The sequence below is a fragment of the Glycine max genome, chromosome 18, assembly GCF_000004515.6.
Source record: "Glycine max cultivar Williams 82 chromosome 18, Glycine_max_v4.0, whole genome shotgun sequence".
In the NCBI taxonomy this organism is placed as follows: Eukaryota; Viridiplantae; Streptophyta; class Magnoliopsida; order Fabales; family Fabaceae; genus Glycine; species Glycine max.
In genome coordinates this window covers 8,785,306-8,856,097 of record NC_038254.2, presented here as the reverse complement: position 1 = coordinate 8,856,097, position 70,792 = coordinate 8,785,306, and the positions used below count along the sequence as shown (strand labels likewise).

The 70,792-nt window shown below is 33.1% G+C and overlaps 8 protein-coding genes across 13 annotated transcripts; 5 read left to right on the top strand and 3 right to left on the bottom strand.

The window, feature by feature from the left end:
- Window positions 1-6,881: 6,881 nt before the first annotated feature.
- Window positions 6,882-12,502, bottom strand: LOC100815362 (putative BPI/LBP family protein At1g04970). The gene is made up of 6 exons (XM_003553001.5): window positions 11,788-12,502; window positions 10,680-10,819; window positions 9,133-9,487; window positions 8,342-8,590; window positions 7,912-8,037; window positions 6,882-7,215 (listed from the first exon to the last, which is right to left on the bottom strand). Exons 1-6 carry the CDS (start codon window positions 12,193-12,195, stop codon window positions 7,012-7,014), a joined length of 1,482 nt encoding a protein of 493 aa, XP_003553049.1. The 5' UTR covers window positions 12,196-12,502; the 3' UTR covers window positions 6,882-7,011.
- An 8,571-nt stretch (window positions 12,503-21,073) lies between these two features.
- On the top strand, window positions 21,074-25,629 carry LOC100794038 (syntaxin-52). 3 transcript variants are annotated; one of them, XM_041012306.1, is made up of 7 exons: window positions 21,074-21,321; window positions 23,084-23,235; window positions 23,689-23,901; window positions 24,106-24,308; window positions 24,401-24,501; window positions 24,597-24,641; window positions 25,292-25,629. In XM_041012306.1, exons 2-7 carry the CDS (start codon window positions 23,174-23,176, stop codon window positions 25,421-25,423), a joined length of 756 nt encoding a protein of 251 aa, XP_040868240.1. In that variant the 5' UTR covers window positions 21,074-21,321; window positions 23,084-23,173; the 3' UTR covers window positions 25,424-25,629. The 3 variants fall into 3 exon arrangements, with proteins under 3 accessions (XP_040868240.1, XP_040868239.1, XP_003551745.1); XM_041012305.1 differs by having other exon boundaries at window positions 23,026-23,235; XM_003551697.4 differs by lacking the exon at window positions 23,084-23,235.
- A 5,900-nt stretch (window positions 25,630-31,529) lies between these two features.
- LOC100788777 (transcription initiation factor TFIID subunit 6) lies at window positions 31,530-37,649 on the top strand. The gene is made up of 12 exons (XM_006602118.4): window positions 31,530-31,937; window positions 32,271-32,357; window positions 32,801-32,902; window positions 32,998-33,106; window positions 33,390-33,484; window positions 33,574-33,711; window positions 33,817-33,912; window positions 34,169-34,293; window positions 35,006-35,138; window positions 35,541-35,633; window positions 35,907-36,018; window positions 37,100-37,649. Exons 1-12 carry the CDS (start codon window positions 31,812-31,814, stop codon window positions 37,462-37,464), a joined length of 1,581 nt encoding a protein of 526 aa, XP_006602181.2. The 5' UTR covers window positions 31,530-31,811; the 3' UTR covers window positions 37,465-37,649.
- Window positions 37,650-39,348: 1,699 nt separating this feature from the next.
- Window positions 39,349-42,200, top strand: LOC100786112 (cell division protein FtsZ homolog 1, chloroplastic). Its single transcript, XM_003551684.5, has 6 exons — window positions 39,349-39,800; window positions 40,205-40,304; window positions 40,451-40,680; window positions 40,946-41,113; window positions 41,343-41,576; window positions 41,684-42,200. Exons 1-6 carry the CDS (start codon window positions 39,549-39,551, stop codon window positions 41,951-41,953), a joined length of 1,254 nt encoding a protein of 417 aa, XP_003551732.1. The 5' UTR covers window positions 39,349-39,548; the 3' UTR covers window positions 41,954-42,200.
- A 1,044-nt stretch (window positions 42,201-43,244) lies between these two features.
- LOC100781475 (V-type proton ATPase subunit e1) lies at window positions 43,245-46,016 on the top strand. 3 transcript variants are annotated; one of them, XM_041012304.1, is made up of 5 exons: window positions 43,245-43,390; window positions 43,516-43,658; window positions 44,653-44,700; window positions 45,656-45,746; window positions 45,830-46,016. In XM_041012304.1, exons 2-4 carry the CDS (start codon window positions 43,561-43,563, stop codon window positions 45,720-45,722), a joined length of 213 nt encoding a protein of 70 aa, XP_040868238.1. In that variant the 5' UTR covers window positions 43,245-43,390; window positions 43,516-43,560; the 3' UTR covers window positions 45,723-45,746; window positions 45,830-46,016. The 3 variants fall into 3 exon arrangements, with proteins under 3 accessions (XP_040868238.1, XP_003551726.1, XP_014626673.1); XM_003551678.4 differs by having other exon boundaries at window positions 43,246-43,390; window positions 45,656-46,016; XM_014771187.2 differs by lacking the exon at window positions 43,245-43,390 and having other exon boundaries at window positions 43,397-43,658.
- A 149-nt stretch (window positions 46,017-46,165) lies between these two features.
- LOC100814834 (mitochondrial import inner membrane translocase subunit TIM22-3) lies at window positions 46,166-49,342 on the top strand. 2 transcript variants are annotated; one of them, XM_041012303.1, is made up of 5 exons: window positions 46,166-46,576; window positions 47,959-48,023; window positions 48,142-48,214; window positions 48,515-48,568; window positions 49,017-49,342. In XM_041012303.1, exons 1-5 carry the CDS (start codon window positions 46,474-46,476, stop codon window positions 49,166-49,168), a joined length of 447 nt encoding a protein of 148 aa, XP_040868237.1. In that variant the 5' UTR covers window positions 46,166-46,473; the 3' UTR covers window positions 49,169-49,342. The 2 variants fall into 2 exon arrangements, with proteins under 2 accessions (XP_040868237.1, XP_003553048.1); XM_003553000.4 differs by having other exon boundaries at window positions 46,166-47,195.
- An 8,713-nt stretch (window positions 49,343-58,055) lies between these two features.
- Window positions 58,056-61,435, bottom strand: LOC106796861 (probable long-chain-alcohol O-fatty-acyltransferase 1). The gene is made up of 2 exons (XM_014770494.3): window positions 59,096-61,435; window positions 58,056-58,465 (listed from the first exon to the last, which is right to left on the bottom strand). Exons 1-2 carry the CDS (start codon window positions 59,712-59,714, stop codon window positions 58,056-58,058), a joined length of 1,029 nt encoding a protein of 342 aa, XP_014625980.1. The 5' UTR covers window positions 59,715-61,435.
- Window positions 61,436-65,815: 4,380 nt separating this feature from the next.
- On the bottom strand, window positions 65,816-69,632 carry LOC121174068 (disease resistance protein RPM1). The gene is made up of 2 exons (XM_041012301.1): window positions 66,737-69,632; window positions 65,816-66,194 (listed from the first exon to the last, which is right to left on the bottom strand). The coding sequence occupies exon 1, from the start codon at window positions 69,523-69,525 to the stop codon at window positions 66,763-66,765; it is 2,763 nt and encodes a 920-aa protein (XP_040868235.1). The 5' UTR covers window positions 69,526-69,632; the 3' UTR covers window positions 65,816-66,194; window positions 66,737-66,762.
- Between the last annotated feature and the right edge of the window lie 1,160 nt (window positions 69,633-70,792).

Below are 70,792 nucleotides of genomic sequence, written 5' to 3'. Positions count from 1 at the left end.
GTATGATGATGAATGCTAGGTTCGACTTCAATCTTAGTCACCTCATAACTCTTACTCTCACTAACATGAATGTAAGAATTGCAAGTAATTAACCCTCTGCTGTCACATACAATTTGAAGACTTGCCTGGAGAACATTAAGTCTCTGTAATCCAACCTGCAGGTTCATGAGAACTGAGAAGCATGTGATTCTTAATTAATCTTAGGCTGAAAAAGAATAATATTCGAAGGGGTGGATTCGTTTTTCCCTAAAGTTGGCCAAATACATTTCAACTTAATGAGCTACTTTTACAATTTTTCTCCATAAAAAAAGTTACATTTGTTTATTTATTTTCTAGGGGGTGGATTTATTATATTTGTCGGCCTTGTAATATATTCTATAAAACAATATATATGACAGTCAAAGTGATTCGTTTAAAGGCCAAAATGATGATTAAAATGAGCTAGGTTACATCAAAATTAAATGATTGATATGTCTATATTTAGTGTTTGACGACCATGTCTCAAATATAATTATTTTTGGAAAAATATACTGGGAAATAAAAAAAAAACTTACACAATTTTTGGACAGCAAACCAACTATTTGCATTATATTCAGTCATATTTCTTTAAAAATGATTTTTTGTTTATCATACAGAATAAAGGTTTTACTAATGGTTTAATTTAGCAAATAAACTATTATTAATTATTATTATTATTATTAACAAAAATTAAATATAATTTTTTAGATGTTTTAGTGTTATTTATACTGTATAAATCATGTCACATACCAATATAAAATTTGTCTATTTTTAACCTAAATACTAATTATTTATTGATTAATTATCTTTCAATTAATTCAAATTTTAACAATTTATAAATGTCATTTCTATAATAAATAATATTTTGACTTAAATCAATTTAAATTTTAATTAAAATAAGTATACACAAAATATATACCATAATTGAACTATAAAATTTATTAAAACAAATTTAATAAGTTAGGAAAAATAGAAAGACTATTTTTAGAACCAAGCCTTTACTTTAAAATCTAATCATTATAAGATATATCATGACTTCTTTTTTCTATCACTATAATAATTATTATCATCATTATTGTTGTTGTTACATGTATCACTATCATTAGTGTGGTATTAGTATCCTTGTCTCTATCATAATTAACATTATTATAATTACTCTTATTATTAATTACTGTTATGATTATCTCTATCATTGTTGTTGTTGTCATATTACCAATGTTATTATGACTACAACTACTTCCACTACAATCATTCTCAACTACTACCAACTACTATCATTAATTACTATTTATTGCTACTCCTATAGAGAATAATATTGATGCCAACAAAAATGATAAGTCACACATGACACAAAATATATCTTTTATATATATATATATATATTCAAGTGGAATTTTTTTCTTTTGGGAACTACTAATATATAAATAGGCCGGATCATAGGAATGAATGCAAACCAAATTTAGACGAGAAATCTTTTATTGTAATGTCTAGTGATTTTGTACAAACGTGACTGTGAGATAAAACTTGTTAACCTATTGTGTATGTGTCTATGCATTATTTATTGGCGGATCCAAGATCTTAAGTATGTTAGTGACTGTAAATTATAAAAAAAAATTAATGAATTTAATTATATAAATATAAATAAAATAAAATATAAAAATATAAGATTTTATTTATAAATTTTAATAAAAAAAGAAAATGCAAGTACACACCCCTTATACCTATGTACGTGGGCGGCCACTGGCATTATGTACTATGGTTGCCTAGGCCTGTACGTTGATCGCTAGCAAAACAATTGTGAATTCTGTACGGATTCATTAACGTAGAAGTTGGACCGGAAGAGAGACACAGACAAATGAAATTGAAGGAACTGTTCGATATATACTCCTAGCTATTCATGCATTCTTTATTTTTACTCCTTAAAGCGTGTTTTCTTCTTCTTGGTTAAGAATCTTTATTAGCAGAAAAGTTCACCCTCTAAATTTCATGCGCATCTCCTCTTCCCAATATCATTGAATTTAAGACACACCGTGCTAGCCTATCATGTGCATCATATTTAACTCATTGTTCCTATGTGAATTAACAATTTTATCTTGTACATCTAACCATGTGGATGCTTAGCTAAAATTATGACCAGCTCTTATTCTTTAGATTCAATTGCTCTGAAAATCCGGGAAGTGGGACTTGGAGATTATTATATATAATTTTTATGTTAGCAAATCAGCATGGCAAAAAGTCTTGATTGCCACATAGAGAAATCAATGGCACAATTAAATCTATATTTGTAGATATAATAATAGGCAAAGGATATAACCTAATAAATGTCCTTTTGTGAAAATTATAAAAAACAAAACAAAACATATTTGACAGTTTTATTTGTCGTGACAAATACCCATCCTATAGTTTATTTTGCCTGGAAAGTTTGGAACCAATAAGTGCTATGCTTGAATTATTTTGGAAGCACTGTTCCTTTAAAGAGTTACATACCAATATATTTTAAATTAGTTGTTCCTTTAATATTTTGCATGAGCATATGGGGTTTGCTTAAATTTCAAGGGGCCATATAAAAAGATAATGCCTAGCTAGATAGAGAACAAGAAAAGCCACAGCCTACGACTATGGAAATCGCCTTATTACTACGTTTTGTTTCCCACTGTTTTATAATGTCTTAACTTTGCATCACTATAGCTGCCTAATTAGCCTATATATATGTCCCCAAAAGAAAAGGTAAAAGAGAGACAACAAAATCATAAAATCCTATTGTTACTAGTACAAATGATCGAGTAATGCAAGCATTGGAAGATGGCTTTTTAGCCTCTAAAGTTCCCTAGGTCTTCATTTCTGTGTAACATATGCTCTCTAATTTATCATTCATGGAAAAGCCACAAGATTAATTTTGTTCATAATTTGATATATACCAAAACTTAATATTTTATATATTGAATAAATGATTCATGCATTGATAGTATAATTTTTTTTTACACTACCATCTAATTACACCATCATTTAATGTAAGTTTCTTAATTTTTTTAATAACTAACTTATAAGTTGTATCAAAAATAATTTCTAATCGATTATTTGACATTGTAATTTTTTTTTACATCAACAAACATGTCTATTAAACTCTCTTATATATAAACTGAACATATTTTGGTTTTAATAAACACGTAATTATCTGTCAAATAAGAAACAAAAAGAGAAGAAAGGAGAGTGTATCAAGCAGATATAATAATAAACTTTGAAGTTATTATAATTTCAATAGTTAATATATGTGTATTTTATATTCTAAAGTATAATTTTTCACTTTAGAGGAAGCAAAAATTCGTTAATGAACAAAATTTCAAGATTATGATGACAAAAAAATATCTCACAATATTCCAATCCTAAATAATAGTACTTAAAATTACTTTTTTGGCTTGATTCACACATTAATACAAGTGAAGAAACATGTGGAATTTAATCCAGTACCATAGATCCTTCAATTTTACCACCTTCACCAATATGGGCAAACCTAAAGTTATTAACTTTCAGAACGGTTTGTACCTTGAACATAAAATAGGAACTAATTACATCAACGGAATTGTCCTCTATATAAAATTATACAAACATATAACCTGGGAAGTTGATAAGGGGGAAATATATCCATCCTAGTAATGAAGCACACCAGACATGAAGCCAACATAGCAAGCATTTCCATTACAAACTTTTGATCTAAGTTGTAAGGCCCCTCATCCCCGTGTCTCCAATAGCGCAAATCTGAACCAACTACTACCATTTATGAACCCTCTTTATAGCTAAAATTAAACTCATAAGTATCCCCTCTTTGGCAGGTTGCCCTTATATTTAGTAACTTACCTGTAGCACACACAAAGCACAATTATTCTAATTCCACCAAAGAATTAATATGAGTTGTGATGACCCACAAATCGAACGATTTAAAATGTCTATTCCAACATGGAAATCCACTCTACCATGATCCATATCATAACAAAATAAAGTTGATACCTATGAGGCAATTGCCTTAAAGTTTACATGGCTAGAAGAGGAAATATAGAATATTATAATGTAGTAGCTATAGATTAAAGGGAAAATTAATTATAAGGGTAGTTAGGTAGTTGCTTATAAAGATGAGAAAGGAGAAGAAGAAAATGGTCCGGCACAGATTCACGTGAGCCGCCGATTATCACGGTGGTTTGGACTTGAAAGGAGCTCAAAAGGTGGAGGGGGCCAATGGATAGACTTAAAATTAGAGGTCAAGATTCCAAAGATTTTTTTGTATATATATTTTAGTGCGGAATTTCAGAGGGAGAACCATAGTGGGTTTGGGTTAGAACACTTGCACCATACTTTTATGAATTATATATGTTGCCTTTTCATTCGTGGCTTGGAAGAAGACCATGCAAAAGGACATGGAGATAAAAATGATATCATGGTTTCGGTGTTTTCAAACTAGCTAGGACCATATATGGAATTGACTTATGCTCTAAAACCAAATAGTTTAGATGAATTATATCATATCAAACATGAAGTTTGTCGCAACCGTACGTTCTAACTAAGAGAGTTACGGTAAAGAAATAAAAAAAAATTAAAGAAGCTTTGTCTATGTTATTGACACGATTTAGGTAATTTGATTCAGGAGTACATATATGTAAGTTGTTGTAAATTTTTTGATAATGGTATATATATATATATATATATATGAATAAAAGAATAAATTAAATTATATTGGTGTAATTTTGATAATTATTATATCATTTTATAACTTTTAATTGAATAATATTTTCTTAAAATTCATTATTGAATTGAAAGTTTGTTTACATAAATCACATGCAAAATTTTATATTAATCTCAAATCATTTGTTACCTCGTTCATATAAATTAAAATCGATGTAATATAAATATTTTAAAATATACTAAAATATAGATTATTTAATTACATTCTTATTATTATTTACTTTGACAAAATTTAACACAAACGATTTTAATAACATGTAGATATAATTCAACGGTTAGATCAATAAAAATCACATTCTATAATTGGGACAAATTCTTCCTATTAACTCCTAATATGTCTTCCAATAAGATTATTTAAATAAGTTTTTCCATAAATATTTATAAAAAAATTAAAAGAAAAAAGAAAATGAAATAAATTTATCTCTTAAACTAAAATTAGTTTATATATAAGTTAAAATCATTTAGCTTTTCCAAAAAGTTGATTATAACTTATGCATACGCCAATTTTAATTTATAGGAGAAATTTATCTCATTTTAACAGAAATTAAATTGATGAGATCATCTTATGTATATCCTAAGCATAACTTCTCATGATTTAAATTCTCTAATATAAAGGGTGAAGTGATGCAAAACCCAAGGTTCCTTCACCTTTTTGCCTCACCTTAGAGATTATAGGTAGATAGATGTAGTGTTTACTGATATTTGTTCCTTTCTTTAAGAACTTTGTCCCTAAAATGAAGTATTAGGGTTACTACAATAGCAAATAATATGCCACATTTTCTATTTACTAATGGAGTTAGTAGATGACTAATGGCTGACATTAATTTGACCGATGGAATTCAATTTTAGGGATCTATTTATCATTTTTCTAATTTATCCCAGAATTTGAAAGACCAAAATGAGAGTAATCAAAAAGCTTTTAGGATTATATAGGCCTAGCGTATCTTAATGTGTAGTACTAAACTAAAGGAAATTACTTTATGCACTCTTTTTTTCTTCCTGCACCCCAAAGACCCAAACAGACAAAAAAACCTCACCAAGCACCCCTACCTCTCCTATGAAAATCCAAGCCGTAAAACCTCCATAACCACCATGGCCCACCTCCACCCAACCATCCAACATCACCACCACAAAATGATTTGAGAACTATGCTTCATTTGTGATTTTCATGGCTACAGTTAGAGTGTTGCGAGCTTTGGAGAGATGCCATGTGGGAGCGGACCTCATGTCTAGAATAACAGAAAAGGATTGTGTGGATCATAGGATTGAAGGTTTAGTTAGAGATTTGGTTTTGAGGCTTGTCACCCAATTCTGGAATATCTATTCCAAAATATGATTTTCATATTCTGGAATAGGTATTCCATAAGTGTATCAGTAATCCAAAAACCTATTAAAGATTTTTGATTTACCTATACACTTTCAGAATACCTGTTCCAGAATATAAGAAGGATAACATGGGAATTTTAAAACATTATGGGTGCAAGAAGATAAAAATGGGGTGCAGGAAGCAATTGTTTTTGTTTTTATGGGCCAGGTCTAGTGGGGTGAACCATAAAAATGGCCTCCAAAGTTAATAGGAATTAAATTCGTTTGTGTTTTACATAATTAATCTTGAAATTTATGAGAAGGTACGTATTATATATAAGCTTTTCATCAATGACATTACATCAATATGGCTTCCATTAAGCCTCTCTCTCTCTCTCTCTCTCTCTCTCTCTCTCTCTCTCTCTCTATATATATATATATATATATATATATATATATATATATAAAGAATTGGACATGGGAAACAAAAGTTATCACAACCAACATGCATTCATCAAAATTCAAGATTAATGTTGCTGCAGCACATCAATGCTGGTTTTTGCGTTGTCAACAAATCAGTTTGCCTTTGTTGGCTTATGACCTGAAGTAATATATCTTGTACCAGTTGGAAACTTTCGTGGTCAATTTCATTTTATTTTTAAAAGATAAAGAACACTATTGCTTTAAAATAAGTTTTAAAAATCTTGTAATGTAAAAGATGAAGTCAAACAAGCTATGAGTGTTTATACATACAATGACACAAAAATAATGGTATAGATTTTTAACAAGTAATCTTCATGGCAGGATGTATGTGTATACTAGGCTAAATCCAAAAGGTATACTAATTGTGAAATGTACACGAGTAACTTACAAATGGGTTTCTATATATATTCTTCATTTACAACCTTCTTACCACAATAATACAGCAGGCAAATTTTTTAATGTAGCTTTATTTTATGAAACATAAGCTAACTGTTGACCTAGATAGTAATCTTCTAAGAAGGAAACATCACTACACACCATAATCCATGGATGATTGTACAAGATAATTGCATTCTGAAAGCCATAACCATCAATAATTGGTAATGGGAATCCTCTCTTTAATTTGAAGTTCAGGTATGGAAGGACAACAGTTTTGAGGACACTTGACATTAGTGACTGCAAATATTAACAAAAGTTGAAGAGTAAGATTAATTTGTAGTCAGCAGGATAGACAATGATAAGAAAGTAGAAATTAGAATTCTTTATGTGAATTTAGGAGATGATGTTACAGATGTGCTATACTACTTGCAGAATTGTAAATGAATCCAAAAAGTGAAACATGAAGGATAAGAGCAAAATATGTGAAATGGTCCCCTAAGAGCCAATGTCTCGGCGGCTAACACTCTATGATATTTTATTCAGCCTTTCTAGTCAGCACCTCTATAGTTAACTTTGATACCAATTTACGTCCCTTAAAAGTTAGTTGTTAAGGGGAGAAAACTAAGCCACTTAAGTACTCCACCGAGCATCTCATACTACACGATGGGAGATTTATGCACCCCAAGGGCCCTGTCAATGTCACTTCCAACACAAGAGGATAAAATGAATGTCTATCTCCCCCTTCTCTTCCGCTCAATCTAATTACTGATCTGTTATAACTTGTAACAGAAATGCTGGTGATTTGAAATGATATAATGGAAATACAAATGTAAAACAGAAATACTAATGGATTGAATTGCTATCCTATCCTAGAATGTTCCTCAAACTAGGTGGAAATCATTTGATCATGCGGTTTGGTTTCATCCAAGTTTTAATTAAAAAAAAATGCATACATTGTTGCAAGGTGAAAATATGAATACTAGTCTGATTTACCTGGATCAGACGCACGTGCAGTTTCCCTATTTTGCTCCACTTCAAGTATGCAGAAAATGTTTGTAATCTGAGCCAACCAGCAATATTGTTTCCTTCAATTTCCACAGCACATGAAGCACTAATTTCCTGTAGCATAAGCAGAATAATGCAACCGGTTAGTTAGATATGATAAATGGATATTGATCATGATGAGACAGAAAAAATAATTAGCAACTTTGAAACTTTAGTAAAATGATCAAATTATCGATTTGTTTTGTATATGGGAATATGAAAACAAAAGAGTGAAAAGTTTGAATGCTGCGTAGCTTAATCTGAATGTTGAAAAGAAGTACATTATGATGTTTAGCTCCTTGAATGATTGTTAGCTTTAGGAATTTTTAACTATTCACTTAAGCACATTAACTTCCTTTCTGAACTTAATTTAGCATACCACTGAGATGCATGCAACAGGTATGACTTCACCGTCTTCCAGAACATCAATCGTTATATCTACAAAAATAGTTGCACCAATGTCTTGGTAGGTCACTTGTATAACTGGTGGAGAAGATATAGAGATATTAAGTTGCATGTCATCATTTGGATATCGCTTGTATAATTGGGGAACTATGAATCTCCATTCAGCAGTGTTCAAAATGTCCTGATCAGGCAGTTCATCAATAATCAATTGCATTTTACCTGCCTGAGAACGAGAACAATATAAACTGTTAAACTATATTTTAATCTACAATAATGTAAAATCAGAGATTTAGCTAATCCTGTTGACATAAAATGCCTGAAGTATGAACAGTTAATAGAAGGCATTCAATCAGTCTATAAAATAGAATTAGCACTATTATAGCATTTAAAAACAAATGAATAAAAGACTCAATTCGAAGTTACTGTGACATATTCTAGCAATCTAAGGTCTATTTGAGCTCAAAAAATGATCCTTCTGTCCCAAATTCACTGAGAGTACAACAACGTCAGAGCTCCCAACCTTCATTTTATTGTAGAAAGACAATGCTTTGGTCCAGCCAAGACTGTCCATCTCTTGGTTTCATATAATTATTAAATTGTTTCTTCTGCAATGTTTTTGATGATGTCAGAACGTAAAGAGAAACAAATTTACCAACAGCAATCCTAGCTTAGATCCTATGCAACAGGTTATAACAAGCTACTATACATCACAGATAGATTGGACTAAGGCATGCAAAGTAAGAAATAAAAATTTCAGAAACTTACATTGTAGTAAACTAGGGAAGCAGATTTGAACACATTTTCATGTATTGAAACCTTTATCATCTTTTGTAAACCACCACAGGCAGCAGAAATCTTCATTCCTTTCTGGTAGTAACGTTGAGGTACTAAAACTTCATTTTTCCCTGTGAATAAACCATTAATTGCAATAGCAATAGAGGAGTTACTCAACACAGGATTGCCAACAAAAGAAACATTTAGTGCAGCAGTTTTGTCTAGTGAGATCTGCTCTGGAAGAGATTTCAAAAAATGATCAAGATTCATTATCCCTTCTTTTATTTTCTCTGAAATACCCTCTTCAACTGCAGATGTTATATCCCCTTCAAAAACATCTACCAGCCTGAAACAAACATAAAGAAGCCAATGGCAAAATATCTTCATTAAAGTTATATAGGACAATAATGTTAGCCAAGTTCGTAATATCATAAAATGAAAATGATTGTGCTATCAATTAACAGATGTTTGAAAAGAAAAACCACTTTAATATTATTACCCATCAAGAGTCCTTACACTAAAAATAAAAACAAAATAAAAAATTAACGTATGAATTTCTTAACTTTCAGTTAAGAACCATTATATTAGTGTCTTCGTGAAATCAAGGACAGACCTATCTCCATAAGAAGTCTAGCTACTTCACCAAGAAAAGAAGCAATAAAGTGGAAGCGATGCACTTATTCTTTAATCCAAGTTCACCACATTCAAGAGGTGACAAGACAACCTTTGCTCTTGGCAAACTGATCCTAAAAGATTGGAAACAAGAATTCTGGAATCTCCTGGTAAACACTGATTCGTGCTTTTTCCTTTTCCCTTCTAATGGAATGGAGTATGATGAAAGTTTATATATTCTAACCTCATGTTAAGAGTCACACTTTATCAGGAAAACTATGAAAGTAAATCAGGAACCACATAGGGATTACTATATTACAATCATAAATATAACCAAAACATTTAGCCATAAACAGTAAGCTAGGGATCATCTTCGTTAGTTGTCTTATATAATCTCCCTGCTGAATCTTGACACCAAAATAAAACAGTTCTATGTTCCCCCAAAATTATGTTCCTAGTCATGTTAATTTGGAACTTAAAGGCATAGCACGGATAAAGAGTTCAGGAATGTGAGAAGAAGAAAGGCCAAAGAAGAAATGCAATCCAACTAACTTTGCCAATATATACATCTTCAGTAGTAAGCAAACTGCAAAAGGCTACTATTTCTCTTTTTAGAATAAGTTGACATATTCTACAAACTGTAGCTCTGCATTCTCATGAAAAAAAAATGTAGCAGAGTTAATGGAAGAAGCTATTCTTTTTTTTATAAGCATAGCAGCTATTTTCTGCTGTGTGTTTCAAGTCACACTTGACTAAAGAATAAAGCAGTAGAAAATAGAATTGAAATATAGCTTTGTTATAGTAGTTGTTTACCAAATGCTCGCCATGGGAACGTAAAAACTCCAATAAGCAAAGAATAATTATCAAAAAAGGAAAATATGAATAGTACCCATTTTTCAGAAACATCGATTAAGAAGATTGCTTACAATTGGTAAAGCCAAGATGCACCACCGTCCAACTTTATAGATAAGTCTCCCACATAACATCCATAATCTAAGAGAGCCAATTTAAGAGTTCCTTCTTGGTTCCTTATATTTACTGTGAGTCCCACTTGCATACCTGTAACCTTCCAAACCATAGTACAACACAACTAAGTGAGAGATATTATTTATTGAACAGCAAGTGTTTGTGTGAGTCTAGACACTAAAAGTCTGTTATTTTCACAGGTTTTTGCCTATCAGATACTGAAATCGAAATACACTTGTTTAGTTGTTCATCTATATAGAACATCTTTTTTCTGTGTTTACAGTGGGGGGGAAAAAACTAAAGTTATTATTCAATTAGATAATGTTAAATAAGTTTATTTTGATAAGCTTCAACGTGAAGCTTCTTTAAGGTGAGTTAACAAGGTCATAAGCTACTTTATAAACTTGCCAAAAACTTAGAGACTGTTTGGTTTGAGAAAATGTTATCTATTAGCCTATACAAACTTCTTAAAAACGGAAACAAAATGAAAATAAGGTCATTTTTGCATTTTAAAATGAAACCAAACCACCCGTGAAGCTTTTCCGAATGACTTATGACCTGGAGTATCATATTAGAAAAAGGATCTATTACAATTACTTGTTTATGATTTCCATTTTAGTTACAACCTTTATCGAAATATCAAGAAATAATTATAGATATTCTTTGTTCTTCCTTTTGCGATCTTATAATCAACTCAACTTACAAGAACAAGATATTGAAAGTTTGAAATAGAAATTCTGCAGTGCACAGCAATCAAAAAACTTTTTAACCAGTCCCATGATCTTTACTGCTATGATTTAATTCCAATTGCAAGACGATGCAAATGCAAAATTCCATTCCAACATTCTTCTATATAGATTCTCTAGGACAAACAGGCTAACCAATTATGACAGCATAATCAACTTAAGGAAAATATTTGTTATTTGTTTTACGAAGTCAAATCTTCCGAAATTTGAATTCAATCGTGTAAACTACAATTCAACAAAACTCTACAACTGCAGCTACAGAAAAAAGACCAAAGGGGATAGTATAAAGTGTAATCATGAGAGTGAAATTCTAATTTCGTACCTTCACTGAAGCATTCCCACTATCTGAAATTCCAAATGGGATTAACCAAGAGCTGACAGTGTACCTCCACCTCATACTCATATTAGCAATGGCACCTGAAATCACTAGAACAATGCCACTCTCCCCAGTCTTAACAGATGAAGAATTGACTTCAACATCCTTGATTGTGATGTCAGAAAGAACCACTTTAGCATTTCCAACCAAAGGGACTTGGGCAGAATTCTCAATCTCTGGCAGCTGAAGCATAACAATGGAGGCAATACCTTTCTCTATCAACAACTCCTTGGCATATTCAAGACCCTTGTCAGATATGACCCCAGAGATAAAACCCTCTTCAAGGGGTTGCGCATAACAACAAGTTGAAACCAGAAGAAGGGGTAGTAGAGACAAAACAATTGAGGGTGCCATGAATTTTTAGATAGGATCTTATGAGAGGGACAGAGTTAGCAATAGCAGCAACTTAGCATAAAGATACAAAGAAAATTTGCTAAGGTAAGAGCATGATGGTTATGTGATGTTCATGATGTGAAAGATGAAAAATTTGAGACACCCATGTGACGAAACAAGAGGGTTAAGAAAGGGTTTCTTAATATGGTTGTTTTGTTGAGACTGTTATTGGAGTTTGGTGTCTGAAATCAAGGACTAGTCACTGTGAAAGGAAACGTGTGTAGCAGGAACTGGTAGGTATGTCATATGTGTGTTGTTGAGTTAGAGTTACCATGTTATAGACCAATTATTAGTTATTACTATGTGAGCTCGAGAACCACGCAAGTTGTAGTGTTATGTTTCAGAATATTCTGACACTTGAAAATGCATCATTCACATTCTAAACCAGATTCTCTTATAAGGCTAATTTTATCTTTTTCTTTCACGTTTCATTTTTCAAGAGTCAATAGTTTCTTCGGAAGGTATAAATTCAATAATTTAATTAGAATATATGTTTTGTTTAGTTGTTCATGTTATTTGCTTATTCAGTATACGACTAGTGCCTCAAATTGTGATTTATTGTGCCTTTATTCTCTAGAATTAACGAAATTAAAAAAATGTCTCATAAACTATAATTTTATCACTCATTTTAGTTTAAATTTACATTTAACACGTAATATTTAAGAGATAATGTTAACATATATATTCAAATATTAAAATTATAGCAAGTGATTAAGTTTAAGAATTTAGACAAAACAAGTGTTAGCTTTTAATTTCATTATGTAAATTACAACAAATCCCAATTTCAAGAATTAAATTATTGCTTATTCTTTTCTTAAAGAATTATATATATATCATTTTTAATATTTTGGATAACCCCTAACCTATCGAATTCTGCGTTTTTTCACAAAGCAAATGCTAATTAGTGACTTAAGGGCATTGATTAAGAAATTAAAAAAATTTATTAGGATGCGTAAAATTAAACTCCTTGTAACTTTTTTTATGTTATTCCTATGATTTTTACATTAAGCACTTTCTCATTTTAGTTCCTTAACTAATATCTTAAAGACATTAGTTAGCAAGATTCTTTCTAGAATTATACTAGTTGATTTTATAGGACTATATTGTTAACCTACTCAATCAAGACAGGTCCATCTCATAAGTCTTTTATGGCTAACTTATACCAAGATTGACTTATCAATGTTGACCTTACCATCTTGTCTCAATGACTTCAATCTTGTCATGTGTCTTGCATGACAATAATTGACAGTCACATAGGCCATGCACACTGTACCAACTTAACAACTTTTTCTAACAAAGTCATTACTATTTAAGAATGTCTTGTCTACCATATATGAATCTAATCTCATTTTTACACTTTCTTTCATACTCTCACTAACTTAAGCTCAAAGTCCTTACAAGGGGCCACCATCAGATTTTTCTACATGAATGTTAGTATGGAATTATTTATGCGAATTGTGCTCGGCCCAAAGGAAGACACAATTTGGCCAAATAATAGCATACCTATGATGATAAATATGTGACAATTATTAAGGTTTTTTTTTCATGAGAATAATAGTCGGTCCAAAGAAAGACTATTATTTGTCAGAATTAATTGTCAATATTTGATCATTGCGTTGAGAGTACCAATTACAAATTAATTTCTCTGTCCAAAGACTAGAATTAATGTTGTGCTAGGTATCTTGTGATGGATTTGTTATGGGAAATATTTGCATGTCTTGTTATATATACTTTATATGACTTGCTTGATTATTTGTGAACATGTTATTATTTTTGTTCTCTCTTTAGTTAATATTACCAGTGCTGCAATGTTACTGCCCAAGTGAATTCTATCTCAATGTTGAATGAGACAAATTTTAAAGTCTGGAAGGAAGCTGTAGAAATTGTTCGTGGCTGTATGGATTTGGACTTGGCATTGAGGACGAAACAACCCATTTCCACTCCGGAAACCTCTAATGAGGTAAAAAAAAATTGAGAAGTGGGATCGGTGCAACCAAACGTGCCTTATGATCATGAAGCGCTCTATTCCAAGGGCGTTTCGGAGCTCTATTTCTGAGGGTCAAAGTGCAAAGAAATTCCTTGAGGAAATTAAGCAATACTTTGCCAAAAATGAAAAGGCGGAGACGAGAACCTTTTGGCTAAACTCATCTCCATGAAGTATAAAGGCAAAGGGAACATAAGGGAGTACATTATAGAGATGTCCAATCTCACATCAAAACTCAAGTCACTTAAGTTAGAGCTTGGTGAAGACCTGCTCGTGTACTTGGTTTTGATCTCGCTTCCTGTACACTTTGGGCAATTCAAAGTGAGCTATAACACTCACAAGGACAAATGGTCCCTCAATGAGCTTATATCTCACTGTGTGCAAGAGGAGGAAAGGCTGCAAAGAGATCGGACTGAAAGTGCTCACTTGATTTCGACCTCTCAGAATAAGAAAAGGAAGAAGGCTAAGGGTGCTGCAGAAGGGACTTCTCAGCAAAAAAAACAAAATAAAGATGATGAATTTACCTGTTACTTCTGCAAGAAGTCGGGACACATGAAGAAAGAGTGTCCCAAGTATGCCGCATGGCGTGTGAAGAAAGGTAAATTTCTTACTCTAGTTTGTTCAGAAGTTAATTTGACTTTTGTACCTAAAGATACTTGGTGGGTAGATTCTAGTATTACTACTCACATAAGTATGACTATGCAAGGTTGCCTATTGGAACTTTTAGATTACATTTAAAAACTGGATTTTATTTGGATTTGTTTGAGACTTTTGTTGTACTGTCTTTTAGACGGAATTTGATTTCTATTTCTAGTTTGGACAAATTTGGATTTTCTTGTTCATTTGGAAATAATAAAGTTAGTCTCTACCAAAATTCAAATATGGTTGGTTCTAGTTCTTTAATTGATAATCTTTACATGTTTGATGTTATTAGTTCCTATAATGAAATACTGCAAATAAGTTCACATGGTACAAAATGAAAAATTGAATGAGAATTCAGCCACCTTATGGCATAAGCGTTTGGGTCATATCTCTAAACAAAGAATTTAGAGACTTGTGTTGGATGAAATTCTTGACCCTTTGGATTTATCAGACTTTGAGGTTTGTATTGAATGCATAAAGGGAAAACGAACAAACATAAGAAAATTAGGTGCCAAAAGAGCTAAAGACGTCTTGAAACTAGTGCATACAGACATTTGTGGTCCTTTTCCTACAACTTCTTGGAAAGGTCAAGCATTAAACATTTACACATTTGGGGTTGTCCAGTTGAGGCACGGCCTTATAGGCCATATGAAAGAAAGCTAGACTCAAGAATAATTAGCTGCTATTTTGTTGGCTAATGCTGAACACTCTCGGGGCTATAAATTTTACAATCCCACCTTAAGATTTTTTTTCGAGACGGGAAATGCAAGATTTCTTGAGGAAGTTGAGTTTGGGAAGGAAGGGAACATAAGGAATGTTGTCTTTGAGGAATAACCTATTATTTATAGTGATCAAGTCCTCATACCTATTACTATTCAAGACACAACTCTAGTAATAGAAGACAATGTTCAAACTATTGACATTGTTCCAGAACAAGACAACAATGAGGTTCTCCCTCAAATACCTTTAGAGCAACCTCAACAACCTCAAGAAGTGTCATTAAGGAGATCCATTAGAGAGAGGAGAAGTGCAATCTCAAATGATTATATTATATTTCTCCAAGAACATAAGGATGGTGTTGGTTTAACAGAGGATGATCTAATCAACTTCTGTTAAGCTATGCAAAGTTCTAAGTCTCAAAATTGGATTGATGCCATGAAGGATGAGATGAAGTCTATGAATGACAATGAATTTTGGAATCTAGTCGAATTGCTTGAAGGTGTGAAACCTATTGGTTGTAAATTGATATTTAAAACCAAGAAGGATTCAAAGGGTAATATCGAGAGATATAAGACTTGTCTAGTTGCTAAAGGCTTTACTAAGAAGGAATGCATTGACTATAAAGAAACCTTTTCTCTAGTATTTTTAAAGGATTCTTTTGGTTAAATTGTGTAATTTTAAGAAAATTTGTGTAATTTTAAGACCTCCCATTTATTGTATTAAATTGTCTTGTATTTTTGGTTAAATTGATTGAAACAACATGTTGCCAAAGCAACCTCTGTTGTGTAAATTTATTTGATTGAATTTACACAGATGTTGCATGAAATTATTCATGTGAATTGTGCTCGGCCCAAAAGAAGACACAATTTGACAGAATAATTACATGCTTGCAATGGTAAACATGTGGTGATTATAAATAGTGTGATTTTCCATGTGAATAATGAAATGTTCAAAGACAATCATTATTTGACCAGAATAATCATCATATAAGTTTTCCATGTGAGCAATGAAGTGTCCAAAGACAACCTTTGTTTGACAGGACTTATCACCAATGTTTGATCAATGCATTGAGAGTACTGCTTGCAGTTAGTCTTTTTCAATCCAAAGATTGAGGATTAATGGCACACTAGGTATCTTGTTTGGGTCTTGAAATTTACCATAAAGATTATTTATGCATTGCATGTTTGTTGTTCTCTTCTTTAATTGTTGTTGTTGTTGTTGTTACTACTATGGTTTAAATTACTCATATTATGTGAATCCCAAATCTGCATGTGTAAAATTTGGAGTTTTAAATTATTTTGTGGGAATCCTAAGGTGATATATGAGTAATCTTGACATGTAACACTAGAAGTAGTAAAGCGCATTATGCATTAATTGAAGAGAACAAGAAACTATCTGTTTTCATATCGAAAGTCTAGAATTTTAGAGATCATTGGGTATTCTGACTTCGATTATTTCAGAATGTTTTAATAGCAATCACTTCACATAAGGATTCACATTTGACCATGTTGGTGGAGTTAATATTTTGCTATGAGACATTATACTAGAATTTATGATTGCTAAATTATTTTAACTGGCTTGCTTGTTGTCGCCAACATTAAGTAGCCATCAGGTGTTTATTGAAACAATATCTTAGCAATCTTATTAAGAATTCAACCAAATTAAAGTTTGCTGACATAAGGTATTTGGTTGTTAAATAAAGAATCCAGAAAATATAGATTTGTATAGAACATATAGGAACTCATTCCATGCTAACTGATCCACTTACTAAAGGTATGACACTAAAGTTTTTTTTTCACGAGCACACTGCTCATATGGGTATAATTCCTGACAGTACCTTAGTTTAGTGGGAGTCTTATGTTCTATATCTTATGGTTTACAAACATATTTGTTATTTGGATTTTCTGCATAAATAAAGTTGAAGTATATCATTTCATTATAAGTTTGTTTGTGTGCAATATTTGTATTGTATTTTGGATTGATCTCTATAAAGAATAAAGTTTGGACTAGTTGGAAATAGACATGATTAAGATCACATTGTATGTAATTTCCATGCCGCTTATCCATATTTGATATATGTCATCGAGTATGAGTAACGATGGTGATCATTGTGGCTTAGTCAAGTTAAATTATGATGAAAACTGCAATGGTTTCCTGTTGCTATATGAGATGGACCAGATTGTATAAAATGAGTCTAAAAGTAAATAACGTACGATTGCGCGCCTAAATAATTTTGTGATATAAATGTCTAAGGTTAATATGAAGCCCAAGTGGGAGATTGTTAGGAATTTAAAAATTCCTAATTAATTAATATGGGCTACATATTATATTATAACATTTATATTAGTTATTTACATTAAAATGAGCTCAATATAAAGTGATCTATTTAAGTAAGCCCATTAGATTGCCAACAGATAATTGATATGGGCTTAATGAGTGGAAATCAGTTTGGCCCATTAGGGGATAATGGGAACTCTAATAGGTTTGAAACATAAGGCATGGTTATGGTCTCCAATATACCAAATCAACAAACAGTTTCTCCTCTCCCCATCTGAAGAGAAAACGAAGGTCCCATAAGGAAGAAGGTGATTTGGTTGAAGAAGGTCATTAAACCAATTGTTCGTGACCACTGTCAGATTCCGCTGCGTGTTAATCAAGCTTTATGGATCCAAGTATTCCTTAAAACCTCTTGATAATCTGACGTAATGTGTTTTGGTGCTCATTTGGTATTGTATATGGTTTATTGAAAATTCTCAACATTTTGTTGTTGTTCTAGTTAAATCTTCACCTATCAAAAATTATCTTTGATTGTATTTTGTACCTTCCTTAGATTCTTCTACTAAATACTTTTAAAAAAATAGTATTAAACAATATTTTTAATTATATATATATATATATATATATAATATTTTAACTAGTTTAAAAATTCTACATGAATTATTCACATATATTCATTTTTGTAGTTTCGAAATTATTACTTCATAGATAATTTACTCTTTGATTTTAAAGTAACTTTCAAGGGAGAAAAAGATAAATATAATCTAACATGTTCAAAACCTTATATTGAGGATCTTTTAATCAATTGTTTTATTTTTTTATCGACAAATGTTAATTGTTAATTTTTTGTTAGTATAAGGAATCAAACTCACGATTTTTTTCTCATTTTCTTCTTTTTAACCACTAAATCAATCTTATATCTGTTCAATTGATTCATGTTCAATTGATTCATGTTGATATCAATAGAGGGTTCTTCACATGCATTGTAGTAAGGTATTTGAAAGGATTCTAATATTTAAGTTAATATTTGACATAGTTACAACATTATATGCCAAAATGATGTGTACTTGGTGAAGGTGGCAATGAGGGTATTCATAAGGAGTTTTAGGTGACATGTTTGGTGGTTTCACATCATCATTCAATCATGTCTACTTAGAGAAATAATTATATATCACTTTAAGAATCTCTCATATACAACCTACATGTTTATGATAGTAGTGGTTGCACAATTTTAGGGATTGGACGTCAAATGATTATTGATTTGAAAATTCATATTTAAAGAGATAAACTAAACACAGAGAATACATCATAAATGTGAATCAATCATATACTATTTTTGTATATAAATACAAGACTTTAAAAAAAATAGTTGTCTCATTCTATAAGACTATTTTTAAGTTATTTCTTGTATTGATTATTTTTGTACCAAAATATATTTAATTACTTTACAAAACACATTATTGATTGCATACATGCAAAGTGTGAATAATGACTTTGGATATATTTTGAATAGTTGTAAAGATAGTCTTATATCCTTTTGTAATCTTGAGTTTGTTTACCAACAAACAAAATGAGTTACCCATTGCTTAGCAAGAGAGTTTAGATATTATGTTAGTTTCACATATGTATTCTTACATTTAAAATTGTATTATTTCACTTCTATTGAATGATATAATATGAGCTTCTTTTTGTAAAAATAAAATTAAATAAAAAAATAAATTTATTATCTATCTTATAAGGAATGAAGAAGAAGATTGATACATATTAATTAATTAAATAAAAAATAATTAAGTAAAAATAATGGATGACGAATCTCAATAATTTTAAGGATAATATTTTAAAAAATATAAATTATTATTAAATTTAATATTATAATTAAATTAATCAACTTTCTTTATGAATTAATTAATAAAATCTTATATTTGAGACGAAAGAAACATGCAGTTGGTTTCTTGGGCAGTGTTGTCCGATGTTGAAATCATTCAAGAAGACATGTTAATTGCATAGATTTCCTTAATAATTTCAAACATCACAGTATAATTCAGTATATCTTATTTAAATTTTAAAATATTTATGTGTGGCTGTAAAAAAAAATATTTATATATAGATAGGGGTGGGTAAGCGAATCGGTCCGCTCCGTGTAAAGCCCGCCCGCATAAGCTTGTATTGGCAGCGGATCGGGCCAGTCCGCCTCGTTTTTTACACGAATCAAATAAATTGATTCGTCCCTGCCCCGTAGACCCCACGGGTCAAACGGGCCGATCCGCGAGCCTAATTTTAAAAGAATTTCAATTTTAATAAAAATACAATACAATGAAATTAAGTTGAATACAAATGTAAATAAAATCTCAATAATTAGTCAATTACATCAATAAAATAAATATTGTCTTAATAAAAGAAAATCCAAGCAATAAATCTAAAATATGAAATTTAAACATCTCCAACAACAAATGATTCCATATTTGATAATTTTTAAAGAATTTTGATTTTAATAAAAATACAATACAATGAAATTAAGTTGAATACAAATGTAAATAAAATCTCAATAATTAGTCAATTAAATCAATAAAATAAATATTATCTTAATAAAAGAAAATCTAAGCAATAAATTTAAAATATGAAATTTAAACATCTTCAACAACAAATGATTCCATATTTGAATTATCACTTATCTTTTTTATCTTAATCTTTTATTTCTATTATCTTTTATTTATCTTATCTTATCATTTTTATCTTTATCATCTTTTAATTTAAATCTTTTATTTTTATCTTTAAATCTTTATCTTATCTAATATATTTGAAGTTTAAAGTGAAAAAGAGAAAATCAAACATAATATAATTGAGTCAAAGTCACATAAATCAAACTTAGGGTTGTGGGCAACCCGCGGACCTCACGGGCTAAACTGGCATAGCCCGCGAATTAAGTGGGACAAACCAAAAAATATAAATAACCATGGACCGTTGAAAAAAATTGATTCGTAACCCGCGTGGACCGCGGACTCCGCGGATCAATCCATAGACCTCAACCCGTTTACCTAACCCTCTATGTAGATAAGATACTTCCTAATTTATATCATTAGATTAGATGTGATTGAGACAAACAACAAATAACTTTTTTTTTTTTTAATGATAAAATGATAATTACTATGGTAACAAAATTGTTACCGCGAAGGATGAGCTTAATCGCTACCACTATATAAAACTCGTAAATCCAACTCTTACTTTTCCAACTGTTTACAACAATAACTTGTAACTCGCGTAGTGCACGGGACAGCTTAAACGACGCCGCGCTGATCAACGACTCCTTACGTAAACGACGACGGTGTCAGACAAACGGTGCCGGTTGGTGGTGCCGCCACGCTATTACGCTAATCGTATCCATCACCCTCATCAAAACCCCTCCTTTCTCTTAATTTAGAAACCCTAATTCAGAAGAAAAAAGTCACCTTCTCCAGAATTTGCGCGTAAGATTAGATTCAATTCCTCTTTGCTATCTTCTTCCCTTTCCTTTGTTTTTGTTTTTCCGAAGTGTTTTCAACTTTTCCATCTGAATTGTAATTCTGGACTGAATTTGCTTGTTGAGCTTTAGTTCCTCCGAATTATGTGCCTGATTTTGATGTTTTCTTTCTGTGATTGTTGTTTTTTTTAGAATTGTGTATATTTTTTGTCTGATTTTTGTTGTTAAACGTGATCGATTTCTGGTCATCGCATGATATGCGGGATTTTTTTTAATTTCCCATTGTTTTCCCTGTGTGATCATGATGAGCTCAAAAAATGGCATCTTTGTGCTGTGCCTTTCTGTGGTTCACGGAAATTGTGGTGTATATTTGAAATTTTGAATAGAGGAATGTGTTGTTTAAGTAATCAGTCTGGTTTACTGGGTTACGAGGTCAAGATATTGTTGAAGATTCATTTTGGGTAAGAATTATGTTGATGCTGGTGTTGGCTCAATGGTTGGTAGTTAAAGGTGGGTGATGCCAACGCCTTTAAAGGTGGTAGTTAAAGGTAGGATCTCAACACACCCCCTTTCACCCAAGATTGGACATCTGGAGCATGGAGATTCTAGGACTGATTTTTTTTTTTTTTTTTTTGCATTGATAAACTGCAGGAACAGGTAGTTGTTTTGGACAGTTGAGGGTGACTCAATATCAGATCTATGATAAGCTTTGATACCATCTTGAATTGCCAATCTAACTCAACCCCAAAATCTATTTCATGAGATGAGGATTGTCTATTCCTTTATAACCTCTATTTTAGCCACATTTGAAATTGATGTGAGATCTCAGCACATCCCCTCAGACCCAGGATTGGATATCTGGGGCATAGGGTTTCTTTTTATATTGCACTGGGAAAGTGACGGGACCAGATAGTGTTTTTTTTTTACAGTTGAGGGTGACCCAATATCGGATCTATGATATGCTCTAAATACCATCTTGAATTTGGGTTAGGCTTAAATCCGAAAATCTAGCTGATGAATTGAGAATTTTCCAAACCTTTATAAGCTCTATTTTAGCCATATCTATAGTTGATATGAGATCTCAACATACCCCTTCACACCCAAGATTGGACAGTTGAGGGTGATGCAATATCAAATCTATGATAAGCTCTGGTTTTTCTTCCCTCTATGTGGGTGACTGCTCTACTCTTTATCAGATAAACAAAACATGAGGGGTCCTCTCATCTTTTGTAATTTTCCTTTCAATAAATTTCTTTAACCCAAAAAAAATAAAAGTATAACTTCTCAGTTCTGAGTCTATATAGATCAATGATGTTCACACAGATTCTGATTCTTCTTCAAACTATTAGCTGATCATATAGTTTCCTCTATTGATTGGGAAATCCTTTTTTCATTTCCAAATATGTTAAGGAACTTAGTTTTTATTGTTGAATGTTTTTGTATTAGGATCGAACCCTGTCCATGTGGTATAATTGTAAGACTATTACCATACGGACTAAGGATCCCGATTATGGAACTTAGTTGGGGGCAAAGCTGCAATAAATATTTTTTGACATAAAGCAAAAGGGATGTTAGGTTCAGCTGATAATTAGTGATCCCTTAAGTTTTGCTGCATTTGAATATGAGACTGTGGTTCATTTGTAGAGGTAACTTTGATATCTCTCTCGCTTTTTATCTTTGTTGGAAGGCTGATAATATGACACCTTATTAGGGAAGGGTGGAGTATATTCATGAAGTCCTGTTTAAACATGACCTAAATTTGCCTGTAGCCTCTGCAAGGTTACCAATGGTGGTTGGCGGAAGGCAGAAATTCTGCCATATAAACATGCCATTGTGGCCTATGGCACTGTTATAGCATTATGCTGGCGCACTATAATGGTTATTTAATAACATTGGGCCAATGCTGTATGTTCAAATCAAGGTGAGCAAATGGCTGTAATAATGTAAAATACTTGTGTCTTAATCTTTCAATATCATAATATTTGATTGCATTATCATATGCCTGTGAGTGCTTGTTTTGAGACACCGGAGTAGGTAGCAAGCTGTGGAATGTTAAATTATCATAAGTGGGAGTCTTTGTGGCATAGCTATTTATATGAAATCTTGGTTTTATGAGTTTCTCTATCCTGGCAAGAATTTATCTCATGTTAATCATGTGGACTGAAAAAGTTCTCTATCTTGTTGGGCACTACTTGAAGATTTCTTGACTTACTATATTATTGATTGTGGAATCTTTTATTTCTTGTATTGTTTATGCTATCCATCAATGTCAAATCTATTAAATAGAACTTCATTGATATTTCTTCTATAAAATGAGTAAGTGTCCATACCTTGGTACTCATATTGTTTTTCATTCTTTTTCCTCTTATTTCAGGGTAATGGCATCTTCTTCAGACTCATGGATGAAGGAATATAATGAAGCTGTGAAACTTGCTGATGATATCACTGGCATGATTTCTGAACGTAGTTCATTCCCTGCATCTGGACCAGAAACCCAGCGACATGCATCTGCTATAAGAAGGAAGATCACGATATTGGGGACCAGACTTGATAGCTTGCAATCTCTTTTGTCAAAGGTCCCTGCAAAGTGAGTGTTCAGTTGTTTCCTATGCTGATTAAGAAAAGTTCATGCTATGAGAAGCAAGGAATACTATGGCTTATTGGCTTTTAGTCATCTAATTCTTTTCGTTTTGAAATAAATGTCTTGAAACCTCTTAATCTTGACTATCTCTTTCATATGAAGTTGCATCATTATTGTTATTTTAAGTGTTTCTTTGTGAATGATGCACAGAACTGAGAAGGAGATGAATCGTCGCAAGGACATGCTTTCGAATTTGAGGACAAAAGTTAACCAAATGGCTTCAACATTGAACATGTCAAACTTTGCAAATAGGGATAGTTTGTTTGGGCCAGAAATAAAATCAGATGCAATGAGCAGAACTGTTGGCCTGGACAACAGTGGACTAGTTGGTCTTCAACGGCAAATTATGAAAGGTCACTTAATCTGAATTGTTTGAAATTGAAAAATATTACCCATACATAGTCTGCTGTTTGGATCTAAATTTGGAAATGTGCTATTCAAGCAGAGCAAGACGATGGCCTTGAGAAATTGGAGGAGACTGTAATCAGTACTAAACATATTGCGTTGGCTGTGAATGAAGAGCTGAATCTACATACCAGACTCATTGTATGTTCCCCTCATATGTTAATTTTCTTTGCAACTTTTACTGTCCATTTTATTCTCTCATTTCTGAAATCTAATCCTTTCTCTTCTTTTGTTAGGATGACTTGGACCAACATGTAGATGTTACAGATTCTCGGCTGAGGGTAACACTCTTACCATAACTTATTGGGATCATAACACTTGTTTTTAAATATAAGAAAGTTAACTTTTATGAGATGGAGGAGTTTACAATATGCTCAATCTGGTGAAATCATGTGATATCCTCTTGCATTTAATATTCTTAACCTTTTCAGTTAATAAATTCCTTAATTCTGGTAGGTATATTATCTATTAAGATTTTGAGACTGAACCAATTTAACGTCTCAAATATATGCATAAATTCTTTTGTTAGTCTTTGTTGTGGCAGTGTTTACGAATAAAAGTATAGTTACTTGGGATAAAATATACTTCATTATTATATGCTTAGTCAAATATAGACCTGTGGGGATTCTGCTCATGATGTTGCATTCTTTTTTATCAGGAGATAATTTTTTTATATATAACAATAGTAAATTTACTGCAAATATATCATTTCCTTTGTTTAGGGTAATTTATGTTTGACATATAAAGCAAAACTACATGAAAATAAATTAATGATATTTGTATTGTTGATGCCCTTGCAAGAGATATACCTATTTCTGGTGTATTTATTTTAAAAGCAGGTAGTTGTTAATTTTTCCCCGTTTAACTCTTGAATTGGAATATTGTAGAAGTTGCTTGCAACTTACCTTTTGTGTTTCTGATGTGAAAACAGAGAGTGCAGAAGAACTTGGCAGTGTTAAACAAACGCACCAAGGGTGGTTGCTCCTGCTTGTGCATGCTTTTATCAGTCATTGGTATAGTGGGTTTGGTTGTTGTCATATGGCTGCTGGTCAAATATTTGTAAAGATAAAAATACCCAAACTCGTGAAGTTTCTCTTTATGTTTCTGAATGTGTGCACTGAAACATGATTGATTTTTCTTGGTGCTTTGGCAATGACATGGAATTTATCAAGGTATTGAAAGGCTTTATTATGTAATTGTCAGATTTGAAATGTTGATACCCTTGAGTTCTCTTTGTAAAAATCAGTAAATTGAGGTGACTTCCATTAATGACTTGAGCTCTTGCACTCTGAGCGTTTGCGTGGGTGGGAAGGGAAATAATATGTATTGCAGAAGCTGCAATTTCGTTTTCCTTTTTGGCTCAGAACCTCTGATAAAATGCTAAGGTTCTTTAATATGCATCTATTCGAAGTTATGGAGTAGGTTCTAATTACAAATTGTGGAAATATTTAAACAGTTGTTTATTTAAATTTTATTATATAATTATAATATATCAAATTTCATTCATTATGTGACATATGGTGGTTCATAAGTCATAACTCATTCCTGATTAGACTGGGTTTTAAAAGCTATTTTTAGGTAAAAAGTTCTTAATGCATATTAAGAAAAAATTCAAATTATATTTTATGCCATTCTAATTCGTCTTAGTATTTTATATTATTATAAATTATATTTTTTAACAATTATGTATTAATAATAAAATTTATTGACTTCATAAATAATTTGTGCAATACGAAATTGTATTTATTTTATGGTGTCTTCTCCCTAACATTATATATGCTACGAAAAAAAATCCAACAAAAAAGAGGAAAAAAATAAATTCCTCTTTTTATTTTTACTACGGGAATTGTTTTGTTGTGGTTGGGATGAGAAATTGTCAATTTGGGATATAGTGTTGTAAGAGTCTTTGAATTTGTCTTTTACGGTTATGTTTTGTATCTTCTCTTTTACTAAACTTGATCACTCCTTGTGTAAGTTTTGTTTAATGAAATTTTTTAGCTTATAATTTTATTTTTCTTACTTTTTACCTCATAATCTTCCTTTTTTGTTTTATATATCACTCCTATAATTCTAAGAATTTTTCATTACATTCTTGTTCTTTATTTCTCTCCCTTATAAGATTTTCAGGTACTAAAATGATAAGTTACTTTCTTGTATTCACCTCCTTGAATTGTTGCAAATTATGATTAAGAAAATGAGGTGTGTAGTTTCTTATTTTTCTTAAATATATATTTGTTCTCAACTATTTAGGTTTTACATGTCAATTTTGATATTTACAATGTTTTCTTCTATTAATTAAAATATCGATCATAATCAAAATGATGAATTTGAAGTTGATGTCATAAAGGAAAAGAACACTCACCCAACAATATGTTATCCATCTTAATTTTTTATCATTATTGATGTTACTGAGTATTTCAATCTATTAATATTTTTGTTCTTATAAGAAGAAAAATGGGTGTCATATTGTGACGAAAAGTCAAAGCCAAAGATTGGGCAATTATTTGATACTTTGATAGATGATTTTTTTTAATTAGTTATGCAATTATTATCGAATTTAGCGCACACAAGTCATCAGAATATAAAAAAGATGGAATGATGTGTTGGAAGTATTTTGTTTGTCACAAAGAAGATTACATCCTAGATAAAGCAAAAGATGCATCACAAAGCAATTCAACTAAAATTAGAAAACAATGTCTTACTATAGAAGGATGTGATGCTTATGTTGGTTTCAAACTATCAAAGGAGGGTAAATATGAGCTTGCTCGATTCTATGAAGGTCATTCACATCCACTTGAATCACCAAGTAAGAGACAATTTCTTAGATCAACAAGAAAAGTGAGTATTGTTCATAAGAATTTAATGCATGCATATGCTAGAGCAAATATTAGGCCTTCAAAAACACGTGACTTATTAAAAGAATGCATTGGTGGTTATGAAAATGTTGGGTGCACACAGAGGGATCTACAAAGTTATTTGAGATGTCTAAATGCAATTCTTAAAGATTTAGATGCATATGTATTTATTGCTAACTTTAAATGAAGTGTGAATTGAATCCGTCATTTTATTTTGCATATGAAGTGGATGTTGAAGATTGACTCAAATGTGTTTTTTGGGTATACGCGGTTTCTACCAAAATATTATTCATTGTTTGGGAATGTTGTTTCATTTGATACTACATACAAAACAAATAAATATTTAATGATTTTTGCACCATTTACTGGAGTGAACCATCTTAGGGCAATATATTACATTTGGAGTTGTCTTTAGCATATGAGAGAGTTGATCCTTTTGTTTGGTTGTTTGAAAAATTTATAGAAGCAATGGGAGGAAATACAACCAAATATTATTATAACAAATCAAGATTGGACTGTGAAGATTGTAATAGAGAAGATTTTTTTTTATTCATCTAATAGATTTTGTATGTGATACATTATAAAAAGGTTTATGAAAAAATGGGCGTTTCTCTAAATGCTAGTGTGAAGTTCAATAATAAATTTAAGTAATGAGTTTGAGATTCAGAGACTCCATATGAATTTGAAGCAATGTGAAAATTCATCATGTCTAAATATGTCTTGAAAAAAAAATGAATCAACTCATATTCAGACACATTGGAATCCACATACCTATTTTCTCTCACATATGTAGGACAATCAAGGTATGTGGATTTAGTCATGTTTGAATAAGAGTTTATTCATTTTATTGCAAGTCATATTTAGCATAATAGATTTTCACATTACTTCATATTCATCAGGAGTTTCTGAACCCCAAATACATAACTTAAATCTATTATTGAATTATGCATTAGTGTGAAGCACCTACTTTTTCAAAAATTCTTAATAATGTGCCACATACTAAATCTATGAGATGAAGAATAAAAAATCTTTTCTATTGCAATTTTCATGGCTCAATCTTGATATGTTATAATAATACTTGGTTGCTTTCGTACCATTGCTTCTATAAATTTTTCAAACAACCAAACAATAGAATCATCATCTTTCTCATTTGCTAAGAAGGTAGCTCCAAATGTAATACATTGCCTATGATGGTTCACTCTAGTAAATGATGCAAAAATGGTTGACTATTTATTTGTTCTATATGTAGTACCAAATGAAATCACATCCCCAAACAAAGAATAATTTTTTCTAGAAACACTATTTGTTGAAACAACACATTTGAGTCGATCTTCAACATCCACTTCATATGCAAAATAAAATGATGCATTTAATTCATGCTTCTTGTTAAAGTTATCAATAAATACACATGAATCTAAATCTTTAAGAGCTATCTTTAGATCTCTCAAATAATTTTGTAGATCCCTCTATGTGTATCCAATATTTTCATAACCGCCAACATATTCTTTTAACAAGTCATGTTTTTTTAAGGCCCAATATTTGTTCTACCATATGCATGCATTAAATTCTTATGAGCAATACTCACTTTTCTTGTTGATCTAAGAAATTGTCTCTAACTAAGTGATGCAAGTGGATGTGAATGACCATCATTGAATCAAGCAAGCTCATATTTAGTGCTCTTTGATTGTTTGAAACCAACATAAACATCACATCCTTCTCTAGTAAGACATCGTCTTCTAATTTTAGTTGAGTCACTTTTGTTATGTATCTTTTCTTTTATCCGGGGTGTAACCTTCTTTGTGACAAACAAAATACTTCAACACACCACTCAATCTTTTTTGTATTTTGATGACCTGCACACACTAAATTTGACACTAATTGCATAAGTAGTGTAAAAAATTTATCCATCTAACAAAGAATCAAACAAAGAATCAAATAATTATCCAATTTTCGACTTTGATTCTTCATCATAATATTGAAATACTCTATGGCCTCAATAATGATTAAAAAAAATTAAGATGGATAACATATTACTTAACAAATTGTTGCATGGGAGTGTCCACTTGCTCTATGCCATCAACTTCAAATCCATCATTTTGATTATGAATGATACTTTAATTATCAGAAAAAAAACATTATAAATATTAGAATTGACATATAAAACCTAAATAATTGAGAACAATTATATATATATATATATATATATATATATATATATATATATATATATATATATATATATATATATATTACACACCTCATTATTGGAAAATAAAAAAATAACTTGTCCTTTTAGTATCTGAATTTTTTTAAAAGAGAGACATAGAAGATATACTGTAATGGAAAATTCTTAGAATTATAGGAGTGATATATAAGAAAAAGAAGGAACAATATAAGGTAAAATAGTAAAGATTTTTTTTATAAGCTAAAAAAATTTCATTAAACAAAACTTGACACAAGGAGTGATCAAGTTTAATAAAAAAAAAAGTATAAAACATAATTGTATATATACAAAGCACCAACATCGTAAAAGACAAATTTCTTACAACACTACCCCAAATTGACAATTTCTCATCCCAACCACAACAAAAGCAATTCCCGTAATATCTCAAAACTTTCGAAACCCAAACTAAATTGGCATTTTCAGCAGTGTTGGGAAAACTCGGACTTTCCCGCTTCGTGAAGTTTAAGATAGACACTTAATAATTAAAGGTAGTAATGGGAGCACACGATTATAATTCTCCAATATGGAGATTCTTTCACTATACAAAATGATAGTAGGGTTACAAGGATGCATTTACAAAATTGACTCACTCTATGGTGGCTCACTCAAGTTTGAGGATAAAGACTTCCCAAACTATTTATCTTCTCTCTCAAAGAGGCTCTCTCTCACTCTAAGAAGTGGATTCACTCTTGTCTTGGATGGTTAGGAATGAAGGTTCCTACCCTTATTTATACTACTTCACCTCCACAATGAATGACGGAGATTACTTGTATCCTAGGGTGGAGATTAATTCTCTAGAATGCTCCACACATTCTAGGAGTCTCTACACTCTTTTATTCCCTTCCATATTCTTCTATAATGTTCTAGAAGGTTTCACACATCTCCAGAATATTCCAGAGGTTTCCACATTCTTCCACAAGCTTCTAGAGAGCTCTACACTACTCTAGAATTCTACAAGACGTTTTAGAAAATTCTACACTTTTCCATAAAAGCTCCAGAATTTTCTAGAACCTCCTAATTAAAGAGGGATCCCAACAAGCAGCAATTCCCGTAAGAGAGTTAAGATACATGCTAGCATCAACAAAAAATTGGTAATATATAACAGAAGGAAAGAAAATAAAATTGAAAGACAAGAAAGTATACTTTCTTATTACGGAGTGAATAAGTTCTTAAATCAGAGATAAGAAGTCAAAAAAAGATTGGAATGATAAGGAGACCAAAAATAAGTGAAACCAACAAAGAATTGAATATCGTGAGTGTAAGAAATTGAATTTTTATCTTATTAACCAATATTATATTTATTATTATGTTTGTTTTAATTTATGTTTATTTTTTATTTTTTAAAGTTTTTATTGAAATATTATATTTATAATGATTAAAAAATGAGAAAAAATAAAAATTAAATTATATTTTGGATAAATAATTATTTTTATCCCTAAAAAATATGTAAAAGGCTGACAAATTAATGGATATATAGACTCTTTCTCTTTTATTAACGATTACTACATGGATGAATGAATGTGTTGCACTTTTTTCATATTCAAAAAGATTAAAATTTAAATTTTGATCTTTTGAAAATAAATTTGTTAGAGCTCAACTTATTCAAAAATTAAAATTAAAATTTTCATCTTTTGGAAATAAATTTGTTACCACTCAACCATCTATTCAATGACAGAAATATTATTTATCTAAAACTTTTTGTTTAAGTTTCTGACAATTTTAATTGCTGCAAAGCTTCTGATAAATTATAACTGCCAAAAAAAAATCAAAACTCTAAACACAAAATTTTCTGAAATCACCATAAATGTTACAAAAATAAACATTTAGACTTAAAATTTTTGTAACAGTTAATAGCGGCTAAAACCTTAAACAAAAAACACGGAGTCACTGACTAAAAACAATAATAATTACTAAAACTGCAGTAAAAAAGATAATGAAAAAAATTAAGAAAAATAAAACGAGTGGAAGAGAACATATTTTACCCTTCATTTATTTAATTTTATTTAATAATAACAAAAAGAGTGAGATATAACAATATAACATATTTTCGTTAAAAAAATAATATATAACATATTTATGCAAGTAGTGAAGCCAAAGCTTAGAAAAAACAACCTCAATATTCCGAACCTGTTTTACCTCAACCTTTGATCTGTGAGAAAAAAACTCGCTAGTCTTCATCTTTTTGACCTTGCAACTGCAAGTCTTAGTTAGGTTAATAAAAACAACATTAATATTTCTACCTTAATTCAAACCATTCTTCTGATTCTGCAAATTGTTTTGTTTTTGCCATTGCTGCCATCACCATTCTCCACTAACCTAAGCAACCTTTGTCGATTGGTGAAAGAGCAATTGATGTCCGATTGGAATCCAAGATGAGTTTCGTGCCAAAGGAGACAATCGAAGTCATTGCACAGAGCATCGGCATCACCAATTTGTCCTCCGATGTTGCCCTCTCTCTCGCTCCCGATCTCGAATATCGCATTCGCGAAATCATGCAGGTACCCCCATCACATTTTTCTCGCACCCTTTTGCGCAATTTTGATTTTTTCGCGGGTAATTCGTCACCCCCTTTGTGGATTTCGTTGCAATGCAAAGACCCGGTTCGGTTTATGTGCAAACGATGAAACCCACTTTCAATATTATTATGTGAAAAATTTTATATTTGAGGGAAAAGAATGAAATTCAGTTAATGGGGTGGTTGGAATGTTTGAACATGTTAAAAGGGTTGTAGGCATTGATATTATTGTTGCTTTGTTGGTATTATTGCTAATACTACTGCTTGAGTGTGGCTAATGGAGGTATGGGTTTGTTGTTTATTTTGTATTGAACAGGAGTCGGTAAAATGCATGCGCCATTCAAAGAGAACTTTTCTTACTACAGAGGATGTGGATACTGCACTTGCATTGAGAAATTTGGAGGTGACTTGCTTTGCTTTTGGAATTAGGTTATGTGTCATGTTTTTAATGCTTGTGGATTTGCTAAGATGGTTTTTTGAGGTAGCATGTGTTTTGCCTCTGTAATCATTTTTCCCCTCAAACTCGTGTGCAAAAGGGTTAGGCTTGGTTACGTGTATCTATGAAAGAGTGCTGATTTGTCGTTGAGACGATGGCAAATTCATAATGGCATGTCTCTTGAGTATAGTCTTATGAGAGATGGTCATTGTAGAAGTAGAATGCCACATTCGTATCAAAATATTGCTTTGAAACATTTAAGATGGCAAACACTTCTCTATCTGAATTGTGTTTCATGTACACCATGAAATGTTTATCACCAAGTCCAGTCTGCCCCCTGCTTGTTAAAATTTTTATCTTTGAAATTTGTTGTTGTTTTCTTTTTGCTTATTTTTGTATTTATGTATCAGCCAATATATGGGTTCACATCTAATGATCCTCCACGATTCAAAAGAGCTGCTGGACACAAGGATTTGTTCTACATTGACGACAAAGATGTGGATATCAAAGATGTAAGATTTCTAGGTACATCAAGATTGCTATTCTATTGAAAAGTAGTTGAATTGCTTCCTGTACGGTGTTCTCACATTTTTCTTGATTTGAATAGATTGTTGAAGCTCCTTTACCAAAAGCACCCCTTGATACATCAATTACTAGTCACTGGTTGGCTATTGAAGGTGTGCAACCTGCAATTCCTGAAAATGCTCCAGTTGAAGGTATTTTTCCAGATTTAAGTGCAATAAAACTGAACTAACCTCCTCCTTAGTAGTAGTGCTCTGTGTTTCTACCAACCTCATTGTTTGTATGATACTATGGTCAACTGGTGCCCATCAAGCCAACTTGCTATAACATTGAAGTTTATAACCTTAAGTGATCTGCTACACTCAATTTCATATATTATCATCTGCACAATTTCACTCCTTTTCCCCCCTTTTCTTTCCAGCTAGAAGTTTAATTTTCCTGACATTGACATATTTGCTTTGCCTATGTTACTTGCAGCTCCGTCTGAGATAAGAAAATCTGAATTTAAGGAAGACGGGCTTCCTGTTGATGTTAAATTACCTGTTAAACATTTAATAACAAGGGAGCTTCAGGTATACTCATTATTTGGTATGCCTTTTTATTTTTTTAAGAAATTCCATATATTTTTTTATCAACTTAATGATCTTTATTTCTTTGACAGCTTTACTACGAGAAAATAACTGACCTAACTTTAAAGAAGCCTGGATCCATTCCTTTTAGAAGAGCATTGGTTAGCTTGTCAGCAGACTCGGGACTCCATCCCTTAGTTCCTTATTTCACATTTTTTGTTGCTGATGAGGTATTGACAAGTTTATATCAATGGTGTTTTTGGTAAACTTGTTAATTTAGTGTTTGAAATAGAATATAAGTACTGATTCTTATCCTCTTTCCCTTGTCATATCAGGTGGCACGGAATTTAAATAATTTAGCTGTTTTATTTGCCTTGATGCGCCTTGTGCGGAGCCTTCTGCAAAATTCTCAGATACACATAGAACTTTATGTAAGCATGACACCATTGTAAATTTTTGCATCTATATATCATCAACTTGAGATGATAATTGTCATCTATGACAACTCATGAGGTTGATCTCTGATATGTGATTCTGTAAATGAACACAATAACTTCGTGCCTGTTTTGGATATGTTTGGGTTACTGAAGCCAAGACTTAAGAGCAGTTATACTGAAACTTGAGTTTTTACTTCAGTAATGTCTTATGAGTTTCAGTTTTTGTCTAATATTTTCTTATAATCTGCAGTTACATCAATTGATGCCGCCTATCATTACTTGCATTGTTGCAAAAAGGATAGGAAACAGACTCTCTGATGAGCACTGGGAGCTTAGGAACTTCAGTGCTAATCTTGTTACTTCAATATGCCAAAGGTGTGGACCTTCTTTCTATTGTATAGGAGTATAATTACCATGGCAGAGATTTTATGTTGTTAACTGTTGCAGCATGTGCATTATTATCATTCTTTTCATTTGTAATTAGGACAGATTTTCCTTATTTCTTGTAATTGGGTCAGATTTTTTGCCCATAAGTCCTAGGATAACATTAATTCCCTAGCCTGTATATATATATTGTTATTAACATTTGTACATTGGAAAATAATATTTAGATTTTGCCCATATTTCAAGTTCAAGTGTTTAACTTAATAATTCTCAGCCCTTATGATTTTTTTGGATGGGCAGTTTGGTGCACATTTCTGCAATTGTATGGTACCAAAAAGAGCAATGAGAAGGTCAAGGTCTGCTTGATGAGACTTCAATTGCTGATGAGCAATAGGGTTTCATTCTAAATGTTAATTGTGGTTTTTGGGGCTGTTACATGTATCATATTCAACTTCATGGTTTGAGTAACATGTGTTCTGTAGAACTGTAGATGATACGAAGGGTTTCTTGATATGCATACCAAAAATTTTCTTGAGATTGCACATACTTTGTTTTGATAAGGACAATTTTTTTCCTTACATCTTTTAACATTGCATTGCTTGTGACTTATTAGTATATTAAAATAATTACTATAGAATACTGAGCTTATATTATCATTTATATTTTTTGAGTTTTTATGTTCCTAGTCTTTGGAATTCTTCAGATTTGGGCATATTTATCACAATCTGCAGCCACGTGTGATGAAGACATTTCTTCATTCTTTCTTGGACCCTACAAAAGCTTTGCCTCAACACTATGGTGCAATTAAAGGGATAGAAGCTCTTGGATCAAGACTGGTATGTCTTGACCTCCGTGTTTTAATATCAGCCCAGTAGATTGTTAGATGGCTTCTGGTTGTTAAATTGGTTTCATATTAATTATTTGATGATCTCTTGCGGATAATAACTTAATGAAGACAGATCTACTTTTCCCTTTTAGATTAGATATGATTATTTTTTTATGCAAACACTATTCTTTACCATCTGTTTTGTTCTCGTGGATAATAATAATGAAGAAGTATTACTTTTTTTTATATGATGTTACTAAAATAATTGCATCTGTTTTTAATGCATATTTTTTATTGCAACCTTAACTCTTTTTCTTTGTATGGGGTTCACAGGTCACTTTTATGCTTTGTGATTTAGAACCTCTAGTTGTATTGGTGTCAACTAATGCATATATTCCTTCACTTTGAGTAGATTCGCTTGCTTATACTTCCAAATCTCGAGCCTGAGAAGCAAGAAAACGAAATGAAGAGGCATGAAGCTTGGCAAGTTTATGGGGCTTTGTTGGTGAGTTGTAATGTTTTAATTGCGTTTAATTTTGACAGATAATCTAAAAAATATATTACACTGTCATCCTTCAATGTGTTGCCACATTTAATTTGACAACTCATCTCATTATATGATTTGGCAGCACCTATTTGGATGGCTTTGTAAAACTTTTTTGATTGCATTCAAATTTAATTCTTTAATTTTATTGAATACCTAGGTTTCATTATGCATAAATTGGTTTGTTTCAATGAACATCTCTTTAGCTGATTACTGAAGTCATAAACCTTTCAGGGTGCAGCAGGACAATGCGTGCATGAAAAGGTCAAAACGTTTGGCAATTTGTTCTCTCCTCCAACTCAGGTTACTTCAAGAGGCAGTGGAAAATCTGTGATTGCGATGCCAGGTGTGGCTTTATTTTTCTACATCTGCAATTATAGTGATGTTTTTGAAAAGCAATATTTGCCTGCTGAATGGGGTAATTGATAAATTAGTTTGTGCATTCGTTTGGGTAATAGCCATATATGATCTCTCTTCTCTCTCTCTGTCTCCCCCTCTTAAAGTTAGCTTTTAGTCCTAACAGGAAACACAAACATAAAAGGGACAGGGTTGATAATGGAAAACATTTTCTTTTTGATAGAACACAAGCTAGTTAATGAAATGCGTTGGAAGGCTCATAAAAAAATGAAATGCATTGGAAGCCCTATGCAAAAAGTTATTATTTAATAACCAATGGTTGTAAATAAAATTTCAATATATTACTGTTTTCAAGAATATACGAACCAATGAATTTTTTAATATTTTTGTGCTAATAATATTTCCATGTAATGTTCCTTTTTTGGAATAAAAAAGGAGAGAAAAAGATTTTCATGGTTAATAAAGAATTCTTTAAATTATAAGAGGGTTGATTTTAAATACTATTAGTTTTCACTACATAATTATAATAACAAGAGTAAATATAAAAGCAATGGGAATGCCAAAATGATTTATAATGAAGACGTGGAAATAAATCAAATATTTAACCTTAAATTAATTAATGACTTGAACATCAATCAGGGCAAGGGCAACCTATCCTCCCCCTAAATGTATGACATTTAAAAAATTATACACATAGAAAGTGCTTCTGTTGAGAGCGTGAAAGGAAATGTTTTTAAACTTACTACCAAAATGGGTAGTGAAGGTTATATTTAAGTAAAATAATCTTTAACCGTACATGGAAATTCAATATTGATTTCAAGTAAACTGAATGTTGACCTTTCATGCAAACATTAAGCGATCAAAATTAGATCTTCTAAAACAGTAACATGATACATTTCCAATATATATATTGAAGTTGCACTGAAAGCCTGAGTTTCTGAATGTGCTTCCCCAGAAGACAAAATGTTTCCATCGGAATGCACTTTTTGGCACCTTTGTTTACTATAATCACATTGCAATTGTTATTTTTATGCTCTGATAATCATACTCTATCTTTTACCCTAATGAAGGCAAACGAAAAGCCAGCACCGTTAATCTGATGCAGCAGCAGCAGCTACCTCCAATGAAGAAACTTGTAACAGACGGCACTGGAGGCGCGGTACCAATGAACTCCATGTCAGTTGACATGCAAGGTTCAACAGGTGGATATTCTTCCATGATGGGGGTTTCTTCCATGTCAATGGCTCGTCAAATATCCAATGACAACGTGCCTGGGAGGGATATTGGAGATCAACAAAGGAAGGTGTCCTCCACTCTTGCTCAGGCTTGGAAGGATGATATTGATGCAGGAAATTTGGTGTCATCAGTGGTTGAATTATTTGGGGAAAGTGTGTTGCCGTTTGTTCCAAACCCTGAAGCATATATGTTTTTGTAGCACTAGTTGCACTGTAGGTATTTGTTTTTGCATGTGAAAGTGCATGCAATAAGGTGGCATGTTTCATGTGACTTGCTGCAGAATATAAATTACCATAGGCTAAAATAGAAATTAATCTGTATTTAAATTTCTCTGATATTTAAACTCATGGGAATACCAGTAACACTTCTGGGATTTTGTCTTTAGATGATTTATTTAGTAGTGATGATTCTATTATCTTTTCTCTATATTGCTAGTCTAGGCCAGTCACATAAGTATTTATTAATTAATAATGATGGTTAGTTTTTAAATATTAATGTGGTTGCCCTGGTACATCTCATTTAAAGGAATGTCAATGACACTATGTCATTAATTGAAATCTGTTTAAAATTATCTATTTTTGTGGATCCTATTTTTCATTTAATGATTTTGTCTCCTGGTATAAAAGTGAGATATATTAAAATGGGTGATTTTCCTCAAATTTTAGTTACTCATAAGAGTGTTAAAAAGAAAATGTGCCTAGGATTTCTCTTAAAAAATCATAAAAATAAAACTGTGAAGAACAATTCGCATCAAAGGAGTTGTACATGAAATATTTGTTGGAAATCTATTAAAATAAAATCACGAACAACAATTGTAATTGAATTTTTTTTTAAAAAATCGTTGAAAGAGTCATATATTTGCTTTCATTGAAAAGCATTCCTAATAATTGCAAATGAAACATAACGAAGGAAAAATGGAAACAATAACTGAAACTCACTTATTAGTATAGAGAGTTTGTTTGTATGTGAAGGATGAAGAGGGTTTCCAACATTAGTGTTGAACAATTTCTTCGCTTGGCAATTCTCAGTTACGTTTTGGTATTAGCTGCAATCCAAGGTTCGAAATAGAAACAAAAAAGATAAATAAAAAATAAATAAGAAGGATATTATATTTAATTTTTGATTTCTTTCTTTTTGGTGTTAATGTTTAGTTTACCCGAATGTGTGCTGCCCATAGTAGTTAAAATGGTTCGAAAAATGGAAATGCTGATCATATCTGGGGGATCAATGGCAGTAATGACAACACTAAGTTAGAATTTAATTTTACAATTATTTAGATTTTAGAGATGATGTGTCAAAAAAGTTCTTAATTTGGAAAATTTAATAGAGAATAAATTTTCCCTTTTGCGGAATCTTAATTTGAAAATTTTAGTAGAGAATAAATTTGGACATTTGATAGAGAATAAATTTTCACTTTTAACGAATCTTAATTTGGAAAATTTAATTTATCATGTTTGATATGTAGTTTTTAGGGGAACTATGATTCCTAATAATTTTTTTTAATATATATTTTCACAAAAACATTCTCGTGGAGGTGGAGAATTATTCTTTTTCAAGTTTAATTTTTGTTTTATCATGATAAAAAAGTTATGTTATTTTTTTTAATCATCATGAGGTTACTCTCATTAAATTATTTTTTTATCATGACGCATGCAATTATAGAGGAGAGATTTCATGTTAAATATTATAAATAAAAAGGAATTTTGTGTAAATAAAAGAGAAATTAAAACAAGTTACTCTTTTAACTAATTATCCAATAAAACGATATCTGTTTTCTACAACTATTTTAATTAATAGTTAAATTTTTTTAATTAATCTTAAAACAACTATTTTATTAAATAAATAAAATTAATTTTTAACTTTTCATCATTAAAGCAGTGTTTTATCCTATAAGCAAAATTTTAAATATCTAAACTTCATATTTTATATTATAAATACAATAATTTTTTTTATATTTTATATATTGTATTGTATTTTTAATTTTAAATATCTGTCATATACTGATAGTATCAACTTTTTTCTTTTTCATTTCTGTGGTGCATTATTTTTTTTATATATAAAAAAAGACAAAAGTAAAACGCAAGGGTTTTAGACTTCAGTGACCACTATTGCTACTCTGCTAGACTGTGCATAACCTTCTGTTGTGCTTTTCTTCCTTCAACCGTTTCCAATCCAAACCAACGTGAAACTTGAAAACTGAACTCAATTCTCATCTTCCCCTAAAACACTAAACCCTAAATCCCAAATTCTTCACCATCAACCCTAAATCCTAGAAGTGTTGCAATGGCCATGCTGCCACTCACAAACCCCACTCCAATTCGCTACAACGCACTGCCTTCCTCCTCTTTCGTTCAAAGAAACTGCGTTTCCCTGAACCCTAGAAGCAGAAGGTGCGCCTTCGAACCCCAGCGACGTCGTTTCGCGTCCGTGACATGCTGCTCCTTCTCGACAGTCGACAGCGCTAAGATTAAGGTTGTCGGTGTTGGCGGCGGCGGCAACAATGCTGTTAACCGCATGATCGGTTGCGGATTGCACGTGAGTTTTTCTTTTCCCATTTGCATTTACTCAATATCTGTTAGTCGGTTATTTATGAACAATGTGAGATTGTGTGATAACTTTGGTGGGTTTGTTTTTATGGGATATGTTTCTTTTTTGGGTAAAATGTGCATTAGGTTTCTCAATTTATTCAAAACTGGTTAGTACGTACATTTTTTGAAATGTGATGAACTTGGTCTGGTCAAAATGAAGTATAAGGTGGGACAAAATTCCCCAAATTTCAGAAATACGAGGACCATGGTTTTTAAAATATAGAGGCTAAAACCAATTTTAACCAAATATCGAGGGGTCTATCATAGTTACAAATTGGATTCAATAAGGTATACTTTATATTTTTGTTAATGTTGTATTGTATTGTGCTTTATTATTATTTTTTCAATCAGGGTGTAGAATTTTATGCTATAAATACTGATGCTCAAGCACTGTTGCATTCTGCTGCTGAGAACCCTATCAAAATTGGAGAGCTTCTGACTCGTGGATTAGGTCAGGAAGTTGCATTTTATGCCTAGGGGGTTCCTTTGTACTTGATTATAACATGCATATATGTTGCAATCATGTGATCTATATGTGTGTGTGTGTGGCTTCACTCCAATGTGACCTTTGATTCGAGTTGCTTGATAGAGATGCAGGTACTGGTGGGAATCCACTTTTGGGGGAACAAGCTGCTGAGGAATCAAAAGAAGCTATTGCCAATGCTCTTCAAGGATCAGATTTAGTGTTTGTAACTGCTGGCATGGGTGGGGGAACTGGGTCTGGTGCTGCCCCAGTAGTGGCCCGAATAGCTAAAGAGGCAGGTTACTTGACAGTAGGTGTTGTTACCTATCCCTTCAGTTTTGAAGGACGCAAAAGATCACTGCAGGCAGGTGTCATTCTTTTTGTGATTGAGAATATGATTAGTATGCTATACGGATGCAATTCTCCTTCAAGTGTGCTAAAAAACTTGGAATTTCCTTTTTTTCATTTATACTCATTTGCAGCTAGTCATAAATCATGTGTTATTAACTTATAATAATCTTAGTTATGGATGAACTATGATCATGTATTTTGATAATTTTTTGATGTTTATTATATTGTCTTGCTTCGAGGATACTTTGAGAGGTTAAATTCAGATGTCATCCTTTCAGGCACTGGAAGCCATTGAAAAGCTGCAGAAAAATGTGGATACACTTATAGTGATTCCAAATGACCGCCTGCTTGACATGGCTGATGAGCAGACACCTCTTCAGGATGCTTTCCGTCTAGCAGATGATGTTCTACGACAAGGAGTACAGGGAATATCAGACATCATAACAGTGAGTTGATATTGATTAGCAATTTTTTCAGACTTTCTATCTGGTGATCCCTTTAGATTGATAGAAAGTGAAGAAAAGAGGAGACGTTAAAGGCTTGAATCATTTTCCATATCCTTTCCTCCTAACTCATTTCAGTGTTGCTCCTCCATCATAATTGGACAATTAATGTAAAGTACATTTTGATGTCAGCTTATCAGGATGTTATTCAGTGTTACGTGTCTTTTTACAGATACCTGGGCTTGTAAATGTGGATTTTGCTGATGTAAAAGCTGTGATGAAAGACTCTGGAACTGCAATGCTTGGTGTGGGTGTTTCCTCCAGTAAAAACCGTGCAGAAGAAGCTGCAGAACAGGCTACTTTGGCTCCTTTAATTGGCTCTTCTATTCAGTCAGCTACTGGAGTAGTGTATAACATTACTGGGGGGAGAGACATAACTCTGCAAGAAGTGAACAGAGTGTCTCAGGTACTTAAGAATTTTATTGTCAGAAGGAACATTTCAGCATTCTTTTGATCTTATGAATTTGTTGTGAACATTTGTATCCTGTTTTCAAAACTTCATAACTGCTGTAGGTGGTGACAAGTTTAGCCGACCCTTCTGCCAATATTATATTTGGTGCCGTTGTTGATGATCGCTACAATGGGGAGATTCATGTGACTATCATTGCAACTGGCTTCTCACAGTCCTTCCAGAAGACACTACTAACAGATCCAAGGGCAGCTAAGTTGCTTGACAGAGAGCTTGGGGGTCAAGAAAGCAAGGCAGTGTCTCCTCCTCTCAAGTCCTCAAACTATCCATCAACGGTTGCATCTAGAGCATCCCCACGAAAGTTCTTCTTTTAGTTGCTTAGTTCTTTTACCCTTCTTGGTTGTAGTTAATCAGCTGTGAATGTGATCTTGAAGCTTAGTTGAGATATCATTGTGGTGACGGTCTCTTCTTTCGATTGTGGATCTTGTTTTTACAAATTCTTCTTCCAAGAGTTGGCTATTTGCATGACTGTGAGTCAGATTGTTAGTGTAACAAACAGCTTGCTTGTAGATCAGTAAACAACATTTTTGTCGAAGGAATGGATATATAGAAGTTACTTTATGCTTGTTCTACCACCCAGAGCTAACACACTTGTGAACTTAGCGAACAGCATAACCAACAAGGATTTAATGCAATGATTAGCAACAGTAATTACAGTATGACTAACAAAGGATTCAATGCTAAGGTCATATTTCGAAGACAACAATTGTTGCGTGGACTTCTTAGTTATGGTAGTCTTCCAAGGAGAATAAATAAACTTGATTTGCGATTGGTTGAGGGTATTGCATGTGGAATGTTGTCCCCATTGATTTGGGTAATTAGCATGTACATTTGTTTTCCGCACTCCCATGTATATTATGGAATGAGAGTGTTTACTCCCAACTATTTTTTGTAAAATATACGAAAAGTCTAAATTAATGATCAATAACATTTCATATTATATATATATATATATATATATATATATATTAAATCATACATTTCATTATATTTGACGCTAAGTTTACATAAAAAATATTGAAATAATATCTATAATTTAAGGATTAGTTGAAAAAAAATGAAAACTAAGTGTCTCCTTTTAAAAAAGATAAATTTTAAGGGCTTTAACATACATTTTTTTTTCAATCACAAAAAAAATCAATAAATAAAAATAACAATCTACTACTACTACCAATGGGACATGACACATGTAAAGTCTAATAACATGACTTTCAGCTTATTAACAGAACGCTTTAATCAACTGAACTAATAATTCAATTATGTTATAAAATAAATAATGTTATATATAACATTAAAAATTTCTATTGTATATTTAATACGCATGTAAATTTAAATAATAGATTTTGTGACAATTAATTTTGATATAACTCATACGAATTATTTAATCTGTATATTTTTTTATAAATATAAAAATATTTACTATTAAAAAAATTAATTTATGAGTAAATTTATTTTTAAAAAACACTCACAGATCATGTAATTCATGAATATTTTTGAAAAAAAAATTATATAAAAAAATACTGAGGAATCAGTTAATCCATAAGCCTAGTACTGATGAGCTAATCCAATTCATATCTCTTTTATGGATAGACAAAATGAAAAAATCATGGAATTACTTACCAGCAATTTAGCTGGGTGCACATAACAACTGACAACAGTGGGCTATGTTTTGGGCCTAAGCCCAATTCATTCTGAAGCAGAAAAACTGATCGATTCAGAGCACCGTGAGATCTCTGCTTCAGAGTTCAGAGGTAACAAACAAACTAATTACATTATTCCAACCTTTTTTTCTCTTTTCCTATTTCCATTTTCTCGGCAACCAAACATTCCAATCAATTAACTCGTATTTTATATTATTATTTTTAATTCGCGGTAGGAATTCGTTTTCTCTGATCGGGATCTGGAAGGGAAGCGAATCGACATGGGTTTCTTGGTGACGACGCTGATCTTCGTAGTGATCGGAATCATCGCGTGCCTCTGCACCAGAATTTGCTGCAACAGAGGACCTTCTACCAATCTGTATGCTCCTTCCGATTCTCTTTCGTTTTTTTTTTTGTTACGTTCACGATGTATCAATTTTGATGCCCTAGCAATCTCGAGAGTGGTGCGTATTTGAGGAATTAGAGTATTCTGCATTCAATTGGAGTATAGTGCAGCGTTCGTGATTTTTTTTTTTTTTTTGTAATTTGGTTGGTTATATGAATGAATTATCTCATCATTGGTTTTGATTTAATTCTGTTGTTGCAATCAGCGGGATTTTGATCGGACGAAGTTAGGGATTGTTTGGATAAATGCGTTTTGTTGTTTTCTGTAATTTTGGATCCAGCTGCTGATTTGAAGTTGAGAAGATTTAGGGTGATGAAATTAGATGAAGACTGCCTTTCTTAATTCTTGATTACCAAGAATATAATGGCAGCTTAGAATAGAGAAACAAATTATATTCGTCGAGAAGTTTAACATGTTAATTTTAAGGTATTTATAGTCAGTCATGGCTTTGCACTTGGGAAGGATATGAATTGGTCAGTATTTTGTAAAAGAAAAAAAAACATGTATTCCTAGATGTTAATTGTTTGTCTGGCATTTCTCTGCTTGTAAAGAAGGTTAGAGTGTACATGATTCCTTACTTTAGGCATGCGGTGTTGCCTTGGTTATGACTGAATGCCAATTCAACTTTTTGGCTCTTTTATGTTGAGTTGCGATGGAAAGTGTGAGAACGTAAAAACGCACAATTAATAGTTGATAACTTGATATGGTTATCAACTATTTATAGCAACTCTTGTGTTTGGTAATGCAACATATTGAGATTTATTTAGTGACTTTAGCAGGCTCTGAAGTGTGTGTGTGTGTGTGTGTGTATATATATATATATATATATATATATATATATATGCAGACTTGCATGCACACAAATCCCATAAATATTCATTACTGTGTCACTATTCTTCATTGCTGTTCTCTGTCAATGTATGTTATTCTTCTAGACTTTTTCTAATCTCTTCTTATTCTGTTGCAGATTTCACCTTACTTTGGTAATTACTGCAACAATTTGCTGCTGGATGATGTAAGTGTTGTTTGATGGGCATTCATCTTTTGTTTTGTATAAAGTTAAAACAGGAATTAGAGAACTTGTGCACCTATGTTTCTTATTTCCCCTGGTAAGGAATTTATTGATCAGAATAGAAGAAGAAATTAATAGATGACATGAATTTTTCCCCATACAGATAACTCCACTCACAGGATGACATGTAGTCACGTGCACATAATTAATGCTAAATTTTTTGCTTTTGTAGCTGTTCTTTCATTCTCATAGACCTTGATACTGCCACACTAACTTTTGTGTTTATTGTCAAATTACTAAAGCTGTATAGCAGCCCTCATAAATAGTAATTGAAGCAGAATAACTAAACTTCATAAAAAGTGGGATAATTCAAGTAATTGTACCTGGCATATATAAGACTTGATGCTTTATTCTGTTCAAAGCAGAGCATTGTGTTTGATTGGGGAAAAAAGGAGCCTGTCATGCCACAATGTTCTCTATTGTGAATAGTAGTGACTTAAAAATATGTCCAACTGTTAAATAGTCTGTGAAGATTCTCTTTCTCTTTGATATAATCATATAACTACTTGTTGCCATTCTTTTATGCACATCCTAAATGTATGATTTTACAAGAGGAAATTATAAATAGTTTATGTACTTGTATTAATGTTCTTCATTATGCATATTTCATCATTCACAAGGAGCTTGTGATAAAATTTGATGAATGCGAGTAACTGTATGTCCAAAAGGGTTTATGTTTTGTTTATTTTAGGGGCAGGGTGGGGTTTGACCTTTAGTGATCCTTTTTTATTAATTATTCATTCCCAACTTTTCTATCTACGTATTAATGAATCCCATCTTCATTGATTTTTCAGTGTGCTAATTTCTAACTTTGATTGGTCACTTGTAATTATAGCTTGTAAATACCAAATCGTGTCTTTGTCATATGCTGACTCTGATCTTTCCTCTGTTCTTTTAGGTGGGCGATTGTATATCTGGCACAAATGAAACCACTCATTGTACCTATACTGAACGAGGGCGAATAATTCTTTAAACAGATGTAGCTCCTTGTAAGTTAGAGAATATGGTTCGCAGATTGGCTGCTGGATTGAATTTGATTTTGGCTATCATGAGTTGTTCAGTATTTTTTCAGGGTGGAGCTGTATGTATTTCTTGTTGGATAATGGCATTCCAGTTGGCATTTCTATTGCTACCTGGCATTGGTCGTGTTACGGATGTTGTATTTAGCATTCATTCATTTCATATGTCCGTGGATAATGATACCAAATATGTATTTTGGTGAAAAATAAGTTGATGAAAGAGAAGTACGTTTTGTCTAAGATTCAAAATGGGTCATGTTTGTGAAACTCTTGCGCTTATGTACACAATTCGCTTTGGTCACTACCAGCTGAATGAAATATTAATTCAGTACTGACATCCGATAGAACACCAATAGTTGTATTATTCCTTGTTAATATTTAGCACAAGATGAGCAGGTAACCTATGGGAGCTAGGCAGCATTTTTTTAGGTTCATTGGAGAAGTCACGGCATGACTATAGAACAATAAAATAAAGAATACAGTTCCAAAAATACCAAAGCTATGACAGTAGACAAAGAACTTTTTACATACGAATTACTAACTTACTGAGAGAATCGGTCTCTAAATTTGCTTCCCTTAACTTAAACTGTTAACTTAAACAGGAATCTTACCCTAGAGATCTTCTGATCAAGGCATGATTGTAACTTTAAGTGTCAGTCACACATGAAGATCTGATAGTCTCATTTGAATTATTTGCATGACCTTTGAGGAGATTGGCTCCTTCACTTTATACCATACGCTGTTGCTCAACAGCAAAGGACACAGACAGTTCCGCTGTTTGAGGCTAGCTCTGATTTCAGGTATGTTGTAGGATGAAGACTTTGTATATTTGTAGACTTATCTAGCACATCAAAGAGACAGAAAGTGTCAACGCATATATGGAAGAAGTGTTCAAGAGGTCACTTTTTATTAATCCATTTTCAAAAGCAGAATGGTGATATCTTGTGTGTCTGCTTGGTTTACTCTATATACTCTGAGAGATTTTTTTTTTCAAGAAAAAATATCCCATTTCGTTGGTTTCTATACAGAACTTTGTTTTCATACTTTAAAGAATTTTATTATCGTTAATAACAATGAGGATTGCATAACTGACATAGTCAGAGAAGGACCTTGTATTCCTAAATATTTACTTAGCTAATTAATAATTGTGAATAGCAGTGTTGATTAGTTTGTTGGTGAAAGAGGTAATGTTGTTAGTGTGGAATAAATTCAAGTCAAGAGCAGGGTAACCCCATCGTCAAAACTCAAAAGTGATGGCATCGGATGCAACAGTTAATTCGGTTAGTGATGTGAACAATGCTCCCAATCCTACAAAATCAGTAGGTCCTTCCTATACTCCGTCTCCCACAGCTTCCCTTCTTCTCCCCGCCGCCACTAGCACTGCTTGTGGCGCCCTCACCGGCTCCCTTTTCGGCTATGGTCCTCTCTCTGACTTGGACTTGCATGGGCTTTATGTTTACTTTTTGTGATGTACCATTTCTTTTTTCTGTTTTTCTTCGTCATTCTCTTGTTTCTGGTATTTTAACTTTCTTAGAAGCAGTTCCTTAGGTACTTTTAGTGTTGTTTTTCAATCATAATTGGAGTTTCACTTTGCTAATTCACATAAGAAAGATTTGTATTAAAGGTTTAGAAAGTAAACTCCAATTCTGACGGGAGAATAACTCTAAAGACACTTAATGAACTGCAACTAAATCTAAGTTTTATTCTTAATCAAATAGGCTACACGGAATTTGCAATTCGAAATCGTTTTTTTTTTCCTTGAATTTATAGCATCCTCTGAGAAACTTGTAATTTGGGAGTATATGCCGTTTTGTTTATATCCTGTACACAACTTAAAGAGGAAATGGAATGGAGGAATCTATTGGTAGATAATTTCACCTTCAAACCTTTTCTGTTATTAGTTATTTATTACCTTTGAGTGAAGATGGAGAGGAGTTAGTGTGTAACTGTAACATCATTTAAAATTTTGAATCTATATAATATTTTCCTAACAAGTAACTAGAGAAATGGATTTTGAACTAAATTTTCTGCTTTGTTCAATCATAGGTTATATTTGTGTATGTATGCTATCTTTGAAATGCTGGCAGAGGATTACGGTCAAGAAATTCAAATTCTTAGAGTTTGATAGTTGGTCGATATTTCTGTTCGTGCTCAAGGATGCTTTCAATGGGTCTGTTTTCAGGTGCTGGATTGATTAAGAAGAAAGGCTTTAAAGGATCCTTTATAGAAGCAGGATCTAATGCTAAGGTATACCAGAGATCAACGTTGTTTATTTTCTGTCCGGCTTTTTACTTTGCAAACTTAATACTTATTTGAGCAGGTCCATTCATTAATAATCTTCATTTTTTGTCTTCTTTTTCATTAGACATTTGCAATTTTATCCGGAGTTGATAGTGTGGTTGTCTGCATATTGGGAAGACTTCGAGGAAAGGATGATGGTATAAAATATTTAATTTCAATGATGTGTTTGACAAAACTTAACATATAAGTTAATTGGAAGCTAAAAAGTTAGTTGGAAACTAATAATGAAAAGAAAGAAGGAATTATGATAAGGTAGTGTTCAGATGCTACATGAAAAGTGTTACAAAAACACTCATAAAAATATGTTCCTTTGGCAAAGAGGTCTAATTTGGGAAAACAAACTTCTAATTCAGCCAAATATGTTAGAAACCAATTTAAAAAAGCCTCGCCAATATAATGTTCTCTCACTGATAATGTGATTCCTTTCACATCTGCAGCCATTAATGCTGGGGTAGCTGGATGCTGCGCTGGTCTTGCTACAAGTTTTCCTGGTATATCCCTTCTTTTAATAATTGATGAACTATCATCCTTTACTTGAAATTTTTATTAACTTGTTGGTCTCTGCACCAATTGAAATTAAGGATAAAGCTCACAGTAATCTTACCTATTTTGACCAAACCTTTTCTCAAACGTATGAATTTTAATTTGTCTTTCATTGTTGAAATCTCAGAATAAACATGATCCTTCATGCCAAACACTTGAGACAATTTTGTCTCCAATTGCTGGCTGGGGAAAGGTTGAGGTTTATTACTATGTTGAATGGTCTAACAAAACAAAACAAAAAGCTGCTTTAGTGACTCAGGCATTTCAATCAATTCTTTTGTATAAGTCTATCTCTATATGTATGAAATTTATTCACCAAAAAGAAAAATATGTATTTAATTTTCTTCTCTTGTACGTTTTTATTGTTATTATGACTCATCCTTTAGGATTCTCCAGGTACACCCCAATCACTTCTACAGTGCTGCATTGCTTATGGGGCACTTTCTTTTATCATTGAAGGGTTAACCAAGCAACGATCTGCACTTGCATGTCCCATGTCCAAGAAAACAAGTGTACGCAACCAGGGAATAATTCCTACATCTCATTGAGAAGGGTATATTGCTTTTTATGCATCATTAATATTAGGTTAAGGTGTATAGCATATGCACCTTTCTTTTGCCTTCTTTGTAGCTTTCTTGTAGTCTTTATGGAAACTTTTAGAAATAATATAAGGGTGAGACACATTGTAACATGGAATGTGCTAAATCATAGCATGTTGATTACACAATGTTCTTTATGTGATTGTTTGTATCGGCAAATGTTAGTTTTGTTAAAAATGTCAGTGTGGAGATTCAAACTTATGACCTCTCTTCCCTCCTTTCTCCCTTCACCCTTAAGTCCTTCTTTCCTATCCACTAGGCCAATCTTATACTTATATGTTCTTTATCCGTGGTTTCTATTTCAAATATGGCATCTTCAACTTGCCTCATTTGCATGTCAACCAAAAGGCAGCAGTATATGGTGCTAAAATGATTTGAGTTAGAAAGCAATACCCGTTAATTTAAAAAAAAATATATGGTTTTACGTTACCCAAGATTTGCAGCAGATCTTTATAGCAACATATTCTTAATATTATTATTACTGATTTGAGCCTGTTTATTGCACCTCAAAACACATTATCTGTTTTATTCAACTAAAATATACCATTTCTAGTACACAACCAATAAACTTCAATGACTATCTTTTACAGTGTCAGCAAGAAATCGAAAAAACATTTTTTTTAATCAGCAAAAGTTATATATATGTAATAAAGAAGGGTACCAGAGGTAAATACAAAAAGTTCATAGAACTTCCCCATCAGCTCATGACAGCGGTTACAATATATTTAGGCGATGATTGCATAAATAAAAAATAACCGTTCAAAGCTCCACAACATACCAGAGTATTGCAATTCACTCATTTCCTCTCCTAGTATAGTATCCCACCACTAACCAGCTATAACATGTCTTTGCTGGATAAAATTATGCAAAACAAAGTCATGTGGAAGTTACCCCACTACCAAAAGCCATATACCATGCAGAGAAGTTTTCTTAATAATAACACAGCGCAAGTTCTTCGCATGTATGTGGCAAAATAGATTAATGAACTCACCTCCATAATTAGCATTTCCACCTGACAGATTCCACAATGCTACACATACCCTTTCCTGCACATTTTTGATCGAATTTCCTGCACTCAGCTACTTGCCACATACATAATGTCCTGCCAAACCATCCATGTACGCAAACTGCTGGATTAGATGACCATTGAACAAATGAAAAATTAAAACCAGAAGCCAGATTATGTAACCATGACCAGATAAGGAATTTAACTTCCTCTATCAATTTCTTTCTGTCCACTAACTGTTGTCTAAAAACAACTGTGTTCCTCAATTTCCACACACAAAAGACCACTGCTCCCCATGTTGCTTGCCAAAATTCTGACTCAATTCTAGAACCTCCTAAACCTTCAAATTACCTGAAATGAACTTCCAAACTACTTGGCTGTGCAAGAGAAAGAGATTTCCATGAGATGCATTCCAACCAAACATCTTGAATGACATTAGAAGAGATGAAAAGATGTTGAGCAGATTCTTGATGACCCAAACAGAGAGGACACATTTGATCACAATTCCTATCAATGGCATTTCTCTTTACCAAGTTATCAAGAGTTGGCATTCTATCTCTGAAAATTCTCCACATAAGAATTTTAGCCTTAGGTGGAATTTTAATTTTCCATATCTGCTCAAAAAGTTGTCAAGTTTCTCCCGCCCCTCCAAGTTGTTGAATAAAGTGATAGGCCGATGAAGTTGAAAACTGCCCTGAGGGGCATTGCTTCCAAAACTATCTGTCTTCTCCTGAAATTTGTAGTTGGACCCCTTCCAGTAATTGATGAAGCTGTTGTATAAGTTTAGTCTCCCATACAAAAGGGTTCCTCCTCCACTTCACCTCCCACCGCCAAGAACCATCTCTCCATGAACCCATCTTAACAATCACTTCTGTTGGTTAATTTTGAATATCGAGATAATCCTGGATAAATCTGAAGTCGTGTATAAACACTTTCAGATTGAATCAAATTTCGGGGTTCAACCAAAATTGTTCAATCGGATAAAATCAGAAGATTATAATTCAAGAGTTTTGTTTTGGTCTTGTGAGTTTTTCACATGTTATGCTTTCTGAACCAGGATGATTATTTATAATCAAAGAACAAGTGGTTTTTGGCGGTTGATGGAAGTTATTTATTTTTAAAAATTGCCGTTGATGGAAGTTTTAGTAACTTCCATGTAACTTCCAACCGTTGATGGAAGTTTTAGTAACTTCCATGTAACTTCCAACCTTTGCCTAAACCGAACATCTCGTTATTACATTAAAACAAGCGTGCACTCTTATTTTAACTTAATAAAGAGATCAATTACACTAAAATGTCCAACAAACCTCCCCCATTTTAGTGTAATTACCGATCAAATCACCAAAGTCATAACATACCACAAACTACTGCATAGATGAAATATCGTGACGATTGAATTTCATCTTAGCAAATTACACGTTTCAAATATTCGAATATCAGGGTGTCACTAAGGATTGAACCCTTTCTATTCATAATGAATACATGAAGATAATCTGCACAATAGTTTATAACATTACTCTTGCTCGACACTAGTTTTACTAGCCTGTGTCCCTATCCTTCATAAGCATATCAAAGCCAAGTCCCAACTTCTTGAAGCGGCTAAACTTCATGCTTATATAGGTAGTCCTTTTCTTTCTTGCACCTGTAAATGCAATTTTTCAAAAGAACCATTGAGAAGTTATACTTCAACCTCCTTAACTTACAGAACCGAACACATTCCTTTTGGGATACTTTCGATGATGTGTTCCAATCTCTACATGTTAAGCTTTCCACATTGAATTCAGCACCTAATGTCATATTAGATGGGAATTGGGTATCTTAACATAAGAGATTTCAGATGGACTTTAATCCTAATCCCACAGCCGACCTTTTTACGAGATCTCTACTTAACCCTTTGGTTAAATGATCGGCCAAATTATGCTGAGTTCTCACAAACTCCACTGATATCACACCATGCATGATTAACTCCCGAACCATGTTGTGTCTAACACCCAAGTGTCTAGACTTCCCATTATACACTTGACTATATGCCTTAGCCAAAGTTGCCTGACTATCACACCTGATAGACATGGGAGGTATAGGTTTGGGCCACAATGGAATCTCATAGATTAGATTTCTTAGCCACTCAGCTTCTTTACCAGCTGCTGCTAAAGCTACAAATTCAGATTCCATTGTTGAATTTGTAATGCAGGTCTGTTTCTTGGATGCCCAAGAGATAGCACCTCCTCCAAGGAGGAATACCCAACCACTTGTGGATGAATAATCCTCCATATTGGTTATCCAACTTGCATCAGAGTAACCTTCAATAACCGAAGGAAATCCAGTATATGTCAAACCATAATCAATGGTTCCCTTTAAGTATTTGAATACTCTATTCATAGCTTGCCAATGATGAGAACTAGGATTACTTGTAAACCTACTGAGTTTAGCAACAGCATAAGCTATATCAGGCCTAGTACTAATCATTGCATACATGAGTGATCCTATCGCTCTTGAGTATTCAAGTTGAGACACTGCTACACCTTTATTAGGTAATAGCTTCAGGTTAGGATCAATGGGAGTACTTACCGGAGAACAATCTTTAAAATTAAATTTCTCCAATATCTTCTCAATATAATGTGATTGAGAGATGGAAATACCATTGTTTCCACGTTTGATCTTTATTCCTAAGATCACATCCGCCTCCCCCATATCTTTCATATCAAACTTAGAAGACAAAAATGCCTTAGTTTCATCAACTTGATCTTGGTCGGTACCAAAGATCAACATGTCGTCTACATACAGACAAATGATAACTCCTTTGCCATGAGTATCAAACTTGCTGTATAGACATTTATCTGCTTGGTTTATAACAAAACCACTAGACAACACAACCTCATCAAATTTTTGATGCCATTGCTTAGGCGCTTGTTTCAAGCCATAAAGAGATTTCATCAGTTTACACACCTTATTTTCATTTCCTGGCATAACAAACCCTTCAGGTTGTTTCATGTATATCTCTTCATCCAATTCACCATTTAAGAATGCAGTTTTCACATCCATTTGGTGAATCATCAGATTGTGGATAGCAGCAAGTGCTAACAACAGTCTAATAGTGGATATCCTAGCAACAGGAGCATATGTATCGAAAAAATCAATACCCTCCTTTTGCCTAAAGCCTTGGATAACCAATCTGGCTTTGTACTTGTCAACAGTACCATCCACTTTCATCTTTCTCCTAAAGATCATCTTACATCCTAATGGCTTACATCCAGGAGGTAAGTCAACCAATTTCCATGTATTATTTTGCATGATGGAATCCATCTCACTTTGGATTGCTTCTTTCCAGAATACAGCATCCCTTGAAGCCATTGCTTCACTAAAAGTCTTTGGGTCTTCCTCAACATTAAGGCAATATTGATATTGAAATTCAATATCATTCCTTGACCCTTCAACCAAATAGAGTTGAAAGTCATCACCAAATGACTTAGCTTTTCTTACTCTCGTACTCTTTCTAGTTTCAGTACTAGTTAAAGGTATATCCTCAATATTAACTGAGACTTTCGACATGGAATTCATGTCCTTTGGCCTAGGTATAGATGTAAACCTTTGTTCATCAAAGATAGCATCCCGTGACTCTATAACCGAGTTCACAGCAACAGAATCATTAGATTCTAGCATATAGAATCTATATACTTTAGAATGTTCAGCATATCCAATAAATATGCAATCTATACCTCTTTCACCTATGGTTTTCCTTTTAGGTTCTGTAAGCCTGACTACAGCCCTACATCCCCAAATTTTGAGATAACTCAAATTTGGTGTCTTTTTGTGCCAAAGTTCATATGGGGTAACCTTATTCCTTTTGTTAGGAATTCGGTTCAACAAGTAACAGGCTGTCAACATAGCCTCACCCCAAAATCCTTCACTTAAACCCGAATAGGATAACATGGAATTCACCATTTCTTTCAAGGTTCTATTCTTCCTTTCGGCTACACCATTCTGTTGTGGTGTATAGGGAGCTGTAGTTTGATGTATTATTCCAGTAGATTGAAAATAAACCGGATCATAATACTCACCTCCCCTATCCGTACGAAGAGTTTTGATTAGCCCATTTTGATGAAGTTCTACCTCTTTCTTATAAATTTTAAATTTATCAAGAGCTTCATCTTTTGTATTTAATAAATATACATAACAATACCTTGATGCATCATCAATAAAAGTAACAAGATATTTTTTATGACCTAATGATGGAGTAGCATGCAAATCACACAAATCACTATGAATAAGGTCTAAGACTTTAGTCTCACTTTTAACATCCTTAAAAGGTTTCCTAGTGATCTTGGTCAACATGCAAGTTTTGCATTTTTCAATGTTAATATCAAAAGGAGGAATCATACTTGTTTTTGACATATCTTTTAATCTTTTGTAATGAACATGTCCTAATCTAGCATGCCAAATTTCTGATTTTGTCATATTAGTTATAGAACTACACGAGGCCATACAAACAGATTCATGAACAAAAGGAACATCAATGTTTAATTTAAACATTCCATTACAACGATAACCAAATCCAACAAACGAACCATGTCTTGACAAGATGTACTTGTCACTTTCAAGTACTTGCTTGAAACCACAATTATTTAAAACCATACCAGACAATAAGTTCTTACGAATACCAGGTACAAATAAGACATTATCCAAATACAAAATTTTTCCGGAAGTAAAAACTAAATTCACACAACCTAATCCTAGGATTGGTTCAGTTGCAACATTGCCCATCTTCACAATAGAGCCATCATCGATTGGTCTAAATTCCTTGAACCAACGACGATCTTTGCACACATGGCTTGTTGCTCCCGAATCAAACCACCAAGCAACGTCGTCATCCTGCACATAGAATGCATCAGATATTAGTGATACATAATTTGAATTCGTATTCGAATTAAAATTATTCACTACAATCTGACCTTGTTGCTTTTCAGGATCATTAGACCCACTTGGACCAACCTTGTTCTTTCCTTTGAACACCCGGCAATCCCTCTTTAAATGACCAGGTTTCCCACACTTCCAACATGACAATTTTGTCTGTTTGTTTGGACCTTTGTTCTTATTTCCTTGAAATTTTCGTTTGTTACCTTTAGCATTGTAATTTTGCTTAACTGTTCCACTTTCCTCTACCATATTAACGGAAGAGGAACCTGCTACGGTTTTATCATTGACTTTGTCAATTTCCTGAGCCCTCAGCGACTCCTCAATCATGAAATGACTACCGAGTTGAACCAGAGTCAACTCTTCCTTCTTATGTTTCAAGGTATGCTTGAAGTCTTTCCAAGAAGAAGGCAGTTTATCAATTATAGATGAAACTGCAATGGATTCATCCATTTTCAAATCATGTTGAGTAAACTGACCCAAAATCCACAGCAGTTCATTATATTGCTCCATAACAGGCCTCGAATCAATCATTTTGTAATTAAAGAAATTACTAACTAAGAATTTGTTACTTGAGGCATCTTCTGCCATATACTTGGATTCAAGAGAGTCCCATAATTCCTTAGCAGACTCAACATTTTGATAAATATCAAAGAGAGAGTCAGACATACCGTTCAGAATGTGTCCACGACAAATGTAATCGTCGTTCTCCCATTTCGAACGCTTCCTTGTTTGATCCAGAGTTTCGCCTTCCATATACACCGGCATCGGTGTACTCAGCACATACACCACATTCAATGTTGTCAAGAGAAAGTGCATCTTCTTCTGCCATCTTCTGAAATCCTGCCCTTCAAACTTGTCCAACTTCGCAAACTTGCTTGTCATCTTCGAACTATCGTTCGTCATCTCGAAAGATTTGATTCAATCTTTTGTTGGTTAATTTTGAATATCGAGATAATCCTGGATAAATCTGAAGTCGTGTATAAACACTTTCAGATTGAATCAAATTTCGGGGTTCAACCAAAATTGTTCAATCGGATAAAATCAGAAGATTATAATTCAAGAGTTTTGTTTTGGTCTTGTGAGTTTTTCACATGTTATGCTTTCTGAACCAGGATGATTATTTATAATCAAAGAACAGGTGGTTTTTGGCGGTTGATGGAAGTTATTTATTTTTAAAAATTGCCGTTGATGGAAGTTTTAGTAACTTCCATGTAACTTCCAACCGTTGATGGAAGTTTTAGTAACTTCCATGTAACTTCCAACCTTTGCCTAAACCGAACATCTCGTTATTACATTAAAACAAGCGTGCACTCTTATTTTAACATAATAAAGAGATCAATTACACTAAAATGTCCAACAACTTCCTCCTATTGGTCGGAGATAGTAAAAAAGTCTAGGGAAAATATTAGCTAAACTTTGTCTATCCACTCAATCATTCAACCAAAACCTTGTTTTAAACCCATCAACAAAACCCATTCAACCATTTCACCTCATTTTTTCCTCCACAAACTCTCTTTAAATCCCTCCACCACCATGACTCATGAATTTGTTCTCCCTCATTTAGAATGCCCCTCCAACCACCATACTTCAAAATTAACACTTCTTTCCAAAACTCCCTCCCCTCACCATGGAATAAATTTAATCTCCATTTCTCAACAAAGCCTCGTTAAATGACCTTATATCATTTACTCCTAGCCCACTCTCACTCTACTCCTTGCAAATATCCCCCCACTTAACCCATGCTATTTTTTTATTCTCATTTCCCCCTCCCCATAAAAGCCTCCTTTGAATCCCCACTAGAATCTATGAGCTTTTTGTGTGAATGAAACAGTAGAACTTCTCAAGCCAACGAAAATCAGTACATGTTCAACACCCCGCATATATCTTGACCAATTAACTACTTCAGGATGAAGAGCATCTCATGATTCTAGATAATTAGAATGACTTTCAACAGACTTTCTGAAAATTTATTTTGCTAGCAGAAAACAATCAGGACAAAGTGATAACAACTAAAGAATGTTCCCATTCAACTCTAGATGCCAAAAAGTTGAGGCTGACACTAAAATCTTAAAACATGATGTCGTTTACTGAAAGACACTCAACCAAAAAATTATATATACAAAAATTGAAATTTATACGTCTTATTTTGTCTCAAAAAAATATTCTTCATTATCAAAAGAAATACAAATACATATCTTTTTTTTTCATAATTAATTATACATTTATATTTATTTTAAATTGTTGTAAAGACAAGAGTTTAATTTTATAAGTATTTTATATTAGCTTGATCATCATTAAATTGAGTAAAACTGTGACATAAGATCTAATCGTTAAATATGAATTTAGCATTGACAAAAATGGAGTATACGAGAATTTAGCATTGACAAAAATGCTATAAAATACACAAAAAACATAAGTAATTATAAATCTCCTAATGGATGATATTTTTCTAATTGTTATTGCTGCAAGGGGGGACACACTTTTCCTTTTTTTTTTTTTTCCAATTTTGTAAGAAAGAACAATGCATTAATCCAAGATAGAGATGGTATTTTTTTTTAAACCACGTATGTGTGTCTTTCATTTGAAACACTATGTGCAATTAAGTTTCTTTTTTTTTCAAATATTTAAATAAAGATTTTTTTGCCTTCAAACCTAAACTCATACACCCATATATTTTTTTATACACCCACGTAAATCCAATAAAAACATAAAATACTTTAATATTTTTAGACTTGCACATTTTCAGATGTTAGCTGTTGAGTCACACTCATCATTTTTCAACATATTCAACATATATGCCTTATTCACAATTAAATAATTCTTAAAAAAAAACGAAATGTTTTACCCTTTAAGGTAAATATTACAATTATAAGTCTCTCTCATCCTTTAACGTTTACTCTCAAGAGTTAAACATTCTCAATGGTATATCTTAGACTTAACAAAATCCACCAAAATTACATACTCTTCACTGGACTTCCTATCCATTTCATTCCTCAACAATTGAGGAAAAAACAGCCAATTTACTGAGATAGCCAAGAATGCCACCACGAGTGGCCCTGACACGGCACGGTGCAGCCGCCATCCACAACGGAGAACCACCTTCTTAACAGCCACCTCGGCCACCGTGCACACACCGTGAAGCACAAAAAAACACGTAATTTCCCACGTGGGAGGTACACATGTAACATGATAATAGATTAAGTCATGCACAAGCCCAAACACAAGGAACGTGGCCAACATGGCAGCTGACGTGGCACATGAGGGACCCACTAAACCCGTAATCGTACAGCTTACATGGTTGTATACTGTAAAGCGTAGAAGACGAGAAACAATAAGTAGACATGGCAATGGGGTGGGGCGAGTACGGATATTGTCTCCACAATCCCTTATCCCAACTCCCTAACATATCCCCATACCCGTACCCGATACCCGACGGGTTAAAGTTTATTATCCCATCCCCGTACCCATTGGGTACCTGTCGGGTATCGGGTATCCCTGACTCCGTCCCATACCCAATTCAAAATAGAAAAATAATTTTTTTTTGTAAAAAAATATTAAAAATTTGATTTTAGAAAAAATAAATTGATTGTTAAACATTTATTTTTAACCACTTATATATCTATAAATTTATCATAGCGCATGTGTTTATAAAAATCGTTAAGAAAATAATATTAAATTATGTAAAAATTCTAAAATAAAATTAACGAGTAATAAAAATTCTATGTCTTTTGATTAAATTATGCAAAAGTTTTAAAGATTTTAAGTGGCGGGAGGGGTTCGGGTTCGGGACAGATCTAGTAATCTCATACCCGTATCCGTACCCAACCTTTGATTATCGGGGAAAACCCGAACTCAAACCCGAACCCGAACCTATATCCGGTTAACTCGGGTATTATCCATTAAAGTCAGGATGGATTCGGGCGGATACCCACCGGTATGAGTTTTCTTGTCATGTCTAACCATAAGGTTCCATCTATGACACCAAAAATCTTGAAGTGAGGATGAAAGGTAGGGTTCGTTGAAGTGTGGTTCTATCTCTAAGCCAAAAAGGGTTTGAACCGGGGTTGCAATAAGAGCAAAAACAAGCTCTAAGCTAAGGTACAAGTGAAGACAATAGAGGACTAATATGAAATGAGGGTGGAAGTATTCATTGTACTCATAAAAACGTGCGATCATTGCAAAAATAAGCAATTTTAAGGGCAATAGCCATTTTGGCTTTTGGGTGTTGGTGGTGTTATTTTTATTGGTTGGTGGATGTTGTTTTGGGGTGATGGGGAGGGAAGCTATGGAAATGAAATGGACAATGTTTGGGGGTGATAGGGCAAGAGGGCCTTTGTTGAAGGAAAAAAGTAGAAGCTTGAAAATGCCAAGTTGAACAAGGAAGAAGGAAGTGTATCCAACTAAGTTAGGTGAAGAGATGTTCAAGGGAAGGATGATGAAGAGGTAGAGAATAGGGAGAAGGGAGAGAAGTCTCAAGAAGCCCTTTGGTATTCTTGCAGCTATGTAATAACAATAACATAAACCTAAGATGGCTGAAATCCATACTTTGATGAACCTTTCAATTTCACCATACATCTCCTCTCCTTTAATCTATGAGTTGAGTATGTGAAATGTCAACGGAAATTATGAGTATTGTTATAGGGTGAGTCTCGGACATTTTTTTAATCATCATGTGCTATAGAAGACTTTAGACAGGAATGATATTATATGTAAATAATTGAAGATGTGTTATAAAATATGCAACACAATACACACAATATATATTATATTCGAATGTAAGCGTTGACTGGTTCAATGATTCTTGTTGTTACTGAATAATACTAATGGCTTATATTTTCCTTTTAATTGTTATATATTGCCGCCAGAGAGAGAGAGAGAGAGAGAGAGAGAGAGAGAGGTGGCTCGACTTTCTTCTATGATTGTCTCCTGCAGGGGACAGGGGACGCCGAAGGGGATGCACTTTTTTTTTTCTTTCAATTTTTTTAAGGGAGAAGTGAAGAAAAATGCCTTAATTCAACAAAGAAAAGATATTTTCCATTAAAAATAATCTCTTTGAACCCAATATAATTATTATGTACAATAAATAGAGTTTTCCAAATATGTAACATAACTACTTAATCAAATCTCATTCAAAATCACTAATTAAGGTAGAATTACAATTTCCTATTAGTTTATTCATGTTTTCCATTATAGGAAAATCGAGAAGATATCTAAATTACATATATATCGCTTAAAAAATCAATTTGATGAATCTTGCCCTTTGATGACTCAAATCCACTCATCCACCATTTCACGGGCCGCAAAAGAAAGAACTTGAGGGAATCTTGAGTTTTCCGTTGTCAAAAATTGTCTGCCTTTGTAGATGATGGCTGGTTGGCCTTAGGGAGACAAGCGTAACCATAAATTGTTAGGCAATGATTTCCTAAAATATTCCTTGGCACAAAATGACAAATTCTGTTAGCAAGGAATTAGTATAAATAAAGAAATTGTAAGGCACACATGATATGAAAAAAGCTAAGTTTCCTTTCTTTCTTGCCTTGTCTGGAGGTACTGGCCTCGAATCCAGTTTTCTTTCAAGTTTTCTCTATCAATTTTGGTGCTATCGTTCCATCCAGTCCGCACCATGGGTACCTTCGATAAGCTTGATGAAGTTTTACTCAAACTCACCAATCATCAACTATCCCTCGGCGAATCCATGCACTTACTCACTCAGAAAATTGATGAACTCCTTAATCGTGTCACTCTCATCCTCTCGTCATCTTCTTCTCCAACACCTCCACCATCACCATCGGTACCTGCAAACAATCACCGAATGAAATTAGATGTGCCTCGTTTTGATGGCACCGAACCACTTGGTTGGATTTTCAAAATCAACCAATTCTTCGAATACCATGGCACACCAAAGAATGAAAGACTTACCATAGTTTCATTCTACATGGAAGGCAGGGCGCTCGCGTGGTTCCAATGCATTCTACATGAGCCTTTTTGTCCCTTACCCTCTTTTCTTTGAAGAATTGCGCCACCAATGGGAGGATCATCTTGAGTATCGGCATCTCCAACAAGCAATCATGGCGGACCCCGACAAGCACTCTGGATTCACTCTTGTTCATAACTTGATCCTCTGGAAGGGACAAATTTGGCTACCAAAGGACTTGCCCCTAATTCCCACATTACTGGTGGAGTATCATACAACACCCTTGGGAGGCCACATGGGGATTGCGAAAATGATAACTCGCTTGACGGAAAACTTTGAATGGTCAGGACTTTGAGAAGATGTCACGAAGTTTGTCTCGCAATGTATTATTGTCAGCATGCTAAGTACGAGACAAAAAGAGCAACATGATTACTATGTCTTCTGCCAGTTCCCCATCGACCTTGGGAAGACTTATCCCTGGACTTCATCACTAGGCTCCCACCATATCACAACAACACAGTTAATACTAGTAGTGGTTGATCGATTTTCAAAAGGCGTTCATCTTGGCATGCTTTTAGCGACACACACAGCCCATGCGGTAGCCTCGTTGTTCATGGAAATCATGGACAAGATTCACGGTCTCCCTTGCAGCCTGGTCTCCGACTGCGACCCCCTATTCGTTAGCAAATTCTGGCAATAGTTGTTTCGTCGGAGTGGCACACAGCTAAGGATAAGCTCCGCTTATCACCCACAAAGTGATGGTCAAACGGAGGTGCTAAATAGGGTCATAGAGCAATGTCTAGGCACATTTGTTCATCATCAGCCAAGGGAATGGGGCAAGTTTCTTCTTTGGGTGGAGTGGTCTCATAACACTTCATGGAATGCGGCAACAGGCACCACTCCATATGAGATCACATTTGGGCGCAAATCCTTTAATTTTCCAGATTATATCGCGGGTTCTTCAGCTCTGGATGCAGTTGACAAAATGTTGACCAACAGAGAAGAAACATTTCAGGCCATTCGCAAGAAGCTTCTCAAAGCACAAGACTGTATGAAGATAACTGCAGATGCTAAACAAAGAGAGGTGATCCACCAACCAGGAGATTGGGTTATGCTTAAATTAAGGCCCCACCAAAAAGTCTCTGCTAAGGGACCACAAGCAATCATGGGCAAGTCTGCTAAGAGATTCTACGGACCATTTCAAGTTCTGGAACGCATAGGACCTGTGGCATACCGCTTCAAATTGCCGGAAGAAGTTCGCATACATCCTGTTTTTCACCGCTCCCAGTTGAAAGCATTCAAAGGCTCCCCAGAACATATTCAGGAAGTTCACTTTCCAAAACAATTTGTTCAACACCAACCAATCATTACTCCCTTAGCTAGCCATATTAGATTATCAGCGAGCTTTAGAACAAGGGCCTTGGGAAGTGTTGGTGCAATGGGAAGGGCTATCCCCAGATGACACCTCGTGGGAGAATTGGGATCAATTATGTGAGGATTATCACCTTGAGGACAAGGTAGTTTTACAAGGGCCGACGAATGATACAAAAGCTGGGGCAGTTAACAGAGAACACAAAATAGAGGTACAAACACAGAAACCAAGGGTACAGATAGCAAGAAAGTAAAGAGGGCCATCACAAAGCCCTCTTACCTCATAGACTACACATGAGAAAGAAAAGCGAGAAAGGAAGCTGACCTGGAATGAAGAATTGCTAGATGATGGCTGGTTGGCCTTAGGGAGACAAGCGTAATCGTAAATTGCTAGCCAATGATTTCCTAAAATATTCCTTGACACAAAATGACAAATTCTGTTAGCAAGGAATTAGTATAAATAAAGCAATTGTAAGGCAGACATGATATGAAAAAAGCTAAGTTTGCTTTCTTTCTTGCCTTGTTTGGAGGCTGGCCTCGAATCCAGTTTTCTTTATCAATATATCTTTAATATAGAATTTTAACTAAGGAAAGTAATTTATCAGAAAATTTAAATTTCTTTAATATAAAATTTATTGTTTGGATGTTTTTTTTGAAGAATTTAAATTTTTGGAATTTTAAAACATAATTTTAAACCACTAAAAATGTGGAATTTTAACTTCCTTCTAAAAGGTGAAAAATTGAAATTCTCTTCTTACATTAGAACTTTCCAAAAAATTCGCGCATTTCTTTTATAACTTTCATCCTATTTTCCACCTAAAATTCCGAAATCGTATTCTTGAACTCGTGACTCATTTTCTTTCACCCTCAATTTTAATTTTTTTATATAAACACAAAATTTTGAAAATAAAAGAATTTCAATTGAGGTATTTGAAATTCTTAGAATTTAAAATTCCTCAGAATTTTAAATTCCCTCATCCAAACACACTCATATGTTGCCATCGTTGTATGTCCAATATGTTTGTCATACCTCAAGTGTACCTTACGCAATCATAATAGTGGTTTCGAAAGTATGGATATCAAACCCAAATGACGAGTTGTATTCTCAATTAGTCAAGTTTATTAAATTAACAGTTGAAGTAATTAAAAAGATAATTTAAATATTTTTATGGTTTTGGATTTATAAGTAAACAAATATACGAATATAAAGAAAGAGTTCATTGATGATAAGAGTGATTAGGGGTTATGACTTACTAGTACTAATTTTCCTTCAACCCTAGTTGTAATAAAATGCTTTCTCTAGTTAATTACTCATTCACAAAATCAACTAAAGTCTATGATCCAGGTTAGAAGATGCTTCTTGCCTAAATCAATACCCCAATGATCATTGGTTCTATCAATTTAAGTCAAAAGAAAATCAATTATAGGAAAAATTAATTAAAGATTAACTAATGTATTGGAGATTACCCAAAGAGTTTGATCATGCAATTTGACATAAAACACTCTACCAAAATCTACCAATTACATGATTAGTATTATGCAATTGATTAAGTATTAAAATGATTGGTTTCAAATAAACAGTAAAAGCAAGAGAACTAATTTAAATAAAATCAATGAGAAATTTCATTAAAATGAGGAGAATGGTACAAATGAAAAGTTATCTAATAATCTTCGGACTAGGAGGAGTAGCTCCTCATGATCAGAACAGCACTAGCAATCCTAGATAAAATAAACATAAACATACCAATAAGTAGGAACAATGATCATAATCCATTCTAGCGATGTTGTTTAAGTTCTTCGGCTCTTAAAAGCTTTCAAGATTGTCTCAAATTTGTAAAAGATAAGAATAAAACTAAAAATAATTGAAAAATGATTTTTACATAGTCTAGAAACCTATATATAGCTTCCTCAAGATATTTGTTTGAAAAGGAGCACTACAATCGTGGTTAGAAGTGACGCTGAAGCCTTGAACCATTATAAATTGACTATAAGCCTCTTGATTTACCATGATCGTGGTCAATTTACCATGGCTATTGTTGGATCTTGACGCTGTTTGGGAGGACTCTTATCACTTTATTGTGATCATGCTGATTACCACGACCGTGATCAATGTACCACGATAGTAATCAAGTTATGTAAAGTTCTTAAATTTTCATAAATTTGTATAATTTCCTACTCTTTCACTCAATTGAGTGGTTATACTTTTGGAATACAAAACTAGTGTCCAATTGTAAATTCTATCAAGAAAATGCATACAAAATAACATAAAAGTTTGTACAAAATATCACTCACAAAGTGATTTATCAATAACTTATAAAAGTCCGATTTTAGAAACATTGTTGTGTTGTTTTATGAGAGTTAAAATATGTTTGTGATCAAAAAGAGTTTTGAAGTTTTCAAACATCAAGGATTAAAAGGAAAAAAAAGAGTGAATAAACAAAAAATTAGGCAAGTTAATTGAATATTTTAGAATTCAATAAAATTTTCAAAATTTTTAAAAGTAAAAAAAAACATTACTTTTTTGTCGTGCTATTTCTTTATTTAGCATTGGTCCTCTATTAATCAACAATTTAATTTAGTGCTTTAATTTTCAAACGGTGCAACTTGACCCCTCAATAAACTTCTTGTTCACACTGTTTGTTTTTTAAATTTTAATAAACAATTTAATTTGTTCCTTTGTTTGATTCAATCTCATCCCACTATTAATAAACAATGTCAAGTGAATTAAGCGATTAAATTAAAGATTTTATTATTAGGAGGAAGAAATTAAATAAAATAAATAATGAATGACACAAAAAGATAAAATTAAGCCTTGAAAAATTTATCTAACTCCAAATAAGTGATATATAACTTGATTTTAATAATATATATTCGAGTATTAAATTGTTTTTGAAAAATATGGGATCAAACCTGAACATAAAAGTTTGGGTACCAAAATTGCTGAAGTACGTACTGTGCTAAGAGTATTAAAGTGCTAAGACAAAATCAAACATGTCTTGTTACAATACGAGTTCACCCCAAGCTTAACACGTACAACCCAAATTTTCACTCCAATTCAAGTTCTAGAAGCATAATGAGAAACTGAATTTATTTTTTACTACTGTAATTGAAGGTGAATATATCTTAACTCAAAAACTCTTTTCTGCAATTGAAATTTTAAATCTTTAGAATTACTCAATTAGGACAATCATTAGGTTTAAGAATATCTAAATTATCGTAATTGTTGATATTTATTCCTATATATAGAATCTCCAACCTTGTTGCATTTTATCTTAAATTCAATCCTTATTTCAATTTCACAGTTGTCGATAGGAATATACGATCAACGCACTATAAGTGACCAAATGCCAATTTATAAAGGCATTAAATTAAAACAAAGACAAATAATCAATTTAAAAGAAATGAACTTGAATTATAGGTAAGAATTCAAATTACATCAAGTTAACAAAAATTTGAGTACACATTTTAGAAAAAAAGGGAAACAAGAGAAAGAGAAGAAGGAAGCTTAAAAAATCAATTTGATGCCTCAAATCCACTCATGCATCCACCATTTCACGGGCCGCAAAAGAAAGAACTTGAGGGAATCTTGAGTTTTCCGGTTGTCAAAAATTGTCTGCCTTTGTAGGAACACTATTTTTAGCTTCTTCGTATTGTGTTGGTGTTAATAACGCTAACATAAGCGCAATAATTAACACTCAAAAAACCACATGATTGGAACGTCGAAAACATTGAATTTGGAACACCTCTTACAATCTTCCCTCATTGCTTTCCTAAAATTCATGGTTGTACAAAGTAGGTCAAACTTCAAAGCATCAAAATTAGGAACATTTAACACAATCTAATTTATGAAAAAAATCCACATTGGGCTTCAATCGTAATGGAACTTTAAAAACCCATAACATTTACACGAAGTATATGCTTACGACCCTATAAAAACACCAAGTTAATTTCTTCTTAAAATGATACAATGAAAATTTTCAAGTATTTATCAACATGGAAATAAAAAACTCAATCCAGTTGAGGTCAACATCTACCAATTCTGAGCACAATAATAGAAAGGATTATAATGGTGAGAATCTTATAATGAAGAAACGTTAACTTTGGTTGGTGTAGGCATATACTTGTCAGACAATTCTATCCCTAACTTGTACGTGAGATGTTGTAGAGAAAGAAAAATGAAGCAAATACTAGAAGAGAAAATGAGGCAAAAGTAATTATTTTAGGAATTAGATAATGGTTGCATTTTTTATTGAAGAAAAGAAAAAGGCCACGAATGTCATTCTACAAAGTTATAGATGTGAAAAAGACGCACCTTCTATTTTCAAATTTGGACGCATCTTAATGATGACTTCTGCCGAATATATGCGAAGGTTCTTCAGCACCCCTGCTCCAAATACGTACATGGGGCACATCTTGGATGATCCAGTGGTCTTCTCCTCCATCAGGAGCAATGCGCTGCACCAATTCAGTTGGCATGTAGTTGATATAGAGATCTTTAAGCTTCTCCAAGTGTTGAATTCCCGAGGGAACTGTTTTGAGTTGGGAGAGGTCTTGTAAAACAATTTCTTCCACAGAACACAGTGCTCCTCTGTCGATAAGGATGCACTTCAATTGATCCAAATATCTGAGTTCCAGTCGCTTTAGTTTCTGAAACCCTCCACTTTGAAAATTCAAAGTTTCACCTTCATAAGCATTGTTACTTAAATCGAGGAACAACAACCTTGGCATATTTTTTAGTGAATTCAATGGATCATTAGTCAACCTGGAGCTCACCAAAGACAGTTGCACAAGATTTGGGAACTGTAAAATCCAATTTGGCAACCTTGTTAACGTCCCCCATAGGACAAGCTGCCAAAGTGTAGACATAGGTGACGTAATGTACAAGTCAATTACTTCCCTCCAATCAGCTGTATAAATATGTAGTTTCTCCAAGAGTGGCATCTCATTTATTACGGAACACAAAGTCTTTTCGGGTTTTCCCCTAAATTTTACCACCCACAGTTCCCTTAACTGCTTTAGCTTTCCTACCTCTCTAATGACCACTCCATCATCATCTATAAACACTGGAGGTATCTCTTCTAGGGATGTCATGCCTCCAATATCCTTCCATTGAATTGAACACCTATAATCAGCCAGAAGATGACGTAGCTTTTTAAGCTTACTAATCTCCTCTGGCATCTCAGACACACTTGTGTCTCTTATATCCAAGGTCTCCAAATTCTGGAGCTTGCCAATGGATTTTGGTAGACTTGTTATCCATGTATACCGGAAGCTTAAATACTTCAAGTAGCATAAATTCCCCAAATTTTCAGGAACATAACGTAAACCAGAACCTTCAAAATCAAGTACCTTCAGTACCATGTAATTTGTAGGGAATTTGTTTACCAAGTCTTGAGATAATTTTTCATACTTTCCTGTCATGATAAGAATTGACCGAATGGGTGAGCTTCCTATACTTCCACTAAAATCATCGGTTGCAATTGTCAGGCGTCGAACAATCTTACTTGATACAGATTGATCAGGCCCGTCAATATACTGACAAAATCCTGTATCCTTGACTTTTCTAAGGATCATGTCGTGTATTAAGTCATGAACATGACACCTTTTAACTTTGCCATCAATTCTAAATGAGGATACTTGCACCAAACTTCTACGGACCAACCCTGATAAATATTGTTGCCCAACTTCTTCCAATGTTTTTCCGGTTTCATGTTTGACAAACCCTTCAGCTATCCACTGTCTAATCAATCTATCAGATTTAACTTCATAGTCCTCCGGATACATTCCGAAATACAGTAAACATGATCTGAGATTGATCGGCAAATCATCATAACTTAAACCTAAAATTTTTGTTATACTATTTAACTCAGAATTCCTCTCCAAGTCTAAACTTAGATCTCGACTAAACTGTCCCCATTCAGGTGCACTTTCATCTTTTTGAGACAAAAGACCACCAATGGCCACTATTGCTAGAGGTAAACCTTTACACTTTCTAACAATTTCAAGAGATACATCTTTAAGTTCTTCTGGACAATCTCCATCGGAACTATACTGAAATGCCTTCATACAGAACAATTTCAAAGATTCTTCTTCAGTTAAAGGTTTTTCTAGCTTATGCACCTCAACAAATGATGATTTCCTACAATATTCTGCAACCTTCTCATCCCTGGTTGTGATTAATATCCTACTTCCATTTTTATTATCAATTACAGCAGATTCAATGTGATCCCAAAATTTTTCATTCCATATGTCATCAAACAAGACAACATACCTCTTGTTGCGCAAGCGGTTTCTGACTTCTTCTGTCAACGATTCGATGGTAGAAACATCCTTGGGAGGGTCCTCCTTTTTTTCTTTGCAAAGCTCATTCAACATATGCCTCAGCAATCCTTCAGCAGAGAAGGATTGAGAAACTGTGATCAACGCATGGCACTCGAAATTGTTACGCACCTGGTCATAAACTTGCTTGGCAAGAGTTGTTTTTCCCACCCCTGCAATTCCCACCACAGAGATGACAGTGCGTTTTTCTCTTCCCTTTGTCAACCAATTTTTCAATATACCTCTAGGGCCATCAAGCCCCACAACCTCATCTTCCTCAATAAAGAGAGGATCCCTTCTAAGTTTCTGCGATGTGATATCTTGATTTCCTCTAGAACTGGTTTGTCTTTGCTCTAAAGGAAAATGGCTTTGGAAACCATCTCTTTCAGCACGAATAAGGGATTTAACATCCTGAATCTTATACGCACTTTGAAGGAGAAGGATTTGAGTTTTGATGAAGGCAACAGCCTCACATAGTAAAGCTGCACATCGAGGATCATCAGGTTGCTTATCCTGACAGGAGATGTTATATTCATCGATGACATCTTCCATGCGAAAAGCTGCTTCTCTCAGCCGCATCACCCTTTCTTTTATTCTATGACGCCTTCCATCATCTTCTTCGGCTTCAGTCACTTTATCAGCATCATTGATGAAATCTTGAAAGCTTTCAAGTTCATCTGTAATGTCTCTAACTTCTTTTGGGAGATCTCTCAACATTTTGACAGCTTCCAATATTTTTGGAAGCGCCTGCTGACCTGCCAAGGACACTGCAGTTTCTGCCATTTTAGTCTTGCTAGCTAGCTCTGTTTTTTGGTTTGTTGTGAGTGCAAAACTTGATGTTCTGCAACGTTATATAGCCAATAAATGTACTTAGCCAAACAATGACACGGACACTGTTTATGATAATATCTTAACCATATAATTTCAATAAAATTTTAAAATTAACAGGATTCTCTATTTATAAGTTCTATAGTCATGATTAACAGGTGTCGGTTATCAGATTTTTTTTTATAAATTCTTTTTATCTATATCATACTGAGATGATATTTTGTAACTTAGTGCACTGTGTACGCGGAGACGAAGACTTTGAGCTTTGCAGCGTCTCTTTTGCGAGCAAGTTGTGATATTGTGGTCCAGCTAATGTCAAAATGTGATTATCAGATTATTTGTTTTAAAGGAATAATTTCATTTTGATTTTTCATTTAGCACTTAAGGCTCATATTTTTGTAAACCACTTTTCGCCCCTAAGAGTTCGTATATATATGCTAGCTTTGCCGCTAATAATTGTATACAGATGATTTTTAAAAAAAATGAGACTTTTTTAACGTGTCTAAAAAACAGATCGAGCAACTTATTAATATGCTAGTGTGAGAAAAAAAAAATGTTAAACCATATGGAAAAAAGATATGTCTTCTTTTTGGTCAAACATGAAAGAAGAGATAAAGTGGCCACATTTTTATTTTCCAATTTATTTATTTATTATTTTTAATTTTTTTATATTGCCCCAGCTTCTATCTCTTCCGTTGTATGTTAATTCAGCAACTGACTTCACTCCGTTAGTCATTTTGTATTTTCTTTGTCATTAGACTCTGCTTCCAAGAAAAAGAAATATACCCAAGTCTTGAAGATTTATTCTATCGTCGGAGTATTTTTCTTTTGCTTGATTTCGAATATCTCTAACTCTAATTCAATATATTCATTTTTTCATGGTCTAATATATATAATCTTTTCTTTTCTTTTTAGTAATGTTATTTTATTTTCACTAACATTTTTTTGGTATATTAAAAAATTCATTTGATGGATATAACATGCATGTTTACCCCTGCAGCCAAGTCTTCCTTCATTCATTAGGTCTTGTTCTAACAAAAGAAAAGAAATAGAACTATGATATTCTTCTACCCCGTTTTAGGATGAATTGAGATGGAAAGATGAAAGAGAAAAGAAAAAAGATACAGAGACAAAGTGATATAAGTGATAAGTAATATATTAAAAAGAAAGGAGCAAAATAAAAAAAAAGAAAATTTGGTGGACGTGAGATGAATAATTAGTA

Coding starts and splice junctions, on each gene's coding strand:
- LOC100815362 (XM_003553001.5), bottom strand. CDS start 12,195: ATGGCACCCTCAATTGTTTTGTCTCTACTACCCCTTCTTCTGGTTTCA. Junction 10,820..11,787: donor GTGGGAATGCTTCAGTGAAG/GTACGAAATTAG, acceptor ATGGTTTGGAAG/GTTACAGGTATGCAAGTGGG. Junction 8,038..8,341: donor CTGTTGCATGCATCTCAGTG/GTATGCTAAATT, acceptor CTTATGCTACAG/GAAATTAGTGCTTCATGTGC.
- LOC100794038 (XM_041012306.1), top strand. CDS start 23,174: ATGCTGGCGCACTATAATGGTTATTTAATAACATTGGGCCAATGCTGT. Junction 23,236..23,688: donor TGCTGTATGTTCAAATCAAG/GTGAGCAAATGG, acceptor CTCTTATTTCAG/GGTAATGGCATCTTCTTCAG. Junction 24,309..24,400: donor TCAACGGCAAATTATGAAAG/GTCACTTAATCT, acceptor CTATTCAAGCAG/AGCAAGACGATGGCCTTGAG.
- LOC100788777 (XM_006602118.4), top strand. CDS start 31,812: ATGAGTTTCGTGCCAAAGGAGACAATCGAAGTCATTGCACAGAGCATC. Junction 33,712..33,816: donor CATTTTTTGTTGCTGATGAG/GTATTGACAAGT, acceptor TTGTCATATCAG/GTGGCACGGAATTTAAATAA. Junction 34,294..35,005: donor GTTACTTCAATATGCCAAAG/GTGTGGACCTTC, acceptor GGAATTCTTCAG/ATTTGGGCATATTTATCACA.
- LOC100786112 (XM_003551684.5), top strand. CDS start 39,549: ATGGCCATGCTGCCACTCACAAACCCCACTCCAATTCGCTACAACGCA. Junction 39,801..40,204: donor TGATCGGTTGCGGATTGCAC/GTGAGTTTTTCT, acceptor TTTTTCAATCAG/GGTGTAGAATTTTATGCTAT. Junction 40,681..40,945: donor GACGCAAAAGATCACTGCAG/GCAGGTGTCATT, acceptor TCATCCTTTCAG/GCACTGGAAGCCATTGAAAA.
- LOC100781475 (XM_041012304.1), top strand. CDS start 43,561: ATGGGTTTCTTGGTGACGACGCTGATCTTCGTAGTGATCGGAATCATC. Junction 43,659..44,652: donor AGAGGACCTTCTACCAATCT/GTATGCTCCTTC, acceptor ATTCTGTTGCAG/ATTTCACCTTACTTTGGTAA. Junction 44,701..45,655: donor ACAATTTGCTGCTGGATGAT/GTAAGTGTTGTT, acceptor CTGTTCTTTTAG/GTGGGCGATTGTATATCTGG.
- LOC100814834 (XM_003553000.4), top strand. CDS start 47,030: ATGGCATCGGATGCAACAGTTAATTCGGTTAGTGATGTGAACAATGCT. Junction 47,196..47,958: donor CGGCTCCCTTTTCGGCTATG/GTCCTCTCTCTG, acceptor GTCTGTTTTCAG/GTGCTGGATTGATTAAGAAG. Junction 48,569..49,016: donor TCTTGCTACAAGTTTTCCTG/GTATATCCCTTC, acceptor AGGATTCTCCAG/GTACACCCCAATCACTTCTA.
- LOC106796861 (XM_014770494.3), bottom strand. CDS start 59,714: ATGTATGGTGAAATTGAAAGGTTCATCAAAGTATGGATTTCAGCCATC. Junction 58,466..59,095: donor TAGATGGAACCTTATGGTTA/GACATGACAAGA, acceptor TACTTATTGTTT/CTCGTCTTCTACGCTTTACA.
- LOC121174068 (XM_041012301.1), bottom strand. CDS start 69,525: ATGGCAGAAACTGCAGTGTCCTTGGCAGGTCAGCAGGCGCTTCCAAAA.